Raw genomic sequence first — 72,089 nt, 5'->3', positions numbered from 1 at the left:
ACGGGCCCTAACTCAGAATCCCTGGCACCTGCGAACGATCCGTTTTAACCTACGGGGCCACAAGAGGGGTTCCTACAAAAGCCTATCTTGGTGTAAAGTGGAAAATCAAACCCTAGGTGTTCTCCCCCACTCCAAGGAGAAGGGGGGTCACTAGGGTTGACGGTTTTCACTTAGGGGAGACTTTACATTCAAAAGAGGGGTTGAAACCCACAAGATCCAATCCCACACAATGCAAGATTGGATTCTAAATGAGTTTCAAGGGTTAAGACATCAAGGATACCCTCTTTTGTAAAGAATGTAGATAGAAAGATTGAACTAGGAATGCATGCAAAGTAAGAAAGATTCACTTATAAACAGAGATAGGGATATGGGATGAAGCTGCGGACCTGGAATTAGCAGTAAAATGTCGAGATGATGTTGTTCTGCAAATTCGAGTGAAAGTTGATAGGACGATGGCACCCGGCGTGCACACGATCCTCCAAAAAATCCGCGAAATGAAGGGGGATCTGTTCGTCTCTGTACAAGGGTTCCAGATCTTCAATTACAGCCGCGTACCTGCAACCTACACATAGAAAAGAGAGGACGATTGGGGGGTTAGGGATTAGGGGTTTGCCTTTAGGTCAAACCCCGGTTTTGGAATTAACCAAGAAATGAGAATGCTGTAAATGTAAATGTTTGTAATGTAAACAAGTACTGATACCTTGTTGTAAGAATGTTTGTATTCTTACATGCGAAGGTGTAAATGTTGTTGTATGTTGTATGTTGTATGTGATCTCCTCTTCAATGGTTGAATCCTTGTCTTGAATGCAACACTTAGCCTTGAATGGAGACTTAGAATGATCAATTGCTTGAAGGAATGCTTGAATGCTTGAATGCTTGAATATCGTTTCCGCCTTTTTTCCATCTACCAAAATGGGAGAGGAAATGTAGTTTATATACTTGCCAATTAGGGTTGAAAGACTGATTTTTCCGACCTTGGGCCGACCAGGAAACATTATTTTCCAATTTGCAAACTTAAAGACCCGAAGCCCCATAAGAGACCGGGCCCAAAATAGGGCCAGGGACCAGGGCACTGGGCGCCATGGTCCTGGGGGACCAGGGTGCTGGGTGCCCTAGTCCTGAAGGACCAGGGTGCTGGGCGCCATGGTCCCACCTCCAAGGACAGCAGGGTGCAAGGAGGATCAGGCCAGGGTGCTGAAAAATGCAGTTTTTGATGTCATGAACAAGTTTCGGGGTCTCCATTCAGGTTCAGTGTTGCGTCACCATCGTGAAGACCCAAATGCAGTCGAAATTGCAAGTGTTGCAATTTTAGGATGCTACACTTGGTATTTCAAGTTGCCCTATGGTTTTATTAGGGCAGCAATTTTTCGGTTGGCAAAAAAATCATCAGTCTCACTCAATGGAATGTTGTCGCATGGTCAATTTCTCGTTCTACTCATCGCGATGATGAACCGTCAGCTCTGACATGTCTAGTTAGGCATTATTACCCAACGCATGCTCCTATTTTCCCCCCCCACTTGATCAAACGCTCGGGGTCATACCCTACCGGCGTCGTCCCTTGAGCGTCGTAAGTGCTCAAAATTGTCAAAATTTGACGAGCCCCAACTCGGAATCCCTGGCACCTGTGAATGATCCATTTGAACCTACAGGGCCACGAGAGGGGTCCCTGCAAAAGCCTATCTCGGTATTTCAAGTTTCCCTACAGTTTTATTAGGGCAGCGATTTTTCGGTTGGCGAAAAAATCGTCAGTCTCACTCAATGGAATGTTGTCGCATGGTCGATTTCTTGTTCTGCTCGTCGCGATGATGAGCCGTCAGCTCTGACATGTCCATTTAGGCATTATTACCCAATGCATGCTCCTGTTTTGCCCCCCCACTCGATTGAACGCTCGGGGTCATACCCTACCAGCGTCGTCTCTTGAGCGCCCTAAGTTCTCAAAATTGTCAAACTTTGACGGGCCCTAACTCGGAATCCATTGCACCTGCAAACAATCCATTTGAACCTACGGGGCCACAAGAGGGGTCCCTACAAAAGCCTATCTTGGTATTTCAATTTGCCCTACGGTTTTATTAGGGCAGCGATTTTTCGGTTGGCAAAAAAATCGTCAGTCTCACTCAATGGAATATTGTCGCATGGTCGATTTCTCGTTCTGCCCATCGCAATGACAAACCGTCAGCTCTGAAATGTCCAGTTAGGCATTATTACCCAACGCATGCTCCTATTTTGCCCCCCCACTCGATCGAACGCTCGGGGTCATACCCTACCGGCGTCGTCCCTTGAGCGCCCTAAGTGCTCAAAATTGTCAAACTTTGACGAGCCCTAACTCGGAATCCCTGGCACCTGTGAATGATCCATTTGAACCTACGAGGCCACGAGAGGGGTCCCTACAAAAGCCTATCTCGGTATTTCAAGTTGCCCTACGGTTTTATTAGGGCAGCGAATTTTTGGTTGGCGAAAAAATCGTCAGTCTCACTCAATGGAATGTTGTCGCATGGTCGATTTCTCGTTCTGCTCGTCGCGATGAAGAACCGTCGGCTCTAACATGTGCATTTAGGCATTATTACCCAATGCATGCTCCTATTTTGCCCCCCCACTCGATCGAACGCTCGGGGTCATACCCTACCGACATCGTCTCTTGAGCACCTTAAGTGCTCAAAATTGTCAAACTTTGATGGGCCCTAACTCGGAATCCATGGCACCTACAAACGATCTATTTGAACCTATGGGGCCACAAGAGGGGTCCCTACAAAAGCCTATCTTGGTATTTCAAGTTGCCCTACGGTTTTATTAGGGCAACAATTTTTCGGTTGGTAAAAAAATCGTCAGTCTCACTCAATGGAATGTTGTCGCATGGTCGATTTCTCATTCTGCCCATCACGATGATAAACCGTCAGCTTTGAAATGTCCAGTTAGGCATTATTACCCAACGCATGCTCCTATTTTTCCCCCCCACTCGATCGAACACTCGGGGTCATACCCTACCGGTGTCGTCCCTTGAGCGCCCTAAGTGCTCAAAATTATCAAACTTTGACGAGCCCTAACTCGGAATCCCTGGCACCCTGCGAATGATCCGTTTGAACCTACGGGGCCACGAGAGGGGTCCCTACAAAAGCCTATCTCTATATTTTAAGTTGCCCTATGGTTTTATTAGGGCAGCGAATTTTTGGTTGGCAAAAAAAATCGTCAGTCTCACTCAATGGAATGTTGTCGCATGGTCGATTTCTCGTTCTGCTCATCGCGATGACGAACCGTCAGCTCTAACATGTCCATTTAGGCATTATTACCCAATGCATGCTCCTGTTTTGCCCCCCCACTCGATCGAACGCTCGGGGTCATACCCTACCGGCGTTGTCTCTTGAGCACCCTAAGTGCTCAAAATTTTCAAACTTTGACGGGCCCTAACTCGGAATCCATGGCACCTACGAACAATCCGTTTGAACCTACGGGGCCACAAGAGGGGTCCCTACAAAAGCCTATCTTGGTATTTCAATTTTCCCTACGGTTTTATTAGGGCAGTGATTTTTCGGTTGGCAAAAAAATCGTCAGTCTCACTCAATGGAATGTTGTCCCATGGTCGATTTCTCGTTCTTCTCATCGAGATGACAAACCGTCAGCTTTGAAATGTCCAGTTAGGCATTATTACCCAACGCATGCTCCTGTTTTGCCCCCCCACTCAATCGAACGCTCGGGGTCATACCCTACCGGCGTCGTCCCTTGAGTGCCCTAAGTGCTCAAAATTATCAAACTTTGATAGGCCCTAACTCAAAATCTGTGGCACCTTTGAATGATCCATTTGAACCTACGGGGCCATGAGAGAGGTCCCTACAAAAGCCTATCTCGATTTTTCAAGTTGCCCTACGGTTTTATTAGGACAGCAATTTTTCGGTTGGCGAAAAAATCATTAGTCTCACTCAATGGAATGTTGTCGCATGGCCAATTTCTCGTTTTGCTCGTCGCGATGACGAACCGTCAGCTCTGACATGTCGAGTTAGGCATAATTACCCTACGCATGCTCCTATTTTTCCCCCCCACTTGATCGAACGCTCGGGGTCATACCCTATCGGCGTTGTCCCTTGAGTGCCCTAAGTGCTCAAAATTGTCAAACTTTGATGGGCCCTAACTTGGAATTCATGGCACCTACGAATGATCTGTTTGAACCTATGGGGCCATGAGAGGGGTCCCTACAAAATCCTATCTCGTTATTTCAAGTTTCCCTATGGTTTTATTAGGGCAGCAATTTTTCGGTTGGCGAAAAATTCATCAGTCTCACTCAATGGAATGTTGTCGCATGGTCGATTTCTCGTTCTGCTCGTCGCGATGACAAACAGTCGGCTTCAACATGTCCAGTTAGGCATTATTACCCTACGCATGCTCCTATTTTGCCCCCCCACTCGATCGAACACTCGGGGTCATACCCTATCGGCATCGTCCCTTGAGTGCCCTAACTGCTCAAAATTGTCAAAATTTGATGGGCCTTAACTCGGAATCCATGGCACCTTTGAATGATCTATTTGAACCTACGGGGCCATGAGAGAGGTCCCTACAAAAGCCTATCTTGGTTTTTCAAGTTGCCCTACGGTTTTATTAGGGCAGCAATTTTTCGGTTGGCAAAAAAATCGTCAGTCTCACTCAATGGAATGTTGTCGTGTGGTCGATTTCTCATTCTGCTCGTCGCAATGACGAACCGTCAACTCCAACATGTTGATTTAGGCATAATTACCCTATGCATGCTCCTATTTTTTCCCCCCACTCGATCGAACGCTCGAGGTCATACCCTATCGGTGTCGTCCCTTTAGCACCCTAAGTGCTCAAAATTGTCAAACTTTGATGGGCCCTAACTCGAAATCTATGGCACCTATGAACAATCCATTTGAACCTACAGGGCCACGAGAGAGGTCCCTACAAAAGCCTATCTCAGTTTTTCAAGTTGCCCTACGGTTTTATTAGGGTAGCAATTTTTCGGTTGGCAAAAAAATCGTCAGTCTCACTCAATGGAATGTTGTCGCATGGTCGATTTCTCGTTCTGCTTGTCGCGATGATGAACCGTCAGCTCTGACATGTCTAGTTAGGCATTATTACCCTACACATGCTCCTATTTTTCCCCCCCAACTCAATCGAATGCTCGGGGTCATACCCTATAGGCGTCGTCCCTTTAGCACCCTAAGTGCTCAAAATTGTCAAACTTTGATGGGCCCTAACTCAGAATCCGTGGCATCTACAAATGATCCGTTTGAACCTACGGGGCCATGAGAGAGGTCCCTACAAAAGCCTATCTCAGTTTTTCAAGTTTCCCTACGGTTTTATTAGGGCAGCAATTTTTTCGGTTGGCAAAAAAATCGTTAGTCTCACTCAATGGAATGTTGTCGCATGGTTGATTTCTCATTCTGCTCGTCGCAATGATGAACCATCGGCTCTATCATGTCCAGTTAGGCATTATTACCCTATGCATGCTCCTATTTTGCCCCCCCACTCGATCGAACGCTCGGGGTCATACCCTACGCATGTGACATCCATGAAGGGATATGAAGGGATATTTTGTAAACAATCAGAAAACTTTAATGATAATCAAGTTGAAGCCTTGAGATTTATGTAATATGGTTCAAGTCCAAAACTGTACCCTGAAGCCACACACTCTTCCCTCTCCCAGCATACACTAATGAGTCACAAGTTAACATAGAATCTGAAAGGATTTGACGAGAGCGTTTTGATTTTACTTATGTCTTGTGTATTATAATAAAGACCAATTTGCCAATGTGACATCTTCATATGAGAGAAAAGCTTCATTTTATCTCAATACAGTTGTACCTATTGACAATGTAAGTTTTCACTTTAAGAATCTCCCAAAAGCACAAATTTGTCTCTAGCTGTCTGAAACCCCGTGATCCTCGACAGAAAACATAGGACCTAGACTGTCGGCCGTTGGAATCTACAGAATGGCCCACAAACCCTTTTTTTTTTGGTTTTTAGTACTAAAATCAGATATCGGATAAAATCGGATATCGGATTTTATCCGATATCCAATTTTTGTACAAAAATATGTGGTCCCCAAAAAAAATTCCTGTTGCCGCCATTTATGAACTAAATTGCCACATGGCAGAAATCCAGTATCCGATTAAATCGGATATCTAATTTTATTGGTCATATTTTAGAGAGAGAGAGGGATAGAGGGAGAGGGAGAGAGGGAGAGAGAGAGAGAGAGAGAGAGAGAGAGAGAGAGAGAGAGAGAGAGAGAGAGAGAGAGAGAGAGAGAGAGAGAGAAGGAGAGAAGGAGAGAGAGAGAGAGAGAGAGAGAGAGAGGGAGAGAGAGAGAGAAGGAGAGGGAGAGAGGGAGAAAGAGAGAGAGAGAGGAGAGAGAGAGAGGGAGAAAGAGAGAGACAAGGAGAGGGAGAGAGAGAGAATATGACCCCTAATGTTATGATTTGGTGTCTTAAGGGGTTCTATGGTGTCGTTAGGGGTCATATGGTGTCTTGTGACACCATCAGACCCCTTAAGACACCAAATCATGTTGTTAGGGGTCATATTATGTCTTACGAGGTCATAGGACACAATATGACCCCTAACGACATGATTTGGTGTCGTTAGGGGTCATATGGTGTCCATAGGGGTCATATGGTGTCTTGGGACACCATAGGACCCCTTAAGACACAATATGACCCCTTAGGACACAATATGACTCAAAGCGATCCAATAGGGGTCATATTGTGTCCTACGACCCTGTAAGACACAATATGACCCCTAACGACATGATTTGGTGTCTTAAGGGGTCCTATGGTGTCATATGGTGTCCCATGAACCCTTATGACCTCTTAGGACACCAGGTTCGTAGGACACAATATGACCCCTAACGACATGATTTGGTGTCTTAAGGGGTCCGATGGTGTCGTTAGGGGTCATATGGTGTCCATAGGGGTCATATGGTGTCCCATGAACCCTTATGACCTCTTAGGACACCATATGACCCCTAATGACACCATATTGGGTCGCTTTGGGTCATATTGTGTCCTAAGGGGTCATATTGTGTCTTAAGGGGTTCTATAGTGTAACAAGACACCATATGATCCCTATGGACACCATATGACCCCTAACGATGCCATAGGACCCCTTAAGACACCAAATCATAACAATAGGGGTCATATTGTGTCTTACGGGGTCATAGTACACAATATGACCCCTAACGACATGATTTGGTGTCTTAAGGGGTCCTATGGTGTCGTTAGGGGTCATATGGTGTCCTAAGAGGTCATAAGGGTTCATGGGACACCATATGACACCATAGGACCCCTTAAGACACCAAATCATGTCGTTAGGGGTCATATTGTGTCTTACAAGGTCGTAGGACACAATACGACCCCTAACGACACAACTTGGTGTCTTAAGGCGTCTTATGGTGTCACAAGACACCATATGACCCCTAACGACACCAATCAACCCCTTGAGACACCAAATCATAACATTAGGGGTCTTTTTGTGTCTTACGAGGTCGTAGGACACAATATGACCCCTAATGACATGATTTGGTGTCTTAAGGGGTCTGATGGTGTCGTTAGGGGTCTGATGGTGTCGTTAGGGGATATGGTGTCCATAGGGGTCATATGGTGTCCCATGAATCCTTATGACCTCTTAGGACACCATATGACCCCTAGTGACACCATATTGGGTCTCTTTGGGTCATATTGTGTCCTAAGGGGTCATATTGTGTCTTAAGGGGTCCTATGGTGTCCCAAGACACCATATGACCCCTATGGACACCATATGACCCCTAACGACATGAAATCATGTCGTTAGGGCTCATATTGTGTCCTACAACCCCGTAAGACACAATATGACCCCTAATGACATGATTTGGTGTCTTAAGGGGTCCTATGGTGTCGTTAGGGGTCATATGGTGTCTTGTGACACCATAGGACCCCTTAAGACACCAAATCATGTTGTTAGGGGTCATATTTACACCATAGGACCCCTTAAAACATAATATGACCCCTTAGGACACAACAATATGGTGTCATTAGGGGTCATATGGTGTCTTAAGAGGTCATAAGGGTTCATGGGACACCATATGACCCCTAATAACAACATAGGACCCCTTAAGACACCAAATCATGTCGTTAGGGGTCATAAAGTGTCCTACGACCCCGTAAGACACCATAGGAATTCATGGGACACCATATGACACCATAGGACCCCTTAAGACACCAAATAATGTTGTTAGGGGTCGTAGGACACAATATGACCCCTAACGACACAATTTGGTGTCTTAAGGGGTCGTATGGTGTCACAAGACACCATATGACCCCTAACGACACCAATCAACCCCTTAAGACACCAAATCATAACATTAGGGGTCATATTGTGTCTTACGGGGTCGTAGGACACAATATGACCCCTAATGACATGATTTGGTGTCTTAAGGGGTCCGATGGTGTCGTTAGGGGTCATATGTTGTCCATAGGGGTCATATGGTGTCCCATGAACCCTTATGACCTCTTAGGACACCATATGACCCCTAATGACACCATATTGGGTCGCTTTGGGTCATATTGTGTCCTAAGGGGTCCTATGGTCTCTCTCTCATCCTCCTCCTCCTCCTCCTCTCTCTCTCTCTCCCTCTCTCTCTCTCCCTCTCCTCCTCTCTCTCCCTCTCTCCCTCTCCTCTCTCTCTCCCTCTCTCTCTCTCTCTCTCTCTCTCTCTCTCTCCCTCTCCCTATCTCCATCTCCTCCTCTCTCTCTCTCTCTCTCCCTCTCTCCCTCTCCTCTCTCTCTCTCTAAAATATGACCAATAAAATTTGATATCCAATTTAATCGGATATCAGATTTCTGCCATGTGGCAGTTTACTTCATAAATGGCGGCAAAGGGAAATTCTTTGGGGACCGCAATTTTTTGTACAAAAATCGGATATCAGATTTATCCGATATCCGATTTTTGTACTCAAATTTTCAAATTTCAAATTTCGGCTCGAGAATGCTTTGGTATTAGGCTTGGAAGTGACAAGCCTGGAAAGTCAACTGAAAAAACTTGTTTTTCAGTATTCCTTGATTTTCCAGACTTTACACTGGTGGCTGACGACTTTTTTTGTAGCCAAAATTGATAAAACGAAAAGGAATTTTTAAGGACGTTCCCAGCTTTCCAACAATATAAGGCTTGTCTTATTTTGACTTTAGTAAATAATTATTATTTATTTTCTAATTGAATTCTGACAATAGTCCAGATTGATATACTGATTGAAAAACACTCATAACTTTCAAATGGTATAACATTTTTTGAAACCGAAACATGCATCACATCCTATGCTTCATCTACTATAGGGAAAAAAAAAAAAATTTAAAAAATTCATAAGGTTTTGACCAAGTTAAGGTGGTCAGACGTAGGAGTTTCTGAATTTCTGAAAAGCTATAGTAAAAAAATCATAAATAATTATTTAATTCATAAAAAATTAAAAAAAAATATGTGTCACATCCAGACATGAGTCTAATACATATATTATAAATATTATAAAAAAATATTAAGATTTGATTGTGATTAGGGTGGTCAGACATATGTCTACTTTTTTTTTTTCCTGAAATTTTAGTACCACTGCATTGAAATTTGAAATTTTCATCAAATAGGATTTTTTTTTTCCAAAAAACAACTAGTAGCTTAGAAACTACATACAATTTTCTATATATTCTCTTCTTACATATTTTAAAAATAATGTTCACAACTTATTCAAATTTTCATGTCAAGTTGCATAACTCTGATTTTTCTGAAATTTCATTGCCACTTAAGGGCCTATTTTGGCACACCATGATCCTGTACATACCCTTGTATTGAGCAAATAAATCTGCTTTAGCATTTTAGATGTGAAGTTGCAAATAGATTTTTATTACTGTTATTTTGTGAAGTAACAAAAAGTCTCTTAACCGAGTGGACTTAACAGTCTTATTTGTAAATCCTCTAGCAAGGTGACATTCTGATTGAGTGTTTGAAATCCTTTGATAAGGTCACTTCTAACAAAGTGAAGATCCTAATAGATCTGAGGGAAATCCCTTAACCGGGTCACATCTAGCAATGTGTTTGTAATCTTTAACAGGATTTGCTTTTAACCGAGCATACTCTAGAAGAGTATATTTCTTAGTGGGTCCGAAATCCCACTATGGTTTTTCCCTATTTGGGTTTCCATGTTAAATCTGGTGTTATGAGGTTTATGATGTTTATATGCTTTTGAGTTTGCATGTTTAGCAGTTTTGGTTATTTTGTTGAAGTATATGTTACCGAGGTTGAATTTGATGTTTTTATGGAAGATTAAGTTTGTATGATTCACCCCCCCCCCCCCCTCTCATCTTGTTAGCTTGGCATCTGTACTAAACATTTAGTACTAGAACTATCACAACCCACACCAAAGATACTGAGGTTACCTTTAGAAGGCCTATCAAAGTTTAGTTTGATAAAGTTACTGTTAAGGGGCAAGAGCCATTCTTAGAGAGGAAATCCATTGAGTGAAGGATTAGACGAGAAGAGGAATTACTAGAGTAGGGAAAGATAGAATCCCTTAAAGGGTTGGTAGAAATAGTAGATAAAAGATCCTTGAATGAGAGCTTCCAAGAGCTATAAGGAGCAAAAATAGATGAATGAGATGATGATAAAGACAATGAGGGATGGAGAAATTGAGTTGTGTTATGTTGAAGAAGGGGAAGGCATTCAAGATTTCAATGTAGAACAAGAAGAGTTAGAAGATTACATGAATACAATCTCTCACAAGAAGAGGCCCAAAATTGTTGTAGTAGTGGAAGCAATCTGCATTGAAGAGGAAGCTATAACAGAGATGAAGATCTTTGGGAGCCCCATATGTGATGAAGATTTAATATATTTAGAGAAAACAACTTGCCAAAAACAACTAGATGATGTTTTAGAGAATCCCATTAGTAAGGAAGGAGTAGAATACCACCACTTTATTAAATAAAGAACAAGGGTGATTGAGGAGGGAAATAAAAGTGCAAATATTTTCTTTGCATCAAAAGAGGACAATGGAGAAAAGGAGTTGACTTATGAACAACATCATGAAAAGTTAAGAAATAAAGTCCTTCTAAAAGAGCACTTGAAAGCAATTGCCTAAATGGAATATGGTTGAGGATGAATCACTTATGTGAAATTCGTATACCCTTAACTTTATTTTGTTTTTAAGTGATTTATGTGCAAGTGAGACAAATGGTGTAAAGAGTAATGATAATTTTTAGTGGAAGAGAACTCATAAGTCTTCAAGGAGTTGGGAAAAAAAAGGAAGAAGACCAACTAGAAAAGGAGGAGGATCATGTCTATTCCAACAAGTGGTTGGAAGCGAAAGAAGAAAAAATGTGATGACTTGAAGAGATATCTAATCTCGTGGAAGGAAACATCATGGCTTGGTTCTTCAAGTCAAAAAAATGGTTGCATCATTTTTTCTAAACTCTATCCTGGAAGGTAGCATCTTAGGACAAAAGGCAATCTTGCATCACAAAAAATGTGATAATTAGATTGTTCAGATTCTTAGTATTTTGATTGAAATAGGCTTTGAATTAGGAGGTTAAAAATTTTAAAAGGAGGGAAGAATGAAGCTAACTGACTCCTCACAATTAGGAGGCACAATCATACCAATTCCTCATAATCATGTGACACAATTTGAATGTCTTTACTAAATTTAGAAGTTGAGAAAATATTTGAGTGGAAACTATTTTTAGAAATTAGAGTACAATAGTTGAGTGGATACTATCTTTACTACTCAAACTTTTGGGGGAGAAAATAGTTGAGTGGATACTATTTTTAGAAATTAGAGTACAATTAGAGTGGTTGTGTGAATAGTTGGGAATTTAAAATGAAATTGTTTAGAGGGAAAGATGAGTAGAAATTATATGAGAATTAGGCTTTTGAGAGGGGAATCTTCTCTTATGTACAAGCTTTTTCTTATTTGTAAATATTAAGTATCTTGTATATATTCCTAGATAATGGGTTACTTATATTGTGGCTTGTCTTTCTACACTATTGTAGTTTTATAAGTTTGTTAAATTGTTTTGCTTTGAGTTGGATGTATGCATCACTTAGGCAACACTCTCTACATTATTGATGGAGCATTGCCTCCTTCCTCTTCTCCTCAAGGATGCTTGAGTGAGGTTCCAACTAGTTTTCCAAATGAAATTGCGGTTCCCAATCTCATGGCTCTCAGTCATTTGGAAACAAAGATAATGGTACATGCAAGTGGTTCCAATTCTCAATACTCTTTTTGTTTCTTTTCACAAGTAGGTTGCTCTTAGTTGGCCAAAATTTGGTTGGCTATTTCTTTGGTTTATGCTCAACAACCTTTTGATTATAGTCCTAAGAGTACATTCATTGGTTGGGAGTTAGCTGATAACAATCATATAGTAGATGATATTTGATGTAAACTTGATAATAAACCTACCCCACCGACACTCGCTCCTCCCCATCCCCAATTGTATTAGCTACATATTATTTGTTATATAATATTTAGATTTGAACACTTTCATACTAAGTTAATCTCATTTAAATGTTATCTTTTCACCATTCAATTTTTTAATACCATACTATTATCTTTTAAATAATTAAAAAAATTTAAAAACTTACTAAGAAAAATCTTATAAATTAAAATTTTATTACATATGTGTACTGCTTTTCTCCTCTAAAAGATTATGTAATCCAAATTCAAGATTCCTAATGCTTTAAAAAGAGGAATTTATTACCAAATTAACTTCCCTACTCTTACAAATTTTCCAAGTGAGGGCGAACCTTGCGATTACTTGTACTTATTAATATTTCTTACCTACGAAAAATCTATGTTTTTTCTGTTTAAAAGATTTACCGCCACCAGAAATTCATATGTTTCACTCCCAAGGAAATTCCCCATATCAGATATTGTTGTTAGTCACAATTGTCTGTATTTGAAAATCTTCAATATAATTTACAGATAATCTCATATCACAATCGGCGGATGCATTCTACACACTACCCGATTCCCTTTCTTTCTTACATACTATCAAAATGCTATCAAATCTTGTATTCTTTCCAAAAGGTGGAGATTTCTCTAACCTAGATGCCTCATTTTCTCCTTATCTTGTCTTGGGTTCATCTTCTCCTTATCTTGTCTTGGGTTCATCTTGCACTTCCCGCAATCCACTTGTCATGTCAAGTGTTGAGAATATTTTCTCCAACATCTTGCTTCTACACTTTGTCACCTTCGCAACACCTGGTTAGATATTATCCAACGGTGGCACTTCTCTCATAAACAAGTGTGTAAATGGGTAAGGTATGCATCTCGGTGAAAATTCAAAACATGATTTTTGTAGTTGAGTGCTACAAGGTTTTAAAAGAAATCCCACCTCCTGCTCTGTTTTTATGTTCGCATTTGTTAACCATGTATCTGGGCAAGTACATTCTCACCAGTTTCCCAATCAATTTCTTTGGATTCCCCCACCTTGTGACTTGTCACCTCTGTGATGTTCAATTGATGAATGAATCTATAGTCTCCTTGATTTCGCTTTGCCCCATTTACAAAAACTTGAAATAAGAAGAGTTGTCGAGCTAGGTAATGTTATAATATTTTCATCCAATTTTGAACATTTGAGTGTGAAAAGCGTAAAGTTTCTATCTGTTAACTGCCCAAAACTCAAAATTCTATCGGGATACATGGTTGAGGATTAGAGTGTGAATGGTGTAAGGTTTAATGAGCTTTCTTATTCCATATTTGATCTTGAAATTGACTATGGACATGCTCTAAGGAAATTGAAAATGACTTTCTCACAAGGACACAGTCTAGGAGTTTCAGTGAGTAGATTTCTTCACATCATGAGAAACTTCCAGTCCTTGAAGACGTACATTGCTGATTCCTTTGAAAGGGAATCAGATATGGATGTTTCTTTGTTTAACCAACTTTTGATGCAGAGAATCCTCCACGTGGAGAGGAATTTCTGCCACATTTGAATTTCCCCTTTGTTGGGCTAGGTAGTGGTGTCCTCCAGTGAGGACCTAATTTTAGCCTAGAGTAATGGGTCTAGAGGTAACACATCAGACATTATAGAGTTCCATTATAGAGTTCCAATTGAGGGACTTCAAAATGTTTAGGAGGGACAACTCTAACAATATCAAGAGAAAGTGGGCTCGCAACGTCAAATGTGGGCACACTAAACTTAGACTGACTCATAGAAGCAATTTGTTGTTTTAATGATGACGCATTACAAGAAAGGTTATTAAGGGTTGCTTTGGTTGAAGAATTTATGCTAGACATGTTTGATTGAGAAGGTGGTGTGATGTTGTTGAAAGAAGGCATTGATTGAGAATGAGGTGGAGGAACACTATGGTAAGTAGGCATAGGAGATGATTGAGTAGGAAAAGGGACACTAAAAGGAGGAATAAAATGATTAGATGAATTGCCCCCTTGCATCACATTTATTGGTTGAGAAACAAGAGGAATAATTATTGAAGGCACGGGTAAGGATGAAGGATTGATTGAGGAAGAGGGATACCCCCCATGACTAATGGTTGTAGGTATGACATTTTGAGTTGATGTATCCATAATGTTTGAAGTAAAAGTAGGAACACTAGTGTGAGATTTTGCCAAGATCAAGAGCTCAATGAAATGTACAAAATAGAGACAAAATATAGGATAAGAATAAACTGTATTCTCATCAATAGATAAAACAAGAGGTTACATACAATGTAGATGAGCCTACTTATATAGGCAAGGCAATATGGATATGTGAGCACACAAACATGACATGTGGCTCAATAAGAAACAAGGGTAGGTAGGAAATAGATGTGGTAGGTAGGAGAAACAATAAAATATTCCACATGAGGTGGATCACCCACCGAAGGTGGAATTATCACTCCACAATAAGTGGATATGATAGAGTAGTAACAAGATCAACACCATAAAAGGTGGAAATTCTCCTACACACACTATCCCAATGTGGCACAAACACTCAAGTGTCTCATACCCAAACTACTATGAAATGCATTATCCTAAGTAAACTTAAGTAAGGTGTAATAATATCCATGATGAATAATTATTTACACCAACTTAGGGGAATGCACTTAAGTCTACAATGCAACTAAGCAATGCAAGATGGGTCCCGGCTACAAGGCCATGTTAGATACCCATGTACAAATTCAAATGAATGCAAACTAATGCAATGAAATCTCTCATAAAGTGGGGCAAGAGAGAAAAACCCAATGGGAAAAAATCCTCCCCCAAAAGAGAGATGAAAGCTATACAAGAGAACTCTCATAGAAGTATGTGAGGAACAAAACCCCATGTGAGGAAAAAGTTCCCCCCCATATGAGAGAAGAAGAGAAGCTACGAAGACCCCCCTCAATGTAGAATTTGCACCAATGATAGAAGCTCGATGATGTATGAAGAAACTGCTCCACGAATGTTGAACAACATTCCTCCCCTTAGGAAGAAACAAAACCAAAGGTGTATCCATGAAGTCTCCCCAATCATGAAGAGAAGATATATGAAAAAAACTCGTGATGAATGAAGTCTCTGAAAATTGTTCAAGTGTCCCCATGTTGATGCTAAAAGATACCCCCTCCAAAGGTGGTAAACTACTCTACACTGCTGAAAAAGGTACTCCAAGATCTAGTGGAGAAGAATGTAGAACAATATCCAAAGACTCACATGTCTCCTCTAAGCATAAAGAGACCTCCTCCAACTGTTGTACATAAGTATCCACAATCATATCAACCTCGAAATAATGATCATGTAGAGAATGAACAACAATCGAAGAAGGATCATCTTCATCAAAGAGAAGATGAATATCATCAATGATGTCTCTCAAATCTGCAATGTAGGATTCCACAAACAAACCTGCAATGTATGTCAAGTAATCATCCCAAGAATCTAAAGCTGGAAGACAATGAATATCCTGCTGCATTGAATCACATGAAGGCAAAATTGTCGTGCTATCAACATCATCAGGTGCAATAGGTGATGTGATATCAATAGGAGGAGATGAAACACAAGGATTGAGAATGGGGTCACATGTGAGAATCCCCAAGTTCAAGTACCAAAAGTTCTCCTCAAAATCTGAACCATCACAAGAAGTGTGATCATCATGTGAAGAATCATCATTTGTGAAATCATTATCATCAACAAAATTTGAAAAGGAGTATAACTGAGATGCATGATCAACCACCCCAGTCGCAATGATAGCTCTAGTTTCCAAGTTTCTAATGAAAACTAACTCAAGTGTGAACTCCATAATTCTCTTAGTTGTGCCATGTGTGATTTGATAGATGGAAAGGAGATTGTTTGTCAAGTGGGGTACACACAACACATCATTGAAGGAGTTATCCCCAATGGAAATAGATCCTTCCCAATCACATCCATGTATATATGATTGCCCATCAAAATCAGTGGCATGGTGCAAGGTTCAAATGTAGAGAACATAGACTGTGAAGATGCCATATGATGAGAAGCCCCTGAATCTAGAAGTCATCTCCCTAAATCATGACTTGTAGTCGCACAAAGAGATTTTCCTTTTCTTGTCCCAAAAGAGTGAGTCTTCCCACTTGTAGAAGCCATTAATGCTTGCCCTTTTCCTTTTGATTGTGAAGAAGCGGAAGTTGATGAATCATCCTTCCTGTAGGCATTAGGCAAATCAATGTTATGTTTTTTGAGGATATGTGTGAGTTCATCAATCTTCTTAGAATGGTAACAATGCTCCTCATGACCAAAATTTTTACAATAAGCACAAGTAGGTCTCTCCCTCTTTGGTGAATTGTCTCCCTTCGAAGAGGATGAATCTCCTTGTTGTGGAGAAGGTGATGCTTTGTCCTTAGGCTTTGATTGCCATTTCTTCTTGTTTGAGTTGTCCTTTCCTTGATTTATTTTGTTCCCTTGATTTGCTACTAATGCTTGAGACTTAGAAGTCTTAAGAAAGTCCATGCTTATCAACTTAGTTTGTTCCATCATAAACATTTCAGCAAAAGCATCAAATGTAGGCATTGTGTAGCTTGAACCCATTGTCATCCTACAAGTTTGGAAACTAGAAACAAATGTTGCATATTCTTGTGGAAGCTTGCTCATCAAATTGAAGATCGATTGAGTATCCTTCTTATCAATGCCACAATCCTTGAGTTGTGCCCTCAACTCTTTTGCCTTAGTGACATAATCTTGTATAGTATCAAATTTCTTGGGATCTAACATGCTGAGATCACTATCAATCTGATATCCCATAATCTCATCAACTTGACCATACAAGTCTTGAAACCTTTGCCAAGCACCCTTGATTAGAGTGCATTTCTCAATATGAAAAATGAGATCCTTTGATACATACTTTCTTAAGGTACCAATTGCCATGATATTTTTAGTGAGCCAATCCAAGTGGCCAACATGATCAGCCTTAGGATCAACGGGAGCAACAATAGTTCCATCAATATAATGAGTTAGTCATTTTCCATAAGTTTACTCCATGCATCAATTTTCCAAGTAGCATAATTATGAGGAGTTAAGAGAGGAAACTTAGAAAAACCCATAGTAGAAAAAAGGAAGGAACACAAGAGCACAAAAGCACAAGAGACACCCCCCCAAATTCAATTAATCAAAGTACCCCCCAAAAAATGATGATTTTGGCACTTTATATGTAGTGCATGTACAATAGGCCACTTGCAAACAATACCAAGGTGGACTTCTGATTTTGTTTTACAACTACCCCAATAGGCTAAAAACTACAAAGAAAAAGACCAGCAAGATAGATCTATGCAATACAAGTGCCAAATTGGCCAAAAAAGACCATATATTGAAAGTATAATTTCTACCCAAAATTGTTGCAAATTGATAACATATTATGAGAGTGTACAAAAAATTATGCACTTTCAAAAAAATGGCACCTGAAAAGGAGTTTGTATGAGCCCAAATAGAGTCTCGAAAGTTGTAGAAATGAGGATTGGACAAGTACAGTCACCAAAAACTGAGATTTATGAAAATTTGTCTATCAAAATCATAAAATAATGCCACCATAAGAAAGTACACGAAATTCTAGCCCATTTCAAAAAACATTGCACCAAAAAAGGAGCAAAAATGAGCAAGATATGACCATTTGAAGTTGAACTACAAAAACAAAAAGCTCAATGAGAGGGGCCTGCAAATTTTTTTTTAAATGATGACGTCAACAAACTGCAAGGTTAAATTTGACATTCATCTAGACGTCGCAAAAACTTCGCCTCCTTGCCTACGTGGCATCTGTATTGTATGGACGGATGACATGGCAAAAATGATAGACTCGCTAGGATGACGTGTCGTCTGAGGTGGCGTGCTGACGTGTGTTGTTGCCTGGATGTGCCACATGGCAGATGAGGTGGCAATTGATTGGCATTTCTGTATGGAGTGTATGATGTGTTGACCGTGTGGTAGAGGGGCCCAATAGGTGGCTTGGTCAGCAGGCTGCAGCGACGGTCGGTGGTCGGGGGGTCGACAGGGAGCCCGATGTCAGCAAAGTGGTCAGCTGTCGGGAGGGCCGAGCCGGAGCCGGTGTCGACAACGGAGGTCAGTAGTGCTGGTGTCGAGAGGAGTCGTGGGGGTCGGCGGACGGCGGACGATTGGGGCCGGGAGTGGCAACGGCTTGGTGAACGCAACGATAGTGGTAGTGGCTCGAAGTGGGAGGACCACGACGGACAGCAGCCAGAGATGGAGGGGTCAAGAGGACGATGCTAGGTCGGGAGGGGCCAGAGATGGAGGGGTCAGGAGGACGATGCTAGGTCGGGAGGGGCCAAAAGGAGCCGAGGCCGATAAGTTACAGCAGTGGCCGAAGGAAGGAGTTTCGGCAGGAGGCGCCGGGAAGGATGGGAGCAGTTAGCGCTCGACCCGTTTAGCAAGTACGACCCTGCCAAAATTCTGCAAAGTACAGAGGTCATAGGGGGGTCTGCGAACCCCCAAAAAACTTTTTTTTTTTTTTTTTGTAGAAAAAAAACTTGTGTTTTAAAAAAAAATTGAAATCCGTACTGTACCTCCCAAATTGGGCAATTTTGTTCCTCCAAGCCCGAAATTTGACTTTCACCAAAATAGGCCGAATTTATACTCAAAATTCATGGAAAAGGCCATCCGGATGCAATGGCGAGGTCGGATCTGGTCTAGGATGCCTCCAAAAGATGTTGCTCCTCAGATCTGCCTCTTAACATCACAATAATGCCTCTCAAAGACGAATCAATGACACTCTAATGGCTCTGATACCATGTGAGATTTTGCCAAAATCAAGAGCTTAATGAAGTGTACAAAAATAGAGATAAAATATAAGACAAGAATAAATTGTATTCTCATCAATAGATAAAAAAGATGTTACATACAATGTAGATGAGCCTGCTTATATATGCAAGGCAATATGGATATGTGAGCACACAAACATGACATGCGACTCAACAAGAAACAAGGGTAGGTAGGAAATAGGTGTGGTAGGTAGGAGAAACAATAAAATATTTCACATGAGATGATCACCAACCGAAGGTGGAATTATCACTCCATAATAAGTGGATATGATAGAGTAGTAACAAGATCAACACCATAAAAGGTAAAAATTCTCCTACACACAATATCCCAATGTGGCACAAACACCCAAGTGTCTCATACCCAAACTACTATGAAATGCATTATCCTAAGTAAACTTAAGTAAGGTGTAATAATATCCATGATGAATAATTATTTACACCAACAACTAGCCATCAGAGTGGTCAAATGAATAGAATGATTGATTTGTGTAGAAGGTTGTGAATAACCTAATTTATCAACACAACTCTTTATAGGCATGACATTAGAATCAATAATATGAGCAATGCCACGCAATTTATCAATTCCATTCTTATCACTTTGAATCATGTGCTTTAGGCCTTCAATTAATGGAAGAGTTCCACTATTAGGGTATTCTTGGGAAATCAATTGTTGAAAGTTATCGAATTGATTATTCAATTTTGAAAGTTGATCTATGGAGCCTTTAGTAAAAGCTTCTTCTTCATCGGTGGAATCATCAATTGGGTAAATAAAGATGTTATTAGGATGAGAAGAATTAGCATTACCCTCATTAAAAAAGTCACCCAAATTAGGCTCCATCTCCTCGGTAATTAAACCTTGGGAAGCCTTAATTCTAATGCTTCGTCTAACGGGGATAGTATAGGTAGCACTAATAGTGGTAAAAGTCATGAACTAGAGCAAAATTTTGAATTTTGAATTTTGGGACCAAAGTTTGCAAAATTGAATAATGCAAAACTCAAGAGAATTAGGATTATACAATTTGAACTTTGGAGGAAAGGAAAAATAGCACAATTTCCAAAATAATTTAAGAAATTGAGATTTAAAAATTAAGGCCAACGGAATACCACTCAATTTCAAAATTAAATTTGTCAAAACTTGTATTTTTAAAATCAGGACAGATTATAATTGACCACTTAATTTCAATTTTTTCCTTGAAAGTTGTGATGTTGAAATTGGGAAGTATTTTTTATTTTAGAGAGATCAAAATTCGAGAAAATCATCCAATTTTCTGGATTTAAGTAATTAAATACAGTCATAAAAGTCTCCCAAAATTTTGGGAAAAAAGTCAAGGACCGTGTTGAAAGTGCACACGGTCCTCCCAACTTTTTTGGAAATTTTCAGGGATGAAAGTTACGATGATTTTAAAACTAACCCCAAAAAATTGGTTGATTTTACGAAGTTTAGATAGGAAAAATTAAGGTTTGAGTGTGAAAATAGGACCCTATTAGGGTTTTGAAAAAGATAAGAAATTGAATTGCAAATTTGAAAAAGGTCAAACGTAATGGATAAGGTCACCTTAAATAATGTTTAGAAAACTAAAATTGATTGAAATTTGCACAAAATCCAATTGAATTTGAAAATTAGGGTTTTAGGACCTAACCACTGAATTTTTTAAATTTTGAATTTTGGAACAGGGAGGGAAATTGAAAATTTGAATTTTAAACAAGAAGACAAATCCGAAAACAGTCCTAAATCTGAAAATTCAATTTTTATTTTTTTTTGCACAAGTTCGCTTTGATTTTTGAAAATTAGGGTTTTGGTAACTAACCACTTAATTTTATAAATTTGATTTGCAATTTGAACAAGACAATGATGAAATTGAATTTGACAAGCAATGCAATTTTTCAGATCTAAAATAATAGACAACAATATTTACAAGACACAAGTTCAATTCCAATTTTTGAAAACTAGGGCTTTGATTGAATGAACCACTAAGTTTTGTAATTTTGCAAAAAAATTAAACTTGTAAATGAAAGATATGCAATTATTTGAAATGCCAAGCATGTAAGACGTCGGGTTCACCAAAATGTAATGGTGGTGAAAGAGGGTTATGGAGAAATCAAGAGGAAAGCTTTTCTCTCCTCAAGAGAAGGAGTGAAAGTTTCACAAAAGATTCCCTTCAACCTCTCACGCCCATTACATTTAAAGGATGGGGGAAAATTCAATAGATCCAATCTCAATAGGAATAAATTGAATACTAAATGAATTGAAAATGGATTTGGAAAGTAAACGTAACCCTCCTTTAGAATGTGATAGGTTGAATTATGCGATTTAAGACCAAGTGTAAATATGACAAAGAGATGGTTATAACTTGAGATAGAAATGCGGGATGAAGTTGTGCACCTAGAATTAGCAGTAAAATGTCAAGATGAAGCTCCCCTGCAAATTTGGACAAAAGTTGTCTGGACCGTGTTGAAAGTGCACACGGTCCTCCAAAAAATCCACGCGACGAAAAGGGTTTTTCCACCTCTGAAAATAAAGTCCAAATCTACAAATACAACTACGCACCTGCAACCTACACACAAAAAAGAGAGAAAATGTTGTTGGGATTGGGGTTTGCCTCTAGGTCAAACCCTAGTTTTGGAATTAACCAAATGATGAAAATTACTTGCAAGTAATGAAAGTAAATGACTGAAATGAAATTCACCTCTAGAGAAGGTAAAATTGAAATGTAGATAGAGTTGTTTGAAGGATATGTAGAATTGAATGTCAAAAGCGATCTCCACTTCAATGGTTGAATCCTTGACTTGAATGCAACACCTAGCCTTGAAAGGAGACTTGAGAATTCTCAATGCTTGAAAGGGATGCTTGAATGCTTGATTCCTCTTAGGATCGCAATTTCTACTTAGTGAACTCATATGCTTATTGATTTCTTATTATGCAAATGGGAGAGAGAATGCATCATATATTCATCAATCATGGTTAATTTATGGATTTTTCATCATAGGCCGACATAGGAAAACTTTTCTCGCTTCAATATTGCAAAGCCCAATGAATGATAAGTGTAGAGGGGGTCCAAAATAGGGCAAGGATAGGGGCGCCACGCCCCTGTCCTGGAAGGACAGGGGCACCACGCCCCTATCCTGCCCTAATTCACGACAAGAACTAGCAATGGGGAGTGCAGAATGCGAGGAAATACAGTCTTCAGGCAGTGTGAGCATGTCTCGAGTCTCCAATCAAGCTTAGGGATTCGATTCACCAATGTGAAGACCCAAATGTGGTTTAAAATTGCAAGGTCGCAATTTTATGACTCTACAAGGACGATCATCATTACTCTTGTTATATTTTGCAAACATTTCCTGAGGTTGTCAACCTATCAGTCCATGCCCATTTATTGCTCTCAGTTGACATTTGGCTTGATGGAGTATGTTTTGATGCCATCCTAGTTGTAGTGTTGCCTGAATTTTCGGGATTTTCAAGTCCATTCGCCCAAGCAATCAGTTTTCAAATTCAAAAGTGGTTGATATTGATTTTGAGGAACTTGTTTTAGTTGGTACCTAATTTAGAGGGGAAAAATCAGCCAATACACTCATGTTACTTCAAGTCAAATCAGTCATGAAGTCAAAGAGAGCCAAATTTTCAAATTTCAAAATTTTGGAGCATTTTTTCATTTAAAGGCAACTTCATTCCTTACCTTTGAAGTTTAGTTCTTGCTTTTTCTTTGTATGATAGCAGAGAAACTAGTCTTGTAACTCAAACCTCTTGAGTTTTATCATTCAACTCATGTATTGTAATCGGATTCTTCTGCAAACTCAATGAGAAAGATTTTTGTTCCTACTCATTCACTTTCCATGTTTCATTGTGCTGTATGATTTTATGAAATTTATTGTGATAATTATAGTCCTTTAATTTCACTTCATCTATTCAATGTGATGCTCTGTGAAATGGACAAGTGTTAGATTAAAGCCTGTGGTCATATAACACACAAAAACATAACAAACTGTTAGTGTTAATCAACCAAAAACTAATCTAAGCAAACATATCAAAAGAGACACTAAAAACATGATAAAAAATTTAACTATGGAAGTAAATACCACAAGACATCTCCAATGCCTTTTAACATGCTCTTAGCTCCTTCTCCTTTGTTCCTCTCCTCTCCAAGTTCCAAATTAGCGTAGCTCTCAATAGCTTTTTGTACTATGGATGCTTAGGGAGGTTCAAGATTGAAATGTTTTAACTATGCTATGCACGTATAAAACAAACTAATTAGACATGTTATGAAATGAACTATGATTTATTTTAGTCCAAAATGACAATATATATGATTTATACTAAATGTTCTCTTTAAAATTCACTATAGATTAAATGCATACAAGTTTTTCAGGATCTGGATTATGAAGAAATGGGCTCTATTTATAGGAAAAATGGAGCAATGGATGGTTGAGATTGAGTAATCTCAAAAAGGGTCAAGATTGAATGGTATTTAATCCATTTGAAGGCTTTCAACCCAATCCTAGGATGACAAGTGTCAATATGAGATAGGTTGAGAGGATAGGGAATAAGCATTAAATGTTTGACATGACCTGAGAGTTAACTTGGGAGTCAAGGTCAAGGTTGGGTTGAGTGAATAAATTCTTTATTCAAAGAATAAAGATTTTATCCAATGGATAAACTCTTGTGCAAAGGTAAAAGGGATAACCATGGTCAAAGCAATAAATGCTTGAGGAGACACATGAGTCACATGAGAGTTGAGTTAGGGGTTAACCATAAATGGTCATGTAAGAGCCATAAGTGGTTTGGAAGACTTTAGAGGTTAAATTGTTGAACACACCAAACATTTAATTATTTTCAAAGACTTTGAAGTCTCTGAGAAGTGACTCGAAGTTGCTTAGGAATGTGACAATAATTAGGGGATGGATTAGGTTAATTAGGAAGGGTTTAGAAGAATCTAGAAGGGGGTTTAGGAGTGCAAGTGGATTTGGTGGGTGAAGGAAAATAGGATTTTAATTAAAATAAAATTAATTTATTTCAATTTGTGGTTGCAACTTGCATTTTTAAGAAAATGCAAGTGGGGGGGAATAATGATTTGAATTAATGTTTTATTTAATTTATTTAAAAGAGGAAAGAGGATTAAATTGAATAAATAGGATTTATTCATTTAATTGATTGTGAATTTGGTTTAATGAATTAATCAAAATAAATTGAATAACTTATTTAGTTAATAGGAGAATGATTTGAAGAAGAATTAATTAAATGTTAATTTAATTAACTGATGGCTAGTGGTTTTTTAATCAAATAAATAGCAAATATTCATTTAATTAAACTGGACAGATTTATGTGACTACATTTGCCCCTCTTTGAGATGGTGCAGTTTATCGCGTCGTTTCAAAGAAAGAAAAATAGGTGAGAATAAATGTCCCATGAAATGTTAATTGAATGGGTGGTATGCCCCCTTGAGAGATGGGCCGAAAAATTTCAAAAAATCAAACGATCTCTCAAAAAAGAATAAAAATTTGCAGGGTGGTAGAAGAGAAGAAGTTAGCAATACTAGTGAAAAATAGAAGAAATACGGAGATAAAATGGAGAAATGGGAGGCTCGGGAAGTTATTAGGGTTACGGTGAAGGGTTTATGTGGGGAGAAAGGGGTGAAAACTGGCTCATTTGCATTCGCATCCATAGTGAAATCTTAGCTATGATAGTGACTTTTTCGAGAGGCAAGTAGCAGTCAGGATGCCGATTCCCATAGAAGAGCACCGATTAGAGCGAGTTCGTCAAATCCAGTGGCCAGACGACTATGGACCAGCGGTATGTGAATTTGAATTTTTGATTTTGGTGCATTTTTTATATGTTTTTTGCTGAGTCCAAGTTGAGTCGAGACAATAGCGCTAAAACTATGTTTTGGCACTATTGTCAACTTAATTAGTGCTATTGTTCCACTATGGTGCTATTGCGTAGTGGTTTTAGCACTTTTGTAAAGGTTAGCGGTATTGTATAGTTGTTTTAGCGCTTTAGTTTATTTAGCACTATGGGGTGGTTGATTGAGTGTTGTTGTGGTGAGGTAGCGTTATTGTGTAGTTAATATAGGGCTATTGTTGTTTGAGCGCTATTGCCTATTTGACTGAGCGCTTTTGTTAGGAGATTAGCGCTATTGTGTGCAAGATAGCGCTTTTGTGTAGGAAAATAGATGCCCCAGTTTGTTTGAACAAAAATCTCCCGATGCTAATGATGGATGGATGGAGAGATGAGGTGAGAGTTGTTTTGAATCATAGCAGCCTTGATAAGACTTAGGTCATTAGGATAAATGTCTGTTGAAGTCTAGGTGTGCCATGATTGCTTACCTGTTGAGACCCGAAGATACTTGATCAAAGTATCTGTTGATAGTCTAGGTTTAAACTTAAGAAAGTTTGAAACAAAACAACTGATGATGACGGTTGATGCACTTGTGTAGGAGGATCTTCATGTCTTATAGTTGCGTGATCAGTTGATAGAGGCCAAGGTAGATTGCATTGTAGCAACATGCATGTATGATGTGATGTATATGCCCATGATTTGGATGAATCACGGTTTGATTACAGCATTGGCAAAGCGGTGGCATAGTGAGACATGTACGTTTCACTTAGCACAGGGAGAGATGATAGTTATATTGGAGGATGTATGGCGCATCCTGCACATTCCCATTCGAGGAGAGCTGGCGATATATGACCGATCTTGGGGGATAGCAGCTATACAGTGGTTTTTTGAGGAGGATGTGTATATTGATGATGGGTCGATAGCCTGGGAGGACATAGCAGCCTTGTATGAGCCATTACCAGTAGTGTTATCAGGGATTGTTGGGGGACTGTTATGTCCAGATCGATGATCGCATGGACTTGTCGTGGGTTGGGGGTAGGTGATTGAGCAAATGATGATAGAGGGGACCTGGTTTGCATGGGGACCGTGCATGCTATCGCACTTATATCAGGAACTACATAAGGTAGCATATCGAGGGATGGGCTCATTAGGAGTGGATATCACGTTATTGCATATTTGGGCATGGGAGTACTTACCAGTTACCCGACCAGTCAGTCTAAGATTTCAAGCAATGGATCAGCCATATGTATATATGTATGGAGGGATGATGAGCCAACCCCACTTGGGGAAGTTAGAGTGGTGGCAGCGGGCACTGGATGACTTGGATACAGTGATCTGGAGGTCATATATTGAGTGTGAGCCATGGGAGGATGATGCGGAGGCATTGCCATATGTGTTCATGAAACGGTGCCTCATTGGTAGGACAACCTACAATGTGGAGAGACAGTTGCCTTGCACGGTGTTGAGACAGTTTGGGCGAAGGCAGGAATTGCCTAGCGGTTTGGGAGAGTATGCCAGGGTGGTCCGAGAGAGGTACCTATGGGGGCCAGTATTACCGTATGATCAGGCATTAGCAGAGTTTCAAATGCTACAAGCGAGACCATGGGATATGCGGCCAAGGATGGTAGATGCAGGGGTGTCTAAAGAGTACACGCAGTATATTGCGGCACATCTGATTCCTCGGATATCAAATCCGGTAGAGCCGATTCTAGATTTTGAGGAGGAGAGGGGATGGAGATGGAGGAGGAGAGGAGGTCATCGAGTAGTAGGTGGATGGGGGAGAGGGGATGGTGGTGATGGAGATGGTTGTGGTGGGGATGGAAGAGGAGGAGGAGGGGGTGGTGGGTTTGGAGGAGGTGGCAGATTCAGAGGTGGAGGTGAGGGTGGTGTTTGATTATAGTGGAGGGGGAGAGGTGGGCAGCCATTGTGGCTATCTCAGGGACCTTTGATGCAGGGAGGCATGAGATTAGGTGGCAAGGATGCAGGTGAGGAACAAGCACCTATGGATACAGAGGAGGGAGCCACTAGGGAGGCACCTATGGATATGGGGGAGGGAGCTACAAGCGAAGATCTGTGGGAGCATATGATAGGATATTTGCATACTCGCGTAAAGGATTTGCAGGCAGAAGTGGCAGCTAGAGATGTGCAGCTGTTTGCACGAGAGTTGGAGTTGACTGTAGTGCTGCGGGAGAGAGGTCAGGCCATGGACAGGGTGATCCGGTTGCAGGAGAGAGTGAGGGTTTTGGAGGGAGTACAGGGATAGGGGCCATCTATGGAGGCATTGGCTAGGGAGGTACGAAGAGCATGTGGAGAGGTTGATTACTGGCGGGGCTTATATGAGCAGGAGGTACCATCTAGTCGACGGGCACTGAGTTATTCACATATGCATCGGGAGAGATCAAAGCGGTCTCAAAGGATGTAGAGTAGTGGTGGTGTGATGGGTCCTCCCTGGAGAGATAGATCAAGTGGTGCAGGGGCTAGTGGGGGAGCAGGTGGTGATGGTGGTGCAGCATCTGGTCAGAGTGGCATTTGAGAGAGCATTTTGTATGCATGTATTTTATCGTTTGGACTGTACCTTGGATGGCTCTTGGTAGCCAATTTTTGGGACTTCATTGTAGTCTGATACATGTATATTTTTGGCGATATGATATGATATATGAGGAGATCCCATATTTTGTGATGATATGTATTGATGTTTATGCATGATGATGATTCCTATATGCATGTTTTTATAATGATTTATTCTTACATGATGTCTATATGCATATTGTATGACGCGATGCTAACATGTATATGCAGATTTATATATGTGTGCATGATGTGTTGGTGATGTAATGGCTTATGTATGTAATGCCATGATGATTATGTATGTATAATAAAATGATGATTATGATGGTACTTTGGATTTTGATTTTTGATGAGACAATGAGATAATGATATGCAATGATGTTATGATATAATGTTGTAACTGAATGATTAATATATGTAAATGCATCTAGATGGTTTGTTAAATGAATGTAATATGGATAAACAGATGTAAAGTACAAATTTTTAAATGATGATTCTAAATGAATGTATATGGATAATGTATGAACCAATGTTAAGGCCAATGATTTTGTTGATGATTCTAAATGTCGGAAAATATGATGAAGTGAAATGATAATGTAATGATAATGCAACTCATGAATAACTGCACCTTAACGCAATCTTAAAAAGTAGAATGAATGCATGTTTGTAATGAATCCTAAATGAAATGAATTGAATGAGTATATAAAAATATACTAAATGGATAAATGAATTCACTTAACTAATGGATAGATAAATAAATTATGCAACGATAAATGATGATAAATGAGGATTGGTAATTGATACTAAATGAATGCATAGTAATGGCTAATAATGATAGTAAATGCAAACAAGGACAATTTTATTATATAAATGAATCTAAATGTCATGATTATGCAATGATGAAATGATATAATAAGACTAATGTCAATAAATGATAATGAACTATAGGTAATTTTATACCATTAAATGATATGAAATGTACTTGATGCAAATGCAACTAAATGTAATGATCATGATATGATCATGATAGATGAATGCAAGGTTGTTTAGACTTTGCACGATTCATTGATGATGTATCAGAGTAGTCTGTTATGATTGTATCCAAGACCAACTCAATTTGCACATAGTTGCTCACATTAACTTTTTTCACACTTGCATACAAAACCATACATAAATAATGAATGAGTAAATGGATGGGTGATATGGAATGGAATGCAATATAAACAGATGAGATGTAATGACAATCCATAGTGCTTTATTTTCATCATTGATCTTTTAAAATGTTGTAATAAAATGCAAGCAACTTGACATAATGATTCAAGTTGACTTGAGTATTGCTTACATGGTTTTTGATATAGCAAGTTAATACAAGCAACTTGATATAATGGATCAAGTTGACCTGAGTATTTCTTGCGGAATAGACAAGGATTATCTCCTTTCATGCATGACTTGGAACGTCCTCCTTGATCTTTTGTCGATCATATCCTGAGACAAGTGCATACCGTAGTCAGAGATAAACCATTATCGAGTTTGGGTGAGGCAGTAGGAACCAAGGATGGAGCATTGTACCCGCAATCAACAACATATATAAAGAATAAAGAATATGGACCCTCGATAATGGTTCATGCTCATATGGTCGAGGTATACGCTGTAGTCAGCAAGCCGTAGTGATCTATGACTGTATTTTACATAAGATCACGTAGCTTAGTGAACTTCCCCCGTAGACACCATTAGGACATGCCCTAGTATTTCATCGCAATAATTCACAGAAGATACACAAACAATGCTATAGGTACCTGATATATATATGTAGCGTCCTAAAATTATGACACTTGCAATTTCGACTGCATTTGGGTCTTCACGATGGCGACGCAACACTAAACCTGAATGGAGACCCCGAAACTTGTCCACGACATCAAAAACTGCATTTTTCCAACACCCTGGCCTGATCCTCCTTGCACCCTGCTGTCTCGGGAGGTGGGACCAGAGCGCCTAGCGCCCTGGTCCTTCAGGACCAGGGCGCCCAGTGCCCTGGTCCCCCAGGACCATGGCGCCTAGCGCCCTGGTCCCTGGCCCTATTTTGGGCCCGGTCTCCTATGGGACTTCGGGTCTTTTTGTTTGCAAATTGGAAAATAACCTTTCCTAGTCGGCCTAAGGTCGGAAAAATTAGTCTATCAACCCTAATTGGCAAGTATATAAACTACATTTTCCTCTCTCATTGATGGATGAAAAAGAAGATGGAAAAGGCGTGAAAACGATATTCAAACATTCAAGCATTCAAGCATTCCTTCAAGCAATTGATCATTCTAAGTCTCCATTCAAGGCTAAGTGTTGCATTCAAGACAAGGATTCAACCATTGAAGAGGAGATCACATACTACAACATACAACATACAACATACAACATACAACATATAACATCTATACCTTCGCATATAAGGATACAAACATCCTTACAACAAGGTATTAGTACTTGTTTTACATTACATTTACAACATTTCTCATTTCTTGGTTAATTCCAAAACTAGGGTTTGACCTAAGGGCAAACCCCTAATCCCTAACCCCCCAATCATCTTCGCTTTTCTGTGTGTAGGTTACAGGTACGCGGCTGAAATTGAAGATCTGGAATCCTTGTGCAGAGACGAACAGATCCCCCTTCGTTTTGCGGATTTTTCGGAGGACCATGTGCACGTCGGGCGCCATCGTCCCGTCAACTTTCGCTCAAATTTGCAGGACAGCGTCGTCTCGACATTTTACTGCTAATTCCAGGTCCGCAGCTTCATCCTATAACCCTATCTCAGTTTATAAGTGAATCTTTCTCACTTTGCTATGCATTCCTAGCTTAATCATTCTATCCACAATCTTTACAAAAGAGGGTAGCCTTGTTGTCTTAACCCTTGAAACTCATCTTGAATCAAATCTTGCATTGTGTGGGATTGGATCTTGTGGGTTTCAACCCCTCTTTTGAATGTAAAGTCTCCCCTAAGTGAAAACCGTCAACCCTAGTGACCTCCCTTCTCTCTCCTTGGAGTTGGAAGAGGGGAGAGCGACTAGGGTTCGATTTTTCCGCTTTACATTTTGGTGAACCCGACGTGAACATCCTTTCTGATTATTCATGGTTAGATCTGAAAATTGGCTTCCTTGATTACATTTCCGTGTTTGATCTTTTGCAAAATTTTAGAGGTTGATTGCATAAAAACCCTAAATTTTCTTTTTAGTAATTGAACTTGCGAAATGTCTAAATGTTAATGCTTGTTTCAGATCTACCCTTCTATTGCAAATTGTCAAATCATATCTGTGCTTTAGTTCTAAAAATTAAGTGGTTAAGTGTCAAAACCCTAATTTTTAAAACCCTCTTGATTCAACCTTTGTCCGACAATTTCACTGATCAAAACATTTCCAAATCAGTTGTAACTTTGGATTCCGCAATAAAATCATAATATCTTTCATCCCTGAAAATTTGGAAAAAAGTTGCGAGGACCATGTGCACTCCGAGCGCCATCGTCCCCGACATTTTTTCCAAAATTTCGGGAGCTAGATCTTACTGTATTTTCCTGCTAAAATCCAGAATTTTGGCTAATTTTATCAATTATAACACTTTCAAAATTAAAATCAAAATTGGTCTTGTGGTTGCTTGGATTAAGGCTTCTAAACATTCAAAAATTGTTGAAATTGAAATTCATGTCGAAATTGTGTTTCTTACTATCCTAAATCTGAAAAGTGTGTTGGCATTCATTCGAAATTTCAGTGCTTTATTCAAATTCTTGCAATTTGTGACTTTTGAAATTAAGTGCCTAATTACAACAACTTTGATTTCTGCTCTCAAAATTGAATTTTGTGTGAAATTGAGTCAACTTCTAAATTTCAAAACTTGCATTGCTTTTGATATTCCCTCTAAAATCATAAAATTCAAAATTTCAGTTTCCCTCTCTTTTTCAAAATTCAAAATTTTGCATTTTTCGACAATCTTGGTAGGGTTCAAATTTTGAGATTGCAACTTTAATTTGGCCTATCTACAGATCGTAAAATCACTCAATTTTTTCAGGTTAGCTGTAAAATCATCATACCTTTCATCCCTGCAAATTTCAAAAAAAGTTGCGAGTACCGTGTGCACTCCGTGCGCCACGTTCCCTGACATTTTTTTTGAAATTTCGGGAGATTGTCGTGATTGCATTTAACAGCTTAAATCTAGGAGATTGGCTGATTGTTTTGAAATTTGCTACCTCTAAAATTCAAAATCTTCTCTCTCTCCCTAGTGCATGAGTTTTACAACAATAAGCCCTACTTACACTATTCCCATTAGACGAAGCCGTAGAATTAAGTCTTTCCGAGGTTTAATTACCGAGGAGATGGAACCTAATTTGAATGGCCTTTTTAATGAGGACATGGGTAATTCCTCTAATCCTCCTAATGATGAAGAAGCTCTCCATGAGGTTTCTGAAGATCAACTTTTGAAATTGGATAACCAATTTGACGATTTTCGACAATGGATGTCTCAAGAATACCCTGATAGTCAAGCTCTTCCTTTAATTGAGGGTCTAAAACATATGCTTCAAAGTGATAAGAATGGAATTGATATTTTGCGTGGTATTGCACACATTGTGGATTCGAATGTGATGCCTATAAAGAGTTGTGCCAAAACTTTAGGTTATACACAACCTCCCACTCAAGTCAATCATTCTATTCCTTTGACAACTTCTATTGCTAGCATACCTACTTTTACATCAAACATAATGACTACTTCTATACAAGACATTCCTCCTATGATCACTAGTCATGGGGGCAATCCTTCTTCTTCAATTAACCCTCTTCCTTCATTCAATCCAACCTCTTCATTCATTCCTTCAATGAGTGTCCCTATTACATCTCCACAAATGAACATGACGCAAGGGGGCAATTCATTCAACCATTCCATTCCTCCTTGTAGTGTTCCTCCTTTCCAATCCTCTCCTATGACTAATTATCATAGTGTCCCGCCACCTTACTCTCTACCTTCTTTCAATAACATAACACCTCCATCTCAATCTAACACATATAATATGAATTCTTCGACTGAAGCGACCATTAACAATCTTGCACAAACTGTCTCTTCTTTACAGCAACAAATTGCCTCTATGAATCAATCTAAGTTTAGTGTGCCCACATTTGATGTTGCGAGCCCACTTTCTCTTGACATTGTTCGAGCTATCCCTCCTAAACATGTTGAAATCCCGCATTTGGAGCTTTATAATGGTAAAGGAGATCCTCTAACACATGTTAAGACTTTTCAAACAATATGTACTGATTTTGCTTATGACCAAAGGTTGCTTGCAAAACTGTTTACTAGAACATTAAGAGACAAAGCCCTACAATGGTATTGCTCGTTGCCTTCTTATTCTATTACTTCTTTCGAACAACTGGCAAATGCTTTCATTCAACAATATAAGTCCTAAAGTTACTTTGATTGATTTAATGCATTGTAAACAAGGTGTTAAAGAAAAAGTGACTGATTTCATTGGTAGATATAAGCATTTGTATGCTCAAATTTCTTTTCCAGTGCCTGACAATGATATTCAAAGAATCTTTATTTCTAATTTACAAAAAGATGTTCGAGATAAACTTCTGTTTTCTGAGTTTACTTCTTTCCAATAGTTGTGTGCAACTCTTCACAATTATCAACTGACTGTGAGTCAAATGGAACAATCACATCCTATGGCTCCGAGTGATAAGGGTGATAGCAGTCAACAAGCATTTGGAAAGTTTAAACCGAACAGAGATTCCATCAAATTCAATGTGAATGCAGCATCAGGTGTGCCTCCTATTTCTAAGTTTTTCAAGAAAGAAAGAAAGTTTACTCCTTTGAATGAATCATTGCATAGTATTATGAATAAGTTATTGGAACAAAATGTGTTTACTCTTCCTCCTATAAGGCAAATTGATCCTGCAAAGATTACTTCACCTTATTTTGATAACAAATCTTTTTGTCAATTTCATCGTCAACCTGGGCATGATACTGAAAAATGTTTTGCTTTAAAGGGTAAAATTCAAGATTTGATTGATAATAATACTATCTCTGTTTCTGGAGTGAATGATAAAGGCAATACATCTGTAGCTCCTCCTAACCAAAATCTTCATATTTTTACTGATCCATTACCTTCTCATACCTCTAATGCAATTGAGGCTAATGATTCTTCTTTCTCATCTGATGGTCTTGTGTCTATGACTCCGAATGTGATTAACTTTGTAGAGCAGCAAGACAACCCTAAAGAACCTTCCATCACATTTGATTCTAGTGAAACTATCAGGGCACCTGATGGTCCTTTATACATAGTTGCAAAAGTCAAGAATACACCTTGTCGTGGAGTGCTTATTGATCCTTTGTGCATGGCTAATGTTATTACTGAAGAATTTCTTTTTACTTTGCAATTGAATCAAGTGATCTATGACAAAACAGATGTGGTTGTGAAATTATTTGATGCATTTTCTTCTCCTGCAATTGGTTCTATTACATTACCTATTGAGGTCCATAACAAATCCCTTGATGTGAGCTTTGCTATTATTCCTTCATCCGAACAATTTCGTGTGAAGCTTGGCTATCCTTGGCTATCTTCCATGAAAGCTATTGCTTCTCCTATTCACAAATGTTTGAAATTTCCCCATAATGGTGAAGTTGTAACTGTCAATCATAGTCTCTTTAAACCAGCTGAAAGAACTTCTAGCATTCCTATTGATTATTTTTGGCCTAAACAATTCCAATCTCTTCCTCCACGAAGTGATCATCTTTTCAAATCTTATCAAAAGTGGAAAAAAGATATGATCCTATCTCTAAGTGAACCTAGAACACCCAAACTTGATATTCCTATCGTTCTTGAGAAGGAAGTTCTTCCTTTGAAAGATAAAACTAATGTCTTTCCTCAAGAAGATTCCCAACCCGTTCCTATGGATGTGACTATGTCTATGCCTAATAAACTTTCTAAAAATAGACCTATACCTCCTCGTCATGATGGACTTGGTCTCCTTCCTAAACCAAATATTCTTCCTTTATATGGAGCAGTTCCTCCTCCTTCTTTTTATAGAGAGAAGAGACCTTCTTCTTCTCCTATTATCCAACCTAAGAAACCACAACCTAAACACCCAAGTGATAAGGATGAGAACATTCCTCCTCCTCAATCTTCTCCACTTCCTACTAAGACTAGACGAAATCGTTCTGGACGTGAACGCCGACCAAAGCGTCGTCTTAGAGCTCAAGCAGCTGCTTCTCAAACTTTACAATCTCCAAAAACACCTTCAACAAGCATTATTCCATTTTCTCCAAAATCTCCTAAACATAAGATACATGATGATCTTGATCCTGTGTGAGTTAAAGATCCTATTTTTATAAATCTTGATGATGATATAGATGAAAATGTTATTCATGATGAAAATGTTACTTCTCTTGCTTCTGATAGTGAATATGAACTTGTTGATGTTGATAACCATTTATCTAACGAATTTTCTAAAGCACTTATCCTAGCTCCTAGACAAGAACAACGTGGCTTGGAACATGAACATAGCCCTTGTTTGGATCTTGTGATAGCTCCATCTGCTGTGTTGGATGTGCCTCCTCTAGCGTGTTCCCTGCCTTCCCGAAACATTGATCAGCAAGATCGGGGGGTAGATGACGTGCTAGACTAGTTTCATTAGCATAGCAGACTCTCTCCTCCTCTCTTTTGTACTTCCTCTATGTGTTATTCTCATTCTTCTATTTGTCGTCCTTAGTGTTGTCTACTTGAGGACGATGCAAAGCATTGAGATCTCTTTCGGTCTCTCTCATGTTGACTCAAAAGACACATGTGTTCCCTTCTTCTAGGTGACCTTCCTTGATTGGGGAATGAAGAACAATTATGCATACATACATATGATATACATGACTTATCATACAGCATACTGACCCCGAGGAAAGCGAAGTCACCTTGTGCTTTGTGTTTTGTGTCTATTATCCTTGGGCTTATCTCACACTTGGGGGCTAAATCTTTGTGATAACGTGCTCCTTTCCTTCTCATTTCTTATATGTATCACTACGTTAAAGCAATCACCCCCTTTGAGGCGTGTGCGATCGCTTTAATGTAGGGGGGCATACATCCCATATATCCCTTCAGGATACTTGAAAATTTCTTGGCGAACTTAGCTTTGCCTTGAAAATTTTGGGTATTTCTCTTGCATGACTCATAGTGAGGGAACCTTACTACTGACAGTCATGGTTCTCCCTCATGATCTTCCCTTTTACTTTGTCAATCGAAGTCGTAAGATCCTTAGTCCACTGGGGGCTTGGTGTGTCTTGCCTCCTTGACGTGGTGAAAGTTTTTCAATGTTGTTTCCTTGTACTTTACCGGAAGTATGAGCATACGCTTATACTCCCGCTAAAGTGGGGGCTAAATGTAGCGTCCTAAAATTGCGACACTTGCAATTTCGACTGCATTTGGGTCTTCACGATGGCGACGCAACACTAAACCTGAATGGAGACCCTGAAACTTGTCCACGACATCAAAAACTGCACTTTTCCAGCACCCTGGCCTGATCCTCCTTGGACACTGTTGTCTCGGGAGGTGGGACCAAAGCGCCCAGCGCCCTGGTCCCTGGCCCTATTTTGGGCCCGGTCTCCTATGGGACTTCGGGTCTTTTTGTTTGCAAATTGGAAAATAACCTTTCCTGGTCGGCCTAAGGTCGGAAAAATCAGTCTATCAACCCTAATTGGCAAGTATATAAACTACATTTTCCTCTCTCATTGATGGATGAAAAAGAAGATGGAAAAGGCGTGAAAACGATATTCAAACATTCAAGCATTCAAGCATTCCTTCAAGCAATTGATCATTCTAAGTCTCCATTCAAGGCTAAGTGTTGCATTCAAGACAAGGATTCAACCATTGAAGAGGAGATCACATACTACAACATACAACATACAACAACATCTATACCTTCGCATATAAGGATACAAACATCCTTACTACAAGGTATTAGTACTTGTTTTACATTACATTTACAGCATTTCTCATTTCTTGGTTAATTCCAAAACCGGGGTTTGACCTAAGGGCAAACCCCTAATCCCTCACCCCCCAATCATCTTCGCTTTTCTGTGTGTAGGTTACAAGTACGCTGCTGAAATTGAAGATCTGGAATCCTTGTGCAGAGACGAACAGATCCCCCTTCGTTTTGCGGATTTTTTGGAGGACCGTGTGCACGTCGGGCACCATCGTCCCGTCAACTTTTGCTCAAATTTGCAGGACAGCATCGTCTCGACATTTTACTGCTAATTCCAGGTCCGCAGCTTCATCCTATATCCCTATCTCAGTTTATAAGTGAATCTTTCTCACTTTGCTATGCATTCCTAGCTTAATCATTCTATCCACAATCTTTACAAAAGAGGGTAGCCTTGCTATCTTAACCCTTGAAACTCATCTAGAATCCAATCTTGCATTGTGTGGGATTGGATCTTGTGGGTTTCAACCCCTCTTTTGAATGTAAAGTCTCCCCTAAGTGAAAACCGTCAACCCTAGTGACCTCCCTTCTCTCTCCTTGGAGTTGGAAGAGGGGAGAGCGACTAGGGTTTGATTTTTCCGCTTTACAATATATATATATATATATATAAACAAATGAATAACCAAAAAATCAACCAAGTAGAATTTTCTTTTTCAAAGAAAATGTCATTTTGTCTTTGTTTTTGGTAAGGAAAGATGCATCCTTGTTTAGACAGTTTGCGTGTTTGATGTTGATTGTTTGGTTGATTGGATAAGTGGTCATCATTGGAGTATTTCACAATGTTTGTTTGGTATCTGCTTTGAAAATGTATGTACAAAGTGTTGCCATGTTTTTGTTTGTTTGATGTTTTCTGATGTTTTTGGATTTTGTGAGATAGTTTTTCTTAATGTTTTTGGTATTTTTGTGAGAAAATTTTCCAATGTTTTTGGAGTTTTTGTGATTGTTTTGAATGTTTTTGGATTTTGTGAAATAGTTTTGAATGAAGAACTCAATGAATCACAAAATAATGTAGAATCCTTTTCCATCAACTAGATTAAGGGCATTGCCCCCAGTTTTAGACATGACTATGAAAAAGCAGGATGCGAGACACATAAAGTACTATCCTGGATTACAGATCAATAACAGGCCATGGTTTGGATAGATGGATAAATGGATGAAATTAATGTGATCACAAAAATTCTAAAAGACAATGGAGCCATAGCCTTTACGAGTGGTGCCTGTTTTCCAAGTTTTCACCATCACACTTACCCAAGGTGCCACCAGAGTGTTTGTTCACCGTTTGGATGCATGATTTTTCTTTACTATTTTGATTTTGTTGTATTTTCTTCAGGTCATTTATCTGAATGTTTTTGGTGTTTTTTTGGTATGTATGGGAGCCTGATGCTCTGTGCAGCTTATTTAAAAAATTGTTTGAGGTGCATGTTGTTGATCGGATATGCTAGCGGTTCTCCTTCTGAAGTAGCCAACTGATATGCCCCGGGCCCAAAGATAGCAGTGATAACATATGGACCCAGCCAATTTGATTCGAACTTTCCTTGATGTTCTCAGTTTGGTTGGTTACGAGGATTCTCTCAAAGAAAAAGATCACCTACCTCGAATGTATGAGGTCTAACCCAATGATTATAGCTTTTGCTCATACGTTGTTGATAGGCCTTCAGGTGATTATATGCAGCTTGTCGCTTCTCATCAAGTAGCTCTAAATCTTGGAGACGGGATACTCTATATGCTTCATCATCTATGAGATTGTGTAAGGAAACCCGTAGAGATGGTATCTCGACCTCAATAGGTAAGATAGCTTCTGCACCGTAGACCAATGAGTAGGGAGTTGTGCCTATAGGGGTTCAAATTCTAGTTTGATACGCCCATAGTGTTGGATTCAATTGAACGTGCCAATCATGATTGGCATCATTGATTGTCTTCTTGAGGATTTTTAATATGTTCTTGTTTGATGCTTCAGCCTGACCATTTCCTTGTGGGTAATAAGGAGTGGAAAAGCGGTGTTGGATGTGACACAGAGCTCACGGACATCTTGATTTTTAAAAGAAAGACCGTTATCTGTGATGATGGATATGGGTACACCATACTGGCAGATGATGTAATTAAGGATGAATGAGGCGATCTTCTTGTCGGTGACCTGGGTAAGTGGAACATCTTCGATCCACTTTGTGAAGTATTCGGTGGCAGTAATAATGAATTTGTGGTCGTTGGATGAAGATGGATGGATTTTACCCACAAGGTCAAGGCCCCACTGACACAAAGGCCATGGTGTTGTGATTGGTTGCAATTCCTGTGCTGGTGCATGTATCAGGTCTCCATGAACTTGGCATTTCTTGCACTTTCTGACAAAGTAGTAGGAGTCTTTTTCCATAGATGGCCGATAATATCCAGTGCGCAAGAGTTTCTTGGCTAGTGACAGACCGCTTGCATGAGTTCCACAAATTCCTTCATGTACCTCTTTCAAGGCCTTTGTTATCTCATCCTATTCCAGACATCGAAGGAGAGTACCATCAAGAATGTGTCGGTATAGGGTTTCAGCAGTAATGGTATATCAAGCGGTTTGGCAAATGAAGGTTTTACGTTGGTTATTTGATTGGTCAAGAGGAAGTGTGTGATCGCAGAGGTAGGTGTAGAACTCACCGTACCATGGGGATTCAAAACCAACAAGGCAACATATCATCTCGGATTCGGGGATATCATAAGCAGGAATCCAAAGCTGTTCTACCAAGAACTCGTAGCATGTTGAATTTTGTGGAAGATCTAGGAGAGATGCGATGGTAGCCATAGTGTCAGCAGCTCGATTATGATCTCTGGGTATTTTCTCAAAGGTGATAGTAGTGAAGATACCTTTAATTTATCCACCATTTGTTTGTACAGCATGAGTTTGTCATCCTTGGTCTAATATTCATCTGTTGCTTGTCGAATGACCAGTTGGGAGTCGCCATATATCTATAGCTCTTTTAACTTCCATTGTATGGCTATCTTGAGTCCTGTGATCAAGGCCTCATATTTAGCTATGTTGTTTGTACATGGAAATGTGAGCCTGTAAGACTTCAGGATGCTGTCACCTTGAGGTGTGATAAACATAATGCCTACCCCCGAGCCATGCCTAGTGTATGAACCATCAAAGTATAGTTTCCATGGTTGTGCTGTTGTGATCATGAATATCTCTTCATCTAGAAAATTGGAAATGAGAGGATGATCGCCTATGAGGGGAGCATTAGCCAACTGATCTGCAATAACTTGACCCTTAATAGCCTTACGGTCCACATACTTGATGTCAAATTCATTGAGGATCATCAACCATTTGGCCAAGCGGCCAGTCAATGCTTCTTTGCTGAGTAAGTACTTGAGTGGATCAATCTTTGCAATTAGATGTACTTTATGTGTCAACAAATAGTGCCTCAATTTAGTGGCTGCCAAGATTACTGATAGGCAAGCTCGCTCAATGGGTGTGTAATTGAGTTCATAGCCTACTAGTGTGCGAGAGATGTAGTAAACAACACACTCTTTCCCTTCTACATTGTGTTGTGCCAATAGTACACCTAATGATGTATTTGTTGCTGATATATAGAGTAATAAAGGCCTACTTGGATCTAGTGGAATCAGCAATGGTGTATTCATGAGATAGTTTTTTAGCATCTAAAATGCTTGCTGACATCTAGTATCCCATTGAAAGTGGATGTTTTTGTGTAACAGGTGTGTAAATGGGTGACACTTATCTGCCATTTGTGCAATGAATCTTTAGATGGATTGTAGGCGCCCTTGTAATGTCCTTAGCTGACTAATGTTCTTTGGTGGTGGCATGTCCATGATTGCTTTGACTTTTGCAGGATCAATCTCAATGCCTTTGCTTGAGATAATATATTCTAGAAGCTTCCCAGAAGTTACTCCAAAGACACATTTCTTTGGGTTGAGTCAAACATGATATTGTTCTAGTCTGTCAAAGATTTGCTCTAATATGTCCAGATGACCTTCTCTTGTGAGTGATTTTGTCAGTAAGTCATCAACATAATCTTCCATTATAGTATGCATCATGTCATGGAAGATGGTGGTCATTGCTCGTTGATAGGTCGCTCCTATATTCTTTAGACCAAAAGGCATTACATTCCAGCAGTATGTTCCCCATGGACATGTGAAGGTCGTCTTATGTTGATCCTCTGGTGCGATCTTTATCTGATTGTATCCTGAAAAGCCATCCATGAGTGAAAGCATGACATGTCCTACTGTTAGGTCTACTATTATGTTGATATTTGGTAGGGGGAAGTCATCTTTAGGACATGCTTTGTTCAGATCTCTAAAGTCAGTACAGATACAGATGCCCCCATTTGGTTTGTCGACAGGCACAATATTGGATATCCAATCTTCATAATCAATTGGTCTAATAAAACCAACATCTAGGAGTTTCTTAAGTTCTGCTTTGACTAGTACTGCAATCTGAGGATGCATCTTGTGAAGATTCTGCTTGACAGGTTTGGCTCCTTCTGCTACGGTGAGGTGATGCATGACTAAATCAGGATCAAGCCTAGGCATGTCTGTGTATGACCATGCAAAGTTGATCTGACATTTTTGGAAGAACTCTACAAACTTAGGTTGTTCCTCTGGAGTTAAAAGAGATGCTAGATGTATGTGGTGAGGAGTTTCAGGAGTCCCCACGTTGTATGCTTTTGTCTCTTCAATGAGAATTGTTGATCATTCCTGATGTGTACTAGAAGGGATAATGTCAAACCTTTCATCGTTCAGCACCTCAAAGAGGTTCTCACCATTCGATACGCTCTTTCTTTTTACTTTTGCGGGATCAAACAGTGCCACAGTGTGGTTTTCATTGGAAGATCCATGTTTTATTGTTATATTTTTGCAGCTGAAAGGTTTGGCATCCGCCCCAAAGTATGTTGCGCTATTAAGTTCAATGGTGAATCTAGCTTTGTGATCCCCACTTGGTATGTTATCCCGTAGTTCCAAAAAGTCAATGATCGCCTCATCATTTTGGAAATGGTCAAGACATGGGGGATTAGGTTGGTTCCATTCGATGAGTTTGGGATGGATAATGGGCATTACCTAATCGATTAGGTTAAGTTCGTTAGATGTGTCAGTAAGGGTTAAGACGTTGTGGTGAAGGTCATTGATGGTACTCTCCCTATTAGAATCAGGCATAGGATGTGACGTAGGGTCTGTGAAGAAGTTTCCAGCTCAAGAATCCAGGAGGTCTTTATCTGTGCTTCTCCGTAAATAGGGATGTCTTTGCGAGGTGGAGGTGGTGATGTGTCTTTCCCATCTAAAGTATTAAGCTATATGGAATCAAATTCCCACTCATGTGAGTCAGTTTCTGAGTCACTTTCTAGTATCCAATTACAATACCATACTGGGATATCCTTTGAGTTAAACACTCCAGGTGCGATCGGTTGATGTACCTTTGTAGATGAAATGATCAGTGTTGCAGGAAGGATTATGGGGATCAATGAATCCGATATGGGGAGTCGGTAGTGTTGACTTTGTTGCTTCTGCTGGAATTGTCGGTGGTGTTGATACTGTTGTGGGTGTTGATACAGTTGTTGCTACTAATGGTGCTATTGATGTTATTATTGTTGGGGTTGTTGGTTTAATTGGTGGGATGGCTAGTGTTGTGGATGGTTTTGCTGGGATTTTTAGCCTCAATGAGGCAGTTTCTATGGTGTTTGATGCTACTTTTATAATCAAAGGTGACCTCTTTGTATTAGGTTGATATAGAGGTTGGATGGGTTTTCCCTTGAATCTAAGCTTAGGAAGGATCTCCTTTTGAAAGCCTAAGCCTATATTATCCTTGGGCTTTAATTCCGGCTGCAACGGTTCATGTCGTCCTTGCTTGCAAGGTCCCAAAGCACTCTGACCATCATAACCCATTCTTTTCATAATGAGAAGGCCTTTGCCATACTGATCTATGGGAATTTTATCTTGTGGGATGTATGTGGTGATTGGGTCTTTATAGATCCATTCTGCTAAGTCCTCATCTCTGGTCTCTTCTTCTTGACTCTTTCCAAGGATGAATGGCATCAAAGTACATGTTGGCTTGTCCAGTGGCATTTGAAGTAACCATTGAGGTTTGCCATGTGTTCTAGGAGAAGTGGGCATTTGTCCAACACAAAAGAGTTGGCTGAGATTGTATTCCCCAGGACCTTCCTCTGCTATTTTCATCTTGAGCTTCTCTTGCTTGGGTATAGTGGTGTTTGAACTAGAAAGAGAAGTTGGACTTATGTATGATGTGGGTGAGATGGCTTCTCTATTGTTGGGAACAATAATCTCTGGTTGATGACTTATATTATGCAATATGCAAAGGGGTTTGCATCACCCAAGATTGTAATTTCTACACTATTATGCGGGAACTTGATACACTGATGGTAGGTGGATGGAACAACTTGCATGGTGTGTATCCAAGGTCTTCCTAATAATAAATTGTGTGGTAGAGGAAGGTCCGGAACTTGACAGATGATGTGTTTCACCACAAGGCCCACTTGGATTGGTAGCACCACTGCTCCTTTGGATGAATGCTCTACATCATCATAGGCTTTGATTGTTATCTTCTTGCGGGGATCCACTGATTCAATTGCATATCCCAAAGTTGTGATTAATTGTAGCGTACAAATATTCAGGCCTACTCCATTATCGATCAAGACTCTCTTGATCCTATGTTGGTTGATAAACCCTTCAATATGGACTGAGGCGTTATGAGGTTGTTGGAAGGATGAGTTGTCACTTTCAAAGAAAGTGAGACAAGGTGACAATCTTAGGTTTCCAGATTTGTATTTAGGTTTGCAAGGACTGACGCCTCTTGGAGAGCTTGATCCAAGATGGTTTTATGAGATGGAGATAGGCGCAATAGCTGTAAGATAGATATCAGTGCGGGCGTTTTGTCTAACTGTTCCACAAGGTTATACTGCTTTGGGATAGATGGGGTGCCTTGTGGAGCTTCTTTTATGGTAATTTTGTTGCGACGTGTAACAACATTGCAAGTGGAGCTGGGATTTTTTATGGTAATAGTTGCAATTTGTTCATTGGCATCATATAGGTGATTCACAGTGTAATTATATGTGGCTTGCGTATAATTGGTGGTATTTGTGTTTCGCCCCGAAGTGGAAGGACCCCTTTGATCTTGTGATGGAAGTGGATTTTTAAACATGAGATGATCATTGTTTGTTGTCTTTGGGTCATGTCCTTGGATTTCGATTTCACCTCGGTCAATAAGATCCTGAATAAGATCTTTCAATCTTTAACAATTTCTTGTCTTATGTCCTTTCCCTTGATGGAAATCGCAATTCTCAGTATCCCTCCACCATGAAGGTTTGACTTGAGGTTCATAATTTGATGTTTTGGGTAAGGTCACCAGATTTTGAGAAACCAACTAACGTAACACCATTTCAATGGGTTCCCCTAAGGGAGTGTATGTTCATTTAGGCTTGAAATTTTGTTAACGTTGTCTGGGTTCCTCTTGAGATGTATTGTGTCCTTGACTTGGAGGAGCAACTGTGTTATTCTTGGGTGGGGGGTTCTGTCCTGCAAATTGTACCATAGGTTGTGCACTTTTGATAGTTCTTACATCCACAACCTCGTCATTGACAACATTTTTGTTTTTGTTCCAGAAGTTAGGATTGTCACTATTGAAGCATGGGCGAGGGTCATCCTTTGGTTCATTATATATTTTGATAAGCCCTTTTTTGATGAGAGCTTGCTCACATTTTAAGCCTTTTGTGATCATGTCGTTGAAAGAGTCTGTGTCTTTTATGTCTAGGTGAAATTCCATTTCATCATTTAAGTTGGAAATAAATATTTCCACTAGTTCTTGTTTAGGTAACTGAAGAGAACGTCTGCTAGACATTTGACACCATCATTGTAGAAAGACTAAAAATAGCTCACCTGGTTTTTGTTTAGTGTTACATAGATCAGCCATTGTGATATCACGTTCAATGTTGTGTGAGTAATGTGCCAGGAATTTCTGGATGAGTTCTTCAAATATCCTAATGCCACTAGGTAATCAAGAAAAACATGATGTGGTTGTTCCTCCCAAGCTCTGGGGAAAAAGTCACATTAGGTATGTATCCTTATATGCCACTTCGAGGCAAGCTGAATGGAATTCTCTAACATGATCATGAGGATCTCCTTTTCCTTGATACTTTTCAAACTTGGGTGTTTCAAACCCTTGCGGAAAAGGTGGCATACGAAGATTCCTATCAAAGGGATAGGGACAAATGTCATTAAGTGAAAACTGATTAGTTTTCACACCACTATGAAGTTGTTGGGCGAGATTCTCAACTTGTTGCCGCAACATTTCTATTTCATTTGGAGGAGGAGGTGGTGGGGGATTACCTTGATGAAGGTTGTATTCGATATGTTCTTGACCTCTTTCATCCTCATTACGACTTTGGTGTTCTGATGCTTGTCTTAGTTGTGCAACATCAAAGTCAAAGGGTAGTTTATCCCTCTCTTGAGCAAGTCTTAAAAAGTGAGCATCGGCGTTGCTCCTGAGTATTTCATCAAAAATTCTATTAAAGAGAGGGTTGTGTTGTGCCCGTTCTATTGCCGCCAGAGTAGGAGTGCCTGGATTTTCATCATTTATATTTCCTCCTAGGGCTTCTTGGAACTCAATGATATTTTCTTCATCTTCCTCTTCAATTTCTTGTTGTCTAGATCTTGATTTGGTTTGAGCCATTTTGTTTATAAGTTTTTGTTGAAGCTTGATGAAAATGATGATGAGTTGGTGATGAAATGAAAGATTGATGTTTGGTGAAGTGTTTCGCATATGAATCTCTATCACTAAAGGTAGATGGTACCAAAGTTCTTTCTTGAATTGCTTGTTGTGTTTGATTGACAAAGTTTGATGTGATAAGGTGTAGAGGAATCTGAGATGTATTACAGACTCAACTACCTAGTAATGAGAGGATCCACTCATAAACTAGTTTTAACCTGCGTAGAAATGTCTCTTAGAATTAGTTTATCCTAGATGTAGAGACACTCTAAAAAGTGATGTGTTTGTGTTTGATTCAATCAATATTTTGAAGTAGAACTTAGGACAAAAACCTTTTGATGTTTTGAGAGTTGAACGTGGATTTGATGAGATATGGATATGATAATGGATGAGATGTGAACTTCAATAGAAATTTTGTGTTACAAAAGGAACAAACTATTCCTCTTCTTGTTCAGGGGTTGTTGGTTCTTCCCTAGCTGAGTTATATGTGATAAAAATGTTTGGAAAGAAGGTAGGATCGATCTTGCCTCCCTTATTTTGATGATAACTCAAAGCTCTATATTGAGTAAAAGCTTTGTGGTTTAATGATTCTGGATCAAATTTGTTTGATTTCCCTTGAAGGTAAAGACGCATGTGACGTAGGAAGGTTCTATGAGAGAAAAAGATTTGTCTATTAAGATAGAAGAATTTCCTCCTTTTGATAAGAGCCTTTGAGCTCAATGGTCTTTTCTTCAAGTTGATGTTTTGATGAAGATTCTTCTTTCTCAAGATGTGAAGAATGGTCATATAGTTATGATACTTTTGTTGTTTCTCTTTGTCTTTGATCTTTTTTGTTTTTGAAAATGTGTGTTTTGGATGAATACTTGTGTTAGATTTTGGATTCTTATGATGTTTCTTTGATAGGAAAACAAAGAAAGCATACAAAACACAAGAATGTTTCCTCAAAAGGCACAAGTAAGTATGGGTCTAGATCAGCCCAATCTTTTGAACTTTTAATGACCCTTTCCTTCAAATATTTTTTAGGTGTTTTTCCAAAGCCTGAAGTCGACTCAATTTGCATTGGTCTTGAATAAATGAAAACACTTCGAACACTTTTTATTCCTAAGGTCTAATGGCCAGTTGCAATAATTTCAGCCCACATCTTGATATTTCTTCGACTTTGGTACTACATACATTATGAATCCTATCATGGCAGGTAAGGATGTGATATACTAAGTCTTGCACGAGAATAACAAATAGATGATCCCTATGATGGGGGATTCATCACTTTCATCAAGCCACAAGTGACTTTTCAAAAATTTATGTTTCTACTCAAGGAAATATGTATGGTGAGTATCTTGGGAGCAAAACCATCTATGCTCTTGCACTGAATTTATTACAAATATCCTCAATCAATAGAACGGGTGGGCTACTATTTAAAGGTGTTTAGTAATTTTCAATGTTTTTGGACATAAGTTCATTCTGCAGTGACTCACTTAAGAGCCTTGTAACTTGAGGTGGGGCCCATTTGTCCTTTCGGCAAGTTACACTATAGGAACAGCTATACCCAAGGCTACAACTTTCGCTCTCACCTGATTTCTATAGCGGCTTGAAGGATTTACCGCGCGAGGTCATTCCCAAGAGTGATGTGTCTCTTGGCATGCCTCTCTTAAAAAAATAAAACTTTAGTGTTACTAATAGTTTTCTCTTGCACCTAGGACCACGAAAGCCAAGGGAGAGGATAGTGTGTGTTAGAAGTAGGACCACTCAACCAATTCTTTTGCACAAGTGTGCCAAACACAAAATACACTTGTTCTTTTTAACTTCTCATTGCAATGATGTTATATCTATTTGGAGATGTTGCTCCAACAACCATGATGTTCTTTTTAACTTTAAAGGCAATATGTTTGAGTAACTAGGAATTTGAAATCTTGGTCAACTGAAATTGAAACACATATGCATGAAGTAAAATCGTTTTTTGCAAAAAATTGAGACAAGTTGATTGTTCTTTTTACTTGCACAATAAGTTGAAATGTTGACTGTGATTTTTTTTTTTTTTAGTTTGATGCAAAAAAGAAAATTTGTCTTGTAATGTTTTAAGAACCAAAATATAGTGTATCCCTAACTTGCAATGAAAGCAAATTTGTTTTGTGATTTTTTAGAGCACCAAATGAAAATTTGAACCCTAACTTGCAAGTAAACAAAATTTGTGTTGTTGATTTTAAAAGCACCAAAATGAAGTTTGAATCCTAACTTGCAAGAAATAAATTTGTTTTTTTTTGTTGATTTTAAAAGCACCAAAAGACGTGTTTTTTATTATTAGTAACAAAAAGGGGTTAGCTTAAGATTTGCACATGAAATGAACAGTTAGAAAAGTCCGAAAACATGGTGGGCTTCCACAAGCCTAAAAAAATATATTATCGGTTACAAGGCTCTTTTTTTACAACGTTTTGTTACAATAGCGCTACTCTATGTGACAACAAAAGCGCTACTTAACACAAATGCACTAAAGTATAGACAAACGCGCTAAACTAAAATTTTAAACAACAATAACAAGTGCGCTACAACATGGACAAAAACGCTAATTGAGACTCAAAAATGCTAATATACTGACAATAGTGCTAAATTTGAGACAATAGCGCTAAATTTGAGACAATAGTGCTAAAATATCAAATTATAATAGTATTAAAACGCGATCAAAAGCGCCAAAGCGTGACCTGTGTGTCAAGCTAAACACTCAAATAAAGTTAGTTTTTGTAAAAAAAATTGTTGTTGGGTGTTGGATTCACTTCGAGTTCACCAAATGATGCTCTGCGAAATGGACAAGTGTTAGATTAAAGCTTGTGGTCGTATAACACACAAAAACACAAGAAACCATTAGTATTAATCAACCAAAAACTAATCTAAGCAGGCATATCAAAAGAGACACTAAAAACATAAAGGATTTAACTATGGAAGTAAATACCACAAGACATCTCCAAATGCCTTTTAACATGCTCTTAGCTCCTTCTCCTTTGTTCCTCTCCTCCAAGTTCCAAATTAGTGTAGCTCTCAATAGCTTTTTGCACTATGGATGCTTATGGAGGTTCAAGATTGAAATGTTTTAACTATGCTATGCACGTGTAAAACAAACTAATTAGACATATTATGAAATGAACTAAGATTTATTTTAGTCCAAAATGACAATATATGTGATTTATACTAAATGCTCTCTCTAAAATTCACTATAGATTAAATGCATACAAGTTTTTCAGGATCTGGATTATGAAGAAATGGGCTCTATTTATAGGAAAAATGGAGCAATGGATGGTTGAGATTGAGTAATCTCAACAAGGGTCAGGATTGAATGGTATTCAATCCATGTGAAGGCTTTCAACCCAATCACCGGATGACAAGTGTCAATATGAGATAGGTTGAGAGGAGAGGGAATAAGAATTAAATACTTGACATGACCTCAGAGTTAACTTGGGAGTCAAGGTCAAGTTTGGGTTGAGTGAATAAATTCTTTATTCAAAGAATAAAGATTTTATCCAATGGATAAACTCTTGTGAAAAGGTAAAAGGGATAACCATGGTCAAACCAATAAATGCTTGAGGAGACACATGAGTCACATGAGGGTTGAGCTAGGGGTTAACCATAAATGGTCATGTAAGAGCCATAAGTGGTTTGGAAGACTTTAGAGGTTAAATTGTTGAACACACCAAGCATTTAATGCTTTTCAAACACTTTGAAGTCTTTGAGAAGTGACTCCAAGTTGCTTAGGAATGTGACAATAATTAGGGGATGGATTAGGTTAATTAGGAAGGGTTTAGAAGAATCTAGAAGGGGGTTTAGGAGTGCAAGTGGATTTGGTGGGTGAGGGGAAATGGGATTTTAATTAAAATAAAATTAATTTATTTCAATTTGTGGTTGCGACTTGCATTTGTAGGAAAATGCAAGTGGGGGGATAATGATTTAAATAAATGTTTTATTTAATTTATTTAAAAGAGGAAAGAGGATTAAATTGAATAGATAGGATTTATTCATTTAATTGATTGTGAATTTGGTTTAATGAATTAATTAAAATAAATTGAATAATTTATTTAGTTAATAGGAGAATGATTTGAAGAACAATTAATTAAATGTTAATTTAATTAACTGATGGCTAGTGGATTTTTAATCAAATAAATAGAAAATATTCATTTAATTAAACTGGACAGATTTATGTGACTACACAATGTTTGTTGGCAAGTAATCTTAAGTGTTGATTAGGTTATATGTTGTGTAAAATCTGCATTTCAACAAGCCATATTTTATGAATTTTCATCTCTATGCAAACTAGAATAAGTAACCTTCATATGAAATATTGATGGTCCAATTAGGCATGCATAGGTTGTGAACATAGTTGGTTTTATCAGTTGAAATATTTGTAATCAGTTATTGTAAAATTAGAAAACAAATATTGGTGCATCAGTGCAAGTTAGTCAAGTAGGTTTATGTTTTAAAGCATCTTTTCTTCCCTTTTCCTTGTCAAAAGACAGTAGTTTTGGAGAGTTTCAAATGGAACCAACCCTCTTTGGAGGTCTACTTTTGATATAGGGTACCCACAACCTGAAATTAGTCCCATGTGTCTCAGGTTAGCTGAGTCTAGGCTTAGCTATGGTGCAAACCTTATTTATAACACAAGATTCATGCTCTGTAATTTTTTCTTCACTATGAAAGGGATGGTCTCAAGTCAAAAAACTCATTAGCAATGACAAGCCTATTGGCAGTTCTCCTTATTGCATACTAGACAAGTCTCTTTCATGGGATTTAGCCTCTAATGACAAACCCTTGGCTTTGACTTAGGGATGCTTTGTAAAATTTTGGTCTTCTTTGGGCATTGTTTCCTTTGAGGACATTATTATTGAGGGTAGATTTGGTTCATGGGAGTAGTTGGTAGACATGTTTGGTATCCCTCTTTTACACAAAAGGATATTTATTATGATTTCAAAGGCCATGGGCCATAATATCCTAGAAATACTGATGTATGGTCCTCAATATTTAGATCATGACAAATAGAAAGGATAAAAATTATATGATCTTTCAATTAAAAAGATTTACAATATGATTGCTCAAAATTTTAAGGTGTTGCATTGGATTAAACATGTGTGGAATAATGAATGGTTGGACTCCAAGTGGATCTATATTCTTGATTTTCTTTGGCATAGTCCTATTGAACCAAAAAATATTTGTTTTCATTGGCTACTATTGCTAAAAAAGCTTGCAATTGCTGATGTTCTAGTTAAAATTGGTTTATCCTCCAAAATCTGTGACATTTGAAAAAAACCTAAGACTTTTGAGCATATTTTCTTTGAATGTCAACATGCTTTACCTATTTGGTCTTTTTTTTTTGGTTTTCTAAAGGGAGGGTTTGCTTGAATGAAAATCCTAGCTGGATATGTTGATTGTTTTGATGTTGGTTTAAATAGATTTTGTTTTTCTTTACTTGTGAAGTACTTTGATTTTTGTGGAAAAGGAGGAATGAACAGATTTTTTAGTCCAAAGGAAACTCATATACTCTATGAAAACTATGGATGGAAGATCTAGTGTGAATGCTAGGGTTTTGGGATCGAGGAATGCAGGCGAGGAAGAAGATGAGAGCGAGGAAGATGGAGGGGATTTGACTCCCATTTTGGCCTGCTTTTGACGCCCTTTCTTTTGGGTCTTTCTCTGCTTGGTGTTTGCAGTGTTTCATTGTGGATGGGTGATCGTTGTGGGGGTGGCCTTGTTTGTTTGGTGGAAGTGTGGAGGCACACACAACTTCTGTGGGGTTTGGGATTTGTCGAGATGGCTACGCTCTTTGTTGTCCTTGGTCTTTTTGGCATGCAGATCGTTATCTTTGGCATCCAGACCCATTATTGGAAGTGGCTCTACCCTCAATGCCTATTTGCCTTCCCTGACCCTTGTGGGGTATTGTTTTGTCCCGTATCTATTGTTCTTCCCTAGCAGATTTGGTGTTGTAGTCAGAGCTCCCTATGGTGTTGGGCTGGAGCTTTTCTGCAGCTGGTTTGGGGTTTTCTACAGGAGATTTATGAGAGGAGAGATCCTCTCTATTCTCTCTCTTGTTGGTGCAGGGGGTTTGGCTTGGAGTTGGGGGAGGATTTGGGATACGAGTGGTATTTGTGATGGAAGGCTTTTCTATCTTCTTCCAAAGACTTGGTGGGTTCTTGTGGGCTTGGGGTTATTTGGTTTTGGAAGATATTTTTGCCCAGATTGTGTTCTCTAATTATTCTTTTTTAGGGCTCTTCCTTCTAACCCCATTCCTTCTCCACCTACTCCTTGGATCTATGGTGGAGGCTATTTCCTAGTCGCCTATGCCCTGTTTGTCTATCTTTAGGTCAAGCCGACAGTTCTGTTTCTAGGGAGACTCTTTGTTAAGGGGGTTTTCTTGTTCATGGTTTCAAGATATATTGGTGGTCCTCTTGAAGGGTGGAGGTGCCTTTTTGTTCTTATTATTCTCAAAAGGATCCCTTTCTATCTGGGTTGCATCTCTCAGTTCCTCTCAACTTGCCCTATTAAGGTGGGTCATTCTTCTATAGAGGGGAAGAGTTTCTATCTGGTTGTTGTTAGATGGAACTCGTTGGCAGTTGGTTGGTTGTTTGAAGCTCTCTCCATGCTTTTGTGCTTTTGACCCTTTTCTCCTATAGAGGCGAAGAGATGGGAGGCACTCACCTACTTGGAGCTGATTCGGTTTAGGTTTCTCATTCAATTTACACTTCCGGGGTTTTTAGGGGTTATGGGAGCTTGTCAAAACCCATTTTTAAGGACCTCAGTATTTTGATGGCTAAGTATGTGTTATGTATTGTTCTTCCTCCTCTGATCCCTATTAAGGTGGTGATTGTGCAGAGCTTTCGATTTTCAACCATGTTTTGTTCCTCTTGGTTGAGGGAGCTAGTAAAAACCCTCCTCTATGAGTTATTTTTTTGACTAACCGGGTATTTGTTGCTAGTTTTAAAGGGCATACCTTGGTTTCTTCTAGTTCTTGTTTTTGGTTAAGGTATGTTGGGTTTGGGAGCCTAATATCAGGTTGTCGGAGTTTGGTTAAAACCCTCTTGTATGGTTGTGGGTGCTTGTCAAAACTCTCAGTGTATTTCAGGTTGTGGGAGCCTATTTAAAACCCTCTTTTGTGGTTGTGGGAGCCAGTCAAAACCCTCAGAGTCTTGTCTCTTTGCTTCGGTCCAACCTAATATGTAATGTTTTCTGTTGTCCTTTGGCTGGGATTTCACTGGAGGTTGGCTGTATAAAATCTGTGTATATCTATTGATCAATTGCTTCTTCCTAGATTCTGGATGTTGGTTCATCCAAGGGGTTTCGAGTCCCCTGAAAACCTATTGTTCAGGGTTTCGGGTTCCCTCAAAACCTGCTTTTCCTTTCATCAAAAACTTTTTCAGTCCAAAGGAAGACATCTTATTGAGTTTAGAAGTGAACTCACATATTATTTGATTATGTTTCAAGTTGTTGCAACCATGAATGTATCTAAGGAGTGATTTATGATTCTATTGCATGAGGGAGTTATGCTACTTTATAAATCAGATATACAATCAACTCAATTCTCCCCTCATGGTAAGAACAACCTGAACAATGAAGAAAAATAACTTCTCAATCAATATTTAAAAGAGAAAGGTATATCAAGGGCACTCATTGAGGAAAAGAACAAGAACACTACTCAGAAATGGAAGATTGGATGGGACCAGGTCATTGATCCCAATATTGAGCCACATTTGGGAGCCTTTGAGTGTGATGCAATAGAATGCAGTAACAATGTTATTGGGTCATGGGAGTAAATGACTATTTTGCATACTTTATGGAATTAGTTTTATTTTTAGAAAACTCTATATAGCTTGATCATCTTATTCTTTTTTTGCTAATATACTCGAACTTTAATTTTTATCTTGTATTTAGTTGATCATTGTAATGTAAATAAAAGGGTGATGGGGAGATTAAGAGGAAAGCTTTACCCTCCTCAAGAAAGGAGCGAAAGTTTCACAAAGGATTCTTTTCAACCTCTCACATACATTACACTTAAAAGAGGGGGGTGAATTCACTAGATCCAATCTCAATGGGAAGAGATTGAATGCTAAATGAATTGACAAAGTGCCCCTCTTTTAGAATGGACAAGTTGGATTAAGCAATTTAAGACTAAGTATAAAGATGACAAAGAAATTATTATAACTTGAGATAGATATGTGGGATGAAGTTGTGCACCTGGAATTAGAAATAAGATGCCGAGACGAAGCTCCCCTGCAAATTTGAGCGAAAGTTGTTGGGACCAGGTTGAAAGTGTACATGGTCCTCCGAAAAATCCACACGTCGAAAAGGGTTTTTCTGTCTCTGAAAATGAAGCTTAAACGTGCAAATACAACATCGCACCTACAATCTACACACAAAAAAGAAATGAAATGTTTTTGGGATTCGAGGTTTGCCTTCGGGTCAAACTCCAATTTTGAATTAACTAAATGATGAAAGATACTTGCAAGTAAATGAAAGGAAATGTACGAAGTAGAAATAACCTCAAGAGAGGATGCAATTGAAATTTAGATAGAGTTGTTTGAAAGGATATGTGAAGTTGAATGCTTTGAATGTTGAAAGAGATCACATCTTCAATGGTTGAATCCTTGACTTGAATGCAACACCTAGCCTTGAAAGGAGACTTGAGATGCTCAATGGATGCTTGAATGCTTGGATGCTTGAATGCTTGGATGCTTGAATGTTTGAACACTTGAACGCTTGATTTCGTCTATTGAACTTATTGAACTCTTGCGAATAAGAGGGGAAAATGCTCCTTATATACTTTCCAATTAGGGGTTTTTGACTAATTTTATGTCTTAGGCCGACATAGGGAGACTTTATCTCGCTCATGATTAACAAGTCCAATGCAAGGTTTAGGAAAAGGGGGCCTAAAATAGGGCAAGGACAGGGTGTCGCGCCCCTTTCTTGCCCTAATTCAAGACAGGAAGCAAGAATAGGTAGTGTGGGGTGCAAGGAAATGCATGTTTCAGGTGATATAAGCATGTCTCGGGTCTCCAATTAGGCTTAGGGATTCATTCGCCCATGTGAAGACCCAAATGCAGTTGAAAATTGCAAGGGTCACAATTTTATGATGCTACAATCATCTAGATACTGATTGAGTTGTTGCTCTATGTTTAATAATGTTTCTGGACTATCGTTAATATAAAAAAATAAAAGAAAAAATCAGTCTTTTATTATTATTTTATTTTGATAACAAAATATTTAAATATTAATTCTTTAAATATTAGATATTCTATCTTGTTTTTTAAGTTTCTAAAAAGAAACAACTAGTTTTGTTCTAATTTTTCTTTTTTATCTTTCAAGGATTAATTTTCATTAAGTTGAAATTTTATTTTAATTGCTTATATCTTTGTATAGAATTAAAAATAATAATTAAAAGATATTAGAATTAATCTAATTTATAATTTTTTTCTTATTAAATATATATATATATATATAATAGTAAGTGCTATCATTATTGGGGATAGCTCCCTATATTGCATAAATTCTTAGAAAAATTACATACTTTTCCTACATTAGACAAGACTAGCCTTGTCTACCTTACACACCCTGTACATATTCATCATACTAATAGCTATTAACATCACACTAATATACCCACAGTTACATCTATCCACCAATAGCTTGGTATATCACTGTTGCGTATTCACCAATGTTGATAGCATTACGGGTGGAGTTCTTAGGGAGCCACCAGTCATCTGATTCAGTCATTCTTCGAAAAGGCTCCATGTTTCCATTAAATACCACACATCTAAACACTTCCCATGCATTCTCCCTAAATGTCTTCAGACGCTCAAGTTCCTCCTTCCAAACTTCCCTTCTAGTCATCTCGCATATGGTGTCACTGTCAGCAGAGTCACCACTGTCCTCATCTTCAAACTCCACCTTTGTTTCTAAGGGTAGGTAGTTTTTGAACTGGAAATATATCTTCAATATGCTTACTTTGAAAGCCTCCTCTAGATTTAATATGACATTGGCAACGTTGTCCACAATGAATGGTTTTACAAATCCAACAAATAGTTCAATCGTGCGTTCCCCAGAGTCAATGACATCAACCAGAGGCAAGAGGACTACCTCTAGAACAACTGCATCACACCAATGTCTCTCAAAGTTGAGAACGATGCCCACAAGCCCTGTGAATTGCATCATAAACATGATCTTCTGTGATGAAAGGGTTCCTCAATTGCACACCCAGCGTGCATTCGCAATTGACACAACTTATCATTCCAAAATGAGCCATCAGACCCAACTCTATCTCTGCAACACTACCAAAATGGCACTTGCAACCACTGAGTCAAACATCTCCTAGAGAGTCTTTATGAAGGATGCAGTTTGAAGATAGTAATCATTCCCTCTCTGTTCATATCTAGTAGGATCTACCTCTGAACTGAAGCACATCTGATGTGGTGAAGAATTCCATGCAACATAATGAACTGCTCAAGGGCAGACCACAACCTTCCCACGTGATTCTAGCGCCAAAGGGGATGTTATTGTCTGATCAATTATATCTCCCATCCCAATAGTCAGAGTCGTACTCATCCAAGGCTTACATCGGTGCCACCACAATGCCCAAACAGGCATGTAGATCCGAATGTTGCAGGCATGCTACCCGATACCCTGCCATGGAGATCTTTGGCATTCCATCGCATATTGTCCTTTGCTATCCTCCGTAGCTGATGCTTGGCTAAAATAAACAGGGTCATCATTCCTTCCAACCCCAAGATTCGCAAGGTAATCGGCCACTTGATTGCCTTCTCTATAGACATGCCCAATCTCGAAGCACTCAATTGTTCTTAGATGATCATTTATCATTGGTAACCATTTATAAAGTTTCCAGTTATGCAAACTTGACCACCTGATTCCATTTATTATAATCTGTGAATCTCCTTCTATTATGATTCGAGAGAGTCCCTGCTTAATACAGAGACGAAGTCCTGCCTCAAGTGTATGGATCTCAGCTTCGTTGTTTGTGGCAATTCCAATGCCACCAAACAAACCATAAAGGATATTACCCTGCTCATCTCGGATTATGGCTCCAATACCGGATTCGCTAGGATTCCCCTTCCTGGCACCATCAAAATTTAATTTTGTCCAATCCTTTGGAGGGGCCTTCCATCTGATTGCGTTTTTATCTACACGCTTTGTTGATGGAACATATGATTGAGGTTCTTTAAGAGCCCACCGTTTTTCCATTAATGCATCCCAATTATTGTATATTTTCGGACTACCTTTTAGTTTCTTTCCCTTTAATACTTCCTCTATTGCAGTTTTTATTTTGTCCACAAGTATGAGATTTGGCAGTGATGATTCTTTGAAAATTCTTTTGTTCCTTTCCTTCCATATGTGCCATACTATTATGGATGGTCCAATCATCTATAGATCACTCCACTTTGACTTCTGTCTATTTGGCCAAGAGAGAATGAAGTCAAAAAGTCTTTCATTTTTTGCCGTAGCCCAATTTATTCTTTCAAGGAGCCAATTCCAACAATATTCTACCACTGGACAGTTGAATAGTAGATGATTTGCCTATTCTTCATCTGCACAACACATAACACAGTGATTGAGGACCGAGATGCCAATAGTTTTGAGTCTATCACCCGTTAGAATTCTACTATGTAGAGCAATCCACAAAAAAGCCCCAGCTTTTGGAAGTATTTTGTGATTCCAGCATAGTTTATGTGGCCAAGTATTGTTGGAGTCCCTTTGTCTTTGAACTTCATACCCAAGTTTGGAGTTGTACACCTCGGATTTTGCTGCACACCATATTATGTTGTCTTTTTCGACATATTCTGGTATTTTCCTATCTTTTATTGCTTTCCATTGCTTCTCACATAATGAGGGATTTCCAACATTGATTTTCTTCCATATTCTCAGACCATTATGATCACTTTGGTTTTCCATGTAGTTGCACACATGTTGCCCTATGCAATTTTCCACCATGTCTACCCACCCCTTATCTTCAAAGGATTCCGATAGAGCTAGAAACCCATCCCATGAGTCTCTCCAAAACAAAGCAGTGTTACCATTACCAATTTGCCATGAGATATGGTCTGCGATAATGTGTCTGCAATCCCATAAGAAGTTCCACGTAGTTGAGCCTCTTTCAGTATTTGCCATAGTGAGAATTCGGTTAGTGTCTTTCGAATCTAGATACTTCTTTTGGAACAACTTGCACCACATTTTTTGGGGTTCCTTACACATTTTCCAGGATGACTTAGCACCAAGAGCAAAGTTTTGTAATTCCATTTTCCTAAGGCCAACACCCCCATCTTCCTTCATAAGGCATAGAGTGTCCCAATTGATAAGCGGAATTTTCCTGTTGTCTTTAGCTCCTTCCCACACAAATTTCTTCAGTAAATTATTTAGACTTTTTCCAGCAACGAATGACATTTTGAAACATGACATGCTATACATTGGAATGACCGCTAGAACTGATTTGATCATGGTAATTCTACCTGCTTGAGTCAGCCATCTATTTTTCCAATTTTCTGATTTAGATTGACATGATTTAATAACGTCTTCCTAGATTTGGGATTGCCTGCACCCTTTGTTAATCCGGACCCCTAAGTACTTAATCGGGATTTTTGATTAAAAATATATATGTTGTATAATAATTATATTTGAATTTTTATTGTAATTTATATAGTAAAATAAATTTTAATTTTAAAATTAGAAAGCAAGAAAGAGATTACTCATTTCATGCCAATAATTTACGGCTAGCACGTGTCCTTGGTGACTTATGCTTAAGGTAGCATGTATTTTGATTATGTGTGTGTGTGTGTGTGTGTGTGTGTGTGTGTGTGTGTGTGTATGTATATGTATACACATATATATGTATGTATATGTATGTATACATATATATATATATGTATGTATATGTATATATATATGTATACATATATATGTATATATATGTATATATGTATATGTATACATACATATGTATACGTATACATATGTATACATACATATGTATACATACATATGTATGTATATGTATACATATATATATATATATATATACATATAGATGTATACATATATATATAGATGTATACATATACATATATATGTATACATATATACATATATACATATATATGTATACATATAGATGTATACATATATATATAGATGTATACATATACATATATATGTATACATATATACATATACATATACATATATAGATATAGATATACATATATATATATATATATATATATTTCTCCCCCTCTCTATCTATTTATATATATATTTCTCCCTCTTTGTATCTATCTCCATATCTCTCTAACACACATTAGATATTTCTCTCTCCATATCTCTATCTCTATATCTCTCTCACTCACAAAGATGTGGACTCCCTATTTCTCCCTCCGAATCCTCTATCTCTCTCTTATACACTCCTCTCCCTTCATCTCTTCTACTAGATGTCCTATATATTTATCTTTCTATCTCTCTATATGTCTCACTCTCATTGTTACCATCTTTCTCTCTTTGTTTCTCTCTCTCCCTCTTTCTCTCTCCTTCTATTTCTTCCTCTCTCTCATCCCCTTTTTATTTTGCAAGTTACATCTATTCTATCTCTCCTTTCTATACTTATCTCTTCCTCTCTATATCCCCATATATCCCTCTCTCCCCTTTTCTATCCCTATCTCTCCCTATTTCCGCATCACTTCCTCTTTTTATATATCTCTATTGAACTCCTCTCTCTAACACATATACACACAGTTTCTTTCTCCCTATCTCTATTTCTATCTATCTATCTTTCCCCTTCTTTATCTCTTACTCTCTTACTCTCTATTGATTTATCTATACATCTCTCTCCTTTTCTCTTCCTATATATCTCATTCTCTTCCAATATATATGTCTATCTCTCCCTGTATCTCCCCCTCTCTCCCTCTCTCCATCTCTAGCTCTCTTTATTTTTCCATCTCTTATCTCTTTCTCCTCTCTTTATATCTCTATATCACTTTATCTCTCCATCTTCCTTATATATCTCTTTATATCTTCCTCTCAATCTCCCTCTATATCCCCCTATCTTTCTATCTTTATTCTCCTTCTACCTCTCTCCATCTCTTTTTATTATTCCCTCTTCCTCTCTTTCTCCATCTTCAACTTTACCTCTATCTTCCTCTCTCCCCTCTATCTCTAGACATGTCCCCCTCTATCCATCCTTTATCTTCCTCTATATCCTTCTCCCTCTTTTTCGACCACTATATTTATTATCTATTTTCCTCTCTATATCTATCTCTCCATATTTCTTCTTTCATCTATCCCTCTATCACTATCTACTTATCTCTCTATCTCTCTTTACCACTATATCTCTCCTTCACTCTATATATCACTTCCTATCTCAGTCTCTATCTTTATTTGTCTCTCTCCTTCTCTCTCACTTTATTTATTTTTATCTTCCATCTTTATCTATTCTTCTCCCCTCCCTCTCTTTATCTCTCCATATATCTCTCCTCTCCATTTGCCCCTCCTCTTTCCCCATCTCTATCTCCAACTCTATCTATATCTCTTACCCATCTCTCTCTTGGTCTTTCCCCTTCTTTCTCCCCCTCTTTCTAGCCCTATCTCTAGCTCTCTATCTCCCTCCCACCCTATTACAAACATAGCATGAGCATGTTGCTAATGAAACTTGATTATCTTCTTGATTTAAAGGTTTTACTTTAGTTATGATTGGATCCTTGTAAGTGGATGCATAATTGATTTGAATCTATCACTTCTACATTGAGATGTTTGTTGCAAAATCAATATCATGGCCTACCAATTGACCTCATTAACTACACAGATTTATGCAAAAAAAGTAGACAATTTTTTCTCTAATTGACCTTCCACACCTCTTCGACATACCCATTGCACACCAAGATGCAATTACTAAGCAAGTACTTCATTTAGAAAACAACTCCTTATTTAAAGGATCCATTGCCTTTTGCATGCATCAAAGGAGGAGGATCTTCCATCTCCACGGTCTCATGGCTCCAAGCCCACCCTTAGAAAACAAAAACCCGACCACGAGGAAAATTTAAAATTTAAGAATGAAAACCCCACTCTCACCGACACACCTGAACAAAGAAACCACCACCACGCCCAAGCAAAACACAGAATCCCTCAACGCCGCAGTAAAAAAACCTCACACAACAGGCAGATCTGAGCCAAACCCCACCTCCCTAGGCCTCCTCACGCACCAGACCCCTCTTTCAGCAGTCAAAAATCCCCCAACAAACCCTCGATCCAGTGCTAGCAGCAAGAAAAAAGGCGCAGCTGGGGTTAAAACCCTAGTCCGCGCAGCCCTTCCAAAGCATCGCCCAGCAGGGCCATCCGACTAAAAAACATACCGTGTTTAAGAATCTTCGACAGCTCTTCTGTATTTTTACAGATAATTTCATCATTCTCTTGTTCTTCACCTCAAGTCACAATCATGTCTACCCACGATGCATTCTACACGCTTCCTGATTCTCTTGTTGCTTTCATACTATCAAAAATGCCAATAAAAGACGCTGTCAAATCTTCTATTCTTTCCAAGAGGTGGAGGTTTCTCTATACTCAAATGCCTCAACTCACTTTCACTCCACATGATATTTTCGGGCCTACTTGCTCTTCTCGCTATCCGCTCATCAGGCCAAGCGTTGAGCAAATTATTTCCAACATCTTGGTTCTGCACTCAGGCAATCTGGAGGCCTTTCACCTCCATGGCACCAGGTTTGATTTTATCAACCGGCGGGAATTCTCTCATGACAGTGTGTGCAAATGGGTAAGGTATGCATCTTGGTGTAATGTCAAACACCTCACTCTTTTTGATTGCAACACGCACGATGCATTAAAAGAAATGCTACCCCCTGCCCTCTTTTCATGTACGCATCTGGTAACATTACGTCTGCGCAACTACTTTCTCACCAGCTTTCCGATTAATTTCATTGGATTCCCTCACCTCATTACTTGTGAACTCCGTGATGTTCAATTGACAGATGGATTTTTAGTCTCATTGATTTCCCTCTGCCCCCTTCTGCAAAAACTTGAAGCAATAAGACACGCTGGGCTAGATAACGCCGCAATTTTTTCATCCACTATTGAACATTTGTATTTAGAAAGCGTAAAATCTCTGTCTGTTAACTGCCCCAAACTCAAAATTCTGTCGGGGTACAGGATTGAGAATTTGAGTGTGAATGGTGTAAGGTTTTATGAGCTTTCTTTTGCCATCTCAAATGTAGAAATGCACTGTGGAGGTACTCTGAGGAAATTGACCATGTGTTTCTCACAAGGACAACGAAACAATCCAGGAATTATTTCAGCGAGCAGATTTCTTCACATCATGGGCAACTTCCAGTCCTTGAAGACACTTGTCATACACATGTCCAATCCCTTTGAAAGGGAACCAGATATGGATGTTTATGTATTTAACCTACTTCACAAGCTTCCAAATCTTCAGGAGCTCTCTATATCGGGCTTATTTGTTCAGGTATTTATAAAAACTTCAGAACCTCAGCCCAATGGTTATAAGTTATAAGTTGGCAGTTTGAGGTCTTGCATTTTTAATATAAAATTGTTTTTTTAAAGTAAGTCATTAGAATTTGCATCAGTCTGATAAAGTAACTCTTGGTTAGATTAATTATTCATAGCACTGCAATGCAGGAGTTGGCAAGAGACCCTATACCTGTTTGCCTCACCCCTCCACATCTTTATCTCAAGAAAGTACGCATAGGACTTTGTGGGTTTGACCTTGACAATAAAGAAGTTGCAGTAATAAGTTGCTTGCTTCAGAGTATGCCCTCTCTTGAATTATTGGAAATTCAGCTGCCTGATGTATATGATGATGATGATGGTCAAATATTTATTGATGACGGTCAATGTTTGAAGCTCCTGAAAGATATTTTGTATATGAGGAGAGCATCCTTACTGGCAAGGATAGTTGTACTAGATTAGTAAAGTGTAACTGTAAACTATGGCCTTTGAACTGAATGTGTCCTCTGTAATACTCTGTTTATGGTATTTGATTACATACTCTTTCTTGCTTTACTCGCACCGTAGTTTGGTGATTTGTTTTAAAGAATGTAGTATGTGAATGTGTCCTCTGTAATACTCTGTTTATGGTATTTGATTACATACTCTTTCTTGCTTTACTCGCACCGTAGTTTGGTGATTTGTTTTAAAGAATGTAGTATGTGAATGTGTCCTCTGTAATACTCTGTTTATGGTATTTGATTACATACTCTTTCTTGCTTTACTCGCACCGTAGTCTGGTGATTTGTTTTAAAGAATGTAGTATGTGGGAAAGCACTAGCCCCTCTTGGAGTGTAGAAAATTATAGCTGCTACTAAATTCTCATGCACTCTGTTCCTCAGAATTTAGACAACTATTTTTCCAACTCTTTTACTTTCCTTGAATCACACTAACACTAATACTTGATGGAACAAGCACTGAAAGACTCATCTGCACTGAAAGTCTCCCAGATTTTATAATTTTGTACAATTATAACAATATAGAAATTTATCAGCATTAAACTTTTAGGAAGTGGAGATCATCAAATAAATTTGAAAGATACGTAAAACAAATTTGGTTGGCATTAAATTCACATAGTGCTGCCAGGCCTTGGGCCTCCCCCATTATATTTGAAAATATTTCTCCAAAATAACCACTGCACCTAATTTTCCACTAAAGATATTTATTTATATTTATAATTTTTACTGTTCTCTGATTGCATGGGACAAGCTGAGGCAGATTAACAGGAGCAACACTCCTCCATGGTATCCATGTCTTTGTTGGAGTCAGGTGCACTACAGTAGGTAATAATATTGGTTTCTAATTTTTTTTAAATGACAATTAATCATTCACCTAAGAATTCTTTTGAAAAAAGGTCTCATGTAGTGCTTGGTGGTATGCTCTGCCCATTTTCTCACAAATTTGTATAAAGATTGAGTTATAAATATTTAAATAACCATAAATTCTCTTATATATTCTTGTGTTCCACCTTCAGAGATCTTTTTTTTCATTTTTTATATATATACCATTTCATTTCCTTACTGTTTTCTTCTTATTTTCATGTTGATAGCATAAGAGATTCCTTCTGTTTTGTTTTATATATTTTTTCCATTGGTACTTTCTTTATACTTGCCATGAAACAAAAATGCAAAATTGTAATTAAGAACTATAAAATCACACTTCTTTTCTAAATATTTCTTATAATTCCTTCGTTTGAATCAGTTTTTTTTACTACTTTGTGTCTGGGAAAGTTGTGTCTGTGTCCATAATACCTCACATCATGAAATTAGAGGATCTTTGCTGAAAAATGTACATCAGTAGAAAATATAGTTTAAGATGAAGTAACATTCTTACTACTTTGTGTCTTGCTGTGTGTCCATAATACCTCACATCATGAAATTAGAGGATCTTTGCTGAAAAGTGTACATCAGTAGAAAATATAGTTTAAGATGAAGTAACATTCTTACTACTTTGTGTCTTGCTGTGTGTCCATAATACCTCACATCATGAAATTAGAGGATCTTTGCTGAAAAGTGTACATCAGTAGAAAATATAGTTTAAGATGAAGTAACATTCTTAGAAGTATTTGAACTCTGAACTTGGTATACATCAATTTTAGGAGGAAAACATATTTTGATCTACGGAAAAGATTTACTTTTGCTAGAAGCTTCATGTAGGAATGTAAAGAGATGCCAAGGAAAGAAGCCTGTACAAAGGCATGCTGAATAGAATAGAAAAACCTACCCTCTCACATGGAAGATCCTTTTAGCAGGAGTTTTGACTCCTACCATCATGCATAAGATTTGAGTCATGTAAATAAGTAAAACAGTGAGGTTTCTTTTTTCAAATGAAAGGCAAAAAGTACATTGCAAGGTTATTTATTTTTAAACATCAAATAGTTTAGTTAAAAATTTTATCAATAAAAATTAAATAATAATATATTTTTTTGAGTATCTATTTGGTGTTAAATTGTTATTAAAGTAAATGATGGTTGAGAATGCTAAAAGTGTATATTATCAATGTTAATTTAGGAAATTTAATGTGAAAGATTAAAATGACTAATTTTAAGAACAAAATACAATAAGATCTAATACAATGTAAATTCAACTCATTCATTAGGAAAGTATGATATTTAATTGCAATCTTATTGACGGATATCAGATCTTATAATATTCTGGAATGGACATTTGAATGTTCTTATAGATGATTTTGGAATATTATTATTTAATTTTCTTCCTTGTAACCTACACTAGTGGTTGTGATGGCATTGAAGGGGAAGGTGGAGCATGTTGGTGGCACTTACAGTTTGGCCTGATTCCATTTACGCCACCACTTTCCAAATCTTAGGCACTAGAAAGAGTGGAGAGCCTTTGTATGTTAGGAGGGGGGTCCACAAGGATTATGGAGAACAAAAATAGAGCATTGTTTTTTGGGAGTTTGTGCCCTTTTCGTGAGGGTTTAAAATGTTTGAAGAGTTACATTTTCTACTCATGGATGCATTGATTTGTCATATAGAAGTGTTGTATTTTTTTTTATACCATGGTTTTCAGTAGTGTTGGTGTTAGGAATCTCTTTATGATTTCTTTTCAAGTTTTTTTAAAATAAATCACATGCAATTGATAGAATTTTCAAGCAATATGACTAGTATATAGGTGATTTTTGGAGAAGTGTGTTGTTTATGTACAAGTCTTGTTTCAAAAGATTGATGCATACTTGAGCTTCTCTTTGACAATGGGGATTTTTTAAAGGGTTTCTCCACTTACATATAGTGTCATGTGTTGAATTATCATGATTTCTTAATTTTATGTGCTTTCTCAATTTCCATTCCACTAGTTAATACATGAACACATTAAAATATGTAAGCTTAGGTTAATGTTCTTGTTGGAATAGTTCAATCGCCACATTTCAACAATCTCCCACTTGGAGACTGATACTACACGACACCACTATACATGCAACATCCGCTGGATAAAACACTAGGACTTGATTGGTATAAATTCCACAATTATCAATCAAGAAGACCAACAGAAACTGATGAAGAAATCAGCTTCTCCTGTGGAACTGCCTTTGTGAACATATCGGCAAGATTCTCACTTGTGTGAATCTTCTCAAGCTGTAACTGACCCTCCTCCAAAACAGTCTGGATGAAGTGGTACCTGAGCTGAATGTGCTTTGTCCTTGAATGAAAAGCAGAGTTCTTTGCAAGATGAATGGCACTCTGGCTATCAGTATACAATGGGCTATCCTCTTGTGTCTTACCCAATTCCTTCAAAAAACATTGCAACCAAATCATCTCCTTGCTGGCTTCTGTAGCAGCAACATACTCAGCTTCAGTGGTTGAAAGTGCAACAACCTTTTGCAGCCTAGAAATCCAACTGACTGCAGTTCCCCCTATAGTAAAAACATACCCTGTAGTAATCCTCCGTGAATCAATATCACCTACCAGATCAGAGTCAACAAATCCACTCAGAGAAGCATTAGATCCTTTGAAACATAATGCCTTCATAGTAGTTTCTTTCAAATATCGAAGAATCCATTTCACAGCATTCCAATGTTCCATACCCGGATTACTCATAAACCTGCTCACAACTCCCATTGCATGTGCAATATCTGGCCTTGTGCATACCATTGCATACATAAGACTGCCAATAACTGATGAATACAGGATGTTAGACATTTTATTAACCTCTTCCTGTGCCTTTGGGCACATCTCCTTAGTCAATTTGAAATGACTAGCCAAAGGTGTACTAACTGTTTTTGCATCTTGCATGTTAAATCTTTTTAACACCTTCTTTATATACTCACTTTGGGACAAATTCAAGGTTCTATTTTTCTTGTCCCGTGTAATCCTCATACCGAGAATTTGCTTAGCTGCACCCAAATCCTTCATAGCAAATGACCTGGCTAATTTCTGTTTAAGATCATTTATATGTTGCATGTTAGACCCAGCAACAAGCATGTCATCAACATAAAGTAACAGGATAATATAACTGCCATTATCAAATCTCTTAAAATATACACAATGATCAGAATGACATCTATGATAACCGTGTTCAGCCATGAAACTATCGAATTTTAAATACCATTGTCGGGGTGCTTGCTTTAGGCCATACAAACTTTTCTTCAACCTGCACACCAAGTTCTCCTTACCTTTGACCTCATATCCTTGTGGTTGCAACATGTAAATTTCCTCCTCCAGATCTCCATGGAGAAAAGCTGTTTTGACATCTAATTGTTCAAGATGTAAATCATCTGCAGCCACAAGACTAAGTACAGTTCTAATTGAAGTCATTTTTACAACTGGAGAAAATATTTCATCATAATCTATACCCCTTTTCTGTGCAAAACCTTTTACCACAAGTCTGGCCTTATATCTTTTCTGACCTCCTTCCTCCTCCTTCGGCCGATAAACCCATTTGTTAGGCAAGGCTTTTTTTTTCTGCAGGTAAAGGGACTAAGTCCCAAGTCTTATTTTTCATCAAGGAGTCCATCTCCTCTTTCATGCCTAGTTACCACTATTGTTTGGCATCTACCTGCATTGTTTCTTCATATTCTTCTGGTTCACCAGAATCCGTTAATAAAATAGAATACAAAGAAGGAGAAAATCTTTCAGGGGGTCTACTTGTCCTCGTAGAACGTCTAACACTTGCAGGAGTTTGTTGGACAATCTGTTGTTGCTGAGCATTAGGTATCTGTGGCATTTCATTTTTAGGAATCTCATCCAACACCACATATTCTTGTTTGTCCTGTTCATGCTTATTTTCCTGCATCTGTTCTTTATACATAACCTTCTCATTGAATATAACATCTCTACTTCTAATTATTTTCTTATTTTCAAAATCCCATAACCGATAGCCATATTCATCTATCCCATATCCAATGAAGGTACATTTCTGAGATTTAGCATCAAGCTTGGTTCTGTTTTCTTTATCAACATGGACAAAAGCTTCGCAACCAAAAGTTTTTAGAAAAGAATAATTTATCTTTTTACCAGTCCATACCTCCTCTGGAATACCACCATCCAAAGGGGTTGAAGGTCCCCTATTTATCAAATAGACAGCAGTATGTACAACATCTGCCCAAAAATGTAAAGGCAATCCAGCATGCAATCTCATGCTCCTCGCACGTTCCATGATAGTACTATTCATTCTCTCTGACACACCATTTTCCTGTGGAGTTCCTGGAACTATCTTCTGCTTTCGAATCCCATTTAAGGAACAATAATCTTCAAATGCTTTGCTGCAATACTCACCTCCATTATCCGATTTGAGACACTTCAACTTTTTTCCTGTCTCATTCTCAACCAAAGCTTTCCATTTCTTAAAAGTTTCAAAAACATCTGATTTTTGTTTTAGGAAATATACCCATGTTTTTCTGGTTGAGTCATCAATAAAAATAACATAATAACAAGAGCCACCAAGAGATGATACCTGAGCTGGTCCCCATACATCTGAATGTACAAGCTCTAACTTCTCACTCTTCTTCTCTTTCCCAACCTTGAGAAATCTGACTCTTTTCTGTTTACCATAAACACAGTTTTCACAGAACTCTAAATCAATCTTCTTTAGTTCTGGCAATAGATTTTTGGAGTGAAGGATTTTCATCCCTTTCTCACTCATGTGCCCAAGCCTATGGTGCCACATTATCGAATCTGTTCTTGTAACAAATATTGTTGTTGTCCCTACAATAACTTTATTTGTAGTAGCTAAGGTAGAGTAAGTGTTACCAGTACACGGATATAATGTGCCTACCTTCGCACCTTTAGCTACTACTAATGATCCTTTAGTGACCTTCCACATACTGTCTGAGAAGGTAACTATGCAACCTTCACTACCTAGTTGCCCTGCAAAAATTAAATTTCTTCTTAAATTAGGAACATGTCTTACCTCCTGCAGAAACCAGTCATTACCATTCTGCAACTTGATCTTTATCTTTCCTTTTCCAACAATTTGACAGGGCTCATCATCACTCAAATATACCTGTCCAAAATCACCTTGAACATAATCTAGAAAATATTTTCTATGGGGTGTAGCATGAAATGAAGCCCCAGAATCTATTACCCAGGAATCATTAACATTATCCAAACATAAGATTAAAGCATCTTGTAAAGTATTACTTGCAATATTAGCTTCCTTACTATCATTTTCATTTTTGTCTCCTTCTTTGTTTTTTCGAGACCAACAGTCTTTCTTTAGATGACCAGGCTTTTCGCAGTACCAGCAATCTTTCTTTCCTCTAGATTGAGAGCGTCCCTTCTTTGACTTCCCTCGTGACTTCTCATTCCCAGGGCCTTTTCCTCTTTCCTTTGATCTTCCTCTGTTCTCCACATTCAAAACACTACCCGATGATGTTGAAGTCTCACCTGTGCTTTTCCTTCGCATTTCCTCGCTTAGGATAACACCAACAATATCATCAAATACCAAAGTATTTTTACCAGAGACAGAGTTACTTACAGCGATAACCAAGCTATTCCAGCTTTCTGGCAAAGAACATAAAATCAAGAAAGCCCTAACCTCTTCCGCAAAGGTAATTTTTACCAAAGACAATTGACTGGTAATGTATTAAATTCATTTAAGTGCTCCGCTACAGATCCTCCCTCACTCATTTTCAAATTAAACAAACGCTTCATAAGAAATACCTTATTCGAAGCCGAGGGTTTCTCATACAACTTAGCCAATGTTGCCATCAAATCGACAGTCATTTTTGCTTCTGTTATATTGAATGCTACAGACGGCGCAAGGCATAATCGAATGGATCCCAGTGCCTTTCTATCTAAAATGTCTCACTCTTCATCTAACATTGTGGTCGGTTTCTTTGTCTTTCCTTCCAATGGCCGCCACGAATTTTTTTGATACAGGTAATCCTCCATCTGCATTTTCCATAACTGATAATTCTTGCCGTTAAACTTTTTGACCTTGAATTTGGAATCCTCCATTGCTCCCACTCAAATCTGAAAGTCCTGCCAATTTACAAAAAACCTCGCTCTGATACCAATTGTTAGGGTTTCAAGCAGATCCGAAGCAAATATGAACTAACAATTATATGCAGATTTAAATACAAAAGATAAAAAAATAAAACAGGACACAGATAACACAGAGATTTAACGTGGTTCACCCAGAATGGGTTACGTCCACCATACACAGTCGTCCAATCTTTCTTATTATCCAGCAAAAAAATAGTACGTCAACCTTACAATGCCTTAAGCATCCCAACCACTTATAACATGCATTTTTAGGGCAACAAACAAAGTCGGCCTTTTTAGGGTTTTATTACAATGTTGGTTTTCATCAACGAAAAACGGCAAAAATTTTTTTTCTCAAGGGCTGCCGCCCCCAAACCCCCGTTTTTCTTGGGGGCTACCGCCCTCAAACCCCTGCTCGAGGCCCGGCCTGGCCCCGGACCCTGGCGAGGATATGTGCTGAGTGTACAGTACTTTGTTGATCAGTCGCCACATTTCAACAATTACATGACACTAATATTTGCTCATATCGAGCAACCAAAACCATGACACTAGTACTAGCTCATTTCGAGCAATCACACTAGAATCAACCTGTGGAAGACTAAGAGTCACAACTTTGAATTCCATATTAGATGTCCCTTTGGGATTTGAACTTTGATCTCCACAATGAGAACTCAATGATTTAACCAATAGACACAACCCCTTGGACCTTAGTATTACATTTACAAAAACTATAATATATATTATATTTATTTTTAAAAAATAATGAATCTAAGTCCATTATGAAAAAAGACAACGATCTTTATTCTAGACACTAGAAAAAATAACTAAATTGAAAAAAAAAATTCAAAAAGTAAACTACAGTTCGCATAGATGCCCTTGTTTCAATGAAAAAGTAAATTTAGTTTTGAAAAATATGCTAAGAGAAATGAGTTACAAAATAATATAGACCTCAAATTTTTATTAGAATCAATTAAAAAACTAATAATAAATAAAATATTTAATAAAAAATATCAAAAATATCCATGCACAAGACATTAGAGCTAATGATTTAATTCCAATCATTCGTGGAAATATCTTGTTTGTAGTAAAAGTTGTGTTCCATGAGTCAACTAGGATCCATTGATGTTAAGCTTGAAGAGGGCAAGTGTGCTTTGCTACTTTTCTTGTGGAAAAATATAATCATTAATATGAATGGTTCAATCACAAATCCTAAATTGAACGTCCTTTTTACCTTGCATGTAGAATTAAATATATGGATGAAAGCTTAAAAGTTGACTAAATATTGGGGAATACCCAAGGATAAGAGATCTATAAGGTGTTAGAATCAATCAACCAATATACTTATGTCTAATCCAAGAGTATTCCAATGCTCATGCAATCCTACACATCCAAAAAGATTTTCTTCTAAGATACTCTTATTTTTTATTTGTTCTCTTTTTTGGTTTAGAATTTGTTGATCATCAAACCCTTGCAACAAGTCTTATTAGCACTTCAACTTCTAGTGCATGTAGAGATTTCTTATCCTATGTACATATCAAATCATTGTTGGGTGGTGCACTGAAAAATGGAAATCTCAAGATAATTCCTAAGGATAAATTTCTCCTTGGTCAAACTTGCAATCACTTTTATCCTCAACATTTTTAAGCACACCAAATAGTCTTTTATTCCATAGGGGATTGCAAAAGACTTGCCATCTTTAACTCTTAGAAATTAATATATAAAGACAAGCTAGTTACTTACGTTGTCTACTCCAAGCTGATAGCACATTAAATGCATGACTTTTGGGTGGATATCTCATTTGGTTCCAAAATATTCCAATTTTAGGGAGCAACTAGTAGGTACAAATATGTTGATTCCAATAATTACTCCTTAGGTGTTATTTGTTGCATCCACTAATCCATTAAATTGTTGAAACCACGACATATCATAAATGGACGATTTAATTATATTCCAATAAGTATCATTCCATATAATTAAAAAAAAGGAACAAAAGAGAGAAGTGAGTTGAGTACAAAAGTTTAAAAAAAAGGAAGAGAGATATATCGACATAGTAGGCAAAAACAAGGAATATTATCCTCTTTAGCTAAGGATGATAAGTAAGATAACGTAGTAAAAGAGGAGTATTGAGGTGTTTTCATTGGCTAGTTGATAATAACAAGAAGGTTGATCTTGTTTGTGTGAAGGAGATGCGAGACTAAGAGGATTGTAATTCCTTGTCAATGGACAAGGAGCTTTTGAGGTAGAAGTTGTAATAATCTAATATTGATGAATTAAAAAACATTTGCTTCGATTTTGTTGCTTCTATAATTAGTTTGTGAGTTGTTGTGTTGATAGGATCAATTGCCCATGACTAGGTTTCTAATCATTGTCTACACTGATTGATATTAGAGCATAGTAGTTTGTAGGGATGTAAGTTGAAGAGATGATGTTAAGGCATGAAAGGAATTGGTGTCAATGAGGGAGTGTCATGCCAAATTTTGTTGGTTTCCTTTCAACAAATGGTGTGTTGGGTAGAAGATTTACCAATGTCCCTTGTTGCATGAAAGTGGGTAAAGGAGGTTTTGGTTGTGTATCTTCTAGTGTCATTGTTAGATAGAGGATATATGCTATTTGTTGAGAAAATTAGCTACGGGTTGTGAGTGACTATGATAGGGTTTTGCCTCAAATTTTTTGTCATTGGGATTGTGATTGTGAGAATGTGTGTAGATATGTCTTCCAAAAAAAGGATAGGAGTAGCCTTAAGTAAGGCTGTAAAATTTCCTTTATAGAGATAAAAGTGAGAGAGG

At 38.3% G+C, this 72,089-nt stretch overlaps 1 protein-coding gene across 1 annotated transcript; it reads left to right on the top strand.

Annotated features, from left to right (window-relative positions):
- Positions 1-60,318: 60,318 nt before the first annotated feature.
- LOC131032523 (FBD-associated F-box protein At2g26860) lies at positions 60,319-62,378 on the top strand. The gene is made up of 2 exons (XM_057963572.2): positions 60,319-61,821; positions 61,995-62,378. Exons 1-2 carry the CDS (start codon positions 60,784-60,786, stop codon positions 62,283-62,285), a joined length of 1,329 nt encoding a protein of 442 aa, XP_057819555.2. The 5' UTR covers positions 60,319-60,783; the 3' UTR covers positions 62,286-62,378.
- Positions 62,379-72,089: the final 9,711 nt, after the last annotated feature.

Source organism: Cryptomeria japonica, chromosome 1 (assembly GCF_030272615.1).
Source record: "Cryptomeria japonica chromosome 1, Sugi_1.0, whole genome shotgun sequence".
Lineage (NCBI taxonomy): Eukaryota > Viridiplantae > Streptophyta > Pinopsida > Cupressales > Cupressaceae > Cryptomeria > Cryptomeria japonica.
The sequence above is the reverse complement of the archived record's forward strand: the minus strand, read 5'-3'. Positions and strand labels throughout refer to the sequence as shown.

Excerpts from the sequence above, each read along its gene's own strand:
- LOC131032523 (XM_057963572.2), top strand. The coding sequence starts at position 60,784 with ATGTCTACCCACGATGCATTCTACACGCTTCCTGATTCTCTTGTTGCT. Across the intron at positions 61,822-61,994 it reads TATCGGGCTTATTTGTTCAG|GAGTTGGCAAGAGACCCTAT; the intron begins GTATTTATAAAA and ends ACTGCAATGCAG.